Below are 72,089 nucleotides of genomic sequence, written 5' to 3'. Positions count from 1 at the left end.
AGTCGGAGCCGGATACCCATTCACCAACATGAGCTTGATGTCTTCATTTTGTGTAGCTCCTTGATGATTTGTCCTTTCTTTCTGAATCCTTTCTTCTCCGTGATGTTCTTCGTTCATAACGGTCATCTCTACTCCTTCTCTCTCTAGGTGGTGATTCTTCTCTTCTACTTCTCCTTTTGGGTGAATCTTCTCTTCTTTTGTAGGGAGTCGTACACTCATTGGAGTAGTGTCTAGGTCTTCCACAATTGTGGCAATTACGTTCACGACTCGAAGATCTTTTGTCATTGTAGGACCTTGACTTGGAACTCCTTTCCTTGCTTCTACTCTTGTTAAACTTGTTGAAGTTCTTCACCATTAGGCTCAATTCTTCATTGAAGGCTTGTTTCTCACTTGATGATGTAGGAGCATCACATGAGGCTTTGTAAGCACCACTTGACTTGTTGTGAAGCTCTTCCTTATCCTTGAGTGACATCTCATGAGCAACAATTCTTCCAAGGACTTCCGTTGGCTTGAGATCTTTGTAGTTGGGCATCATTTGCATCAATGTGCACACGGTATCATATTTTCCATCCAAGGCTCTAGGATCTTCTTGATGATGAATCTATCAGTCATCACTTCACTTCCTAAGCCGGCAATCTCATTTGTGATGAGAGCGAGCCTAGAGTACATTTCAGCGACACCTTCAGCATCCTTCATTTTGAACTTGTCAAGCTGACTTTGAAGCACATCCAATTTGGATTCCTTGACGGAGTCGGTACCCTCGTTCATATCAATCAAAGTATCCAAAATTTCCTTTGCATTCTCAAGATGGCTAATTTTCTTGAATTCTTCGGGGCACAATCCGTTGAAGAGAATATCACAAGTTTGAGCATAGTATTGCAGCATCTTCAACTCTTCTGTGGTAGCTTCACGGTTTGGTTCTCTTCCATCAAAGAATTCACCTTGCAGGCCAATACACACAATAACCCAAACGGCGGGGTTATGTCCAAGAATATGCATTTTCATCTTATGCTTCCAACTAGCAAAATTAGTACCATCAAAGTAAGGACCTCTATGGTGGTAATTTTTCTTGCTAGACGCCATACTCTCCTAGGTTGTGAACCAAAGGCTATGATCACCAAAAGATATGGAAATCAAGGAAAATGGAGACCAAAGCTCTAATACCACTTGTAGAATCGAAAGTATGTCTAGAGGGGGGTGATTAGAGTACTTGACCAAATAAAAATCTAGCCTTTTCCCAATTTTAAGTCTTGGCAGATTTTAGCAACTTAGGACAAGTCAAGCAATCAACCTAAACATGCAAGTCTAAGAGTATAGCAGCGGAATGTAAAACATTGCACATGAAGGTAAAGGGAGAGTTTGGAGGGAGCAAATGCAATGTAGACACGGAGATTTTTGGCGTGGTTCCGATAGGTGGTGCAATCGTACATCCACGTTGATGGAGACTTCAACCCATGAAGGGTAACGGTTGTGCGAGTCCATGGAGGGCTCCACCCATGAAGGGTCCACGAAGAAGCAAATACCAAAACTACCCAGGGATAGTTGCACTTTCACAATATCACTAAGCACTTGAGTAATAGCCTCATCATCAATACCACATTCCCTTTTAATAGTATTGGCTTTCCTAAGGGACTCAATGTGATCTTGGATCACTAAACCAAAAATGTAGAGTCCTGGAGTTGCCAATTCTTGTCCTTTACATTTTCAGGGGTCCACATCCATTAGTTGTTGCCATGCCAATCATTGATCTTTTTCTTAAATCTATTTGCTATGAATATTAGATCAATGATGTATATGTTATTAATTACCAAAACCATTCAGGGATTAGTTGCACTTTCATGGGCGGGCGAGCCCCCCTCTAAATAGGCGACGACCATCGTGAATGGCATATAAACCCTTGGCACCCCTAGGACACAAAGAATATACAGTAACCCACCGCCCTTACACGTTGGCCCGGCCAGAGTGGTAAGTGCATACAAAAACATTCGATAGCATGCTTTAACTAGATTGGCAACGATCTTTGTTTCCTGCCTGCTATGTTGGTCATGTGTGCCAAGATAGGTCATGCACTGTGGGGGTTGTGGCTGGCGAAAGAAGGACATGGCAAACGACAAGAAACTGTAGCACAGCCCGACAGCGACCTTACGTGAATGAAACAGCTGGAACACGCTCCCTACTTAGACAAAAAGAGACAATTCAAGATCACAGAGTCCAGATGCAGGCCAAACAACCCAAATTGCGCTATCCGACCAAGGAGCGTCATAGAGTACCATATGTAATTAGCGTCATCTTATGGGTTTCACCTCTAGCCTACCTCAACTTGTTTGGGACTAAAGGCTTTGTTGTTTTGTTGTTATTGATACTATAGCCACAAAACATGGTCGACTCTACCTTATCTTTCGATTTGTCCCTACCAAGCACATTTTTTTAGAAAAGAAGGTTGCCCCCTCTCTTCACAATTACGATGGACATGCTTGTCTTGGTGCTTCTTTTGTTGCATCTCTATTTATTCTACAGAACAAAGAACCCGGTCTACTCCGAATACATTGTTAGGTTGTGCCGAACGAACGTTGTATCGTGTTATACCATTGGAGGGTGTCTGGTGCATGCATGGCTATGAATAGGCAAATGCATTTGGAGTGTGCCGATTAGCTCGCCGATGCACCATGGCACTCGGACAGACCGAGCACAACCGACACGCGGATGACCAGTCGGACGTAGGCGTCTGCATGTGCATGGCCTCCTAGCATGAGCCGAGTAGTTTGTCATGAGGCGTGAGACGGGCGTACGCGTGTATACGACTGGCACAAGCAATGAAGCCCACACGAGGCCCTTCGATCGTGTCTTTCATCGTCCACTCTTTCATGCTAACGGTTCGTAGTCAAAGGAATTGACGGAAGAGTTTCCATGTGCATGTTCCAATTCAATTCGGCGTAGACATGGAGTTGTAGAACTGTTGGTTCATGAAACTCAGGTTGATGATATTGGATACATGCGGTGGTGCAAGCCTATGGTATAATTGCTCACATTTCCTGAGCGGTGGCACATGTTGGAAGCCGTCTCACGTCTTCATGGCAGTTCTAGTCCCAATCGACGGAGTCATAACTAATCCTGTTTGCATTAAACTAAGACTTTGTGAGTCTTCTGCCTCATTTCCGCTCGCAATGTACATCTCTCGTTGCTTAGATTTTACACCTGCACAGGGAATTCATGTCATAGGTATCTTTGTGGCGATGGAAAACGGTCACTGCCCTTGGCACCACAGACTTGGATGTGGTGTAGACCAATGAGAATCATAAGGTAGAGGAGGTCATTGCTATGTATGAGCAATGGTTGCAAGAGGAAAAGTATAGATTTGTAGGGTTGGACATTGAGTACACCCGTGAGAATCTTTATAGGCGATGGATAGTTGTCGTCCTGCAGCTATCAATGCGCGAACACATTCGTGTCCACCATTGTTTCACGGCAAAGGGGCAATCTGAGGTGCTCGATAATTTTTCCGGGCGCAAGGGAATAATCTGTGTTGGCGTCGACACTAGCAGAGACCGGAAGGTCCTTCTACAATCCCTTAATGTGATTCCAGAGATGCTCTACGTTGACATCCAGAAGGAGTTCCAAATTAAAGGTGGTCGAGAAAGGGACTCTATGGCAGACCTTGCAGAGGCCATCATACACCTCTCATATGCCTGCATGAAGAACGAATTCATGCCAGGATACCAAGACTATTAGGAGTGGAAGCCATTTACTACTTTGTTACACTTATCTTATGTTGTGAAGGATGCGTACGTGGGCTAAGAAATGTATAGGAGGATCCTGGTCATGGAAGACGGGCTATGTCACCATCCTATCCGATCAACAGTGGCGGCGGCCGGTCAGCCTTGAGGGACGGGTTGTGCATTTGATTCACAACGAATGAGGCATCATCGATGACTTGCAGTCGGCCAAGAAAAACATCTGCCCGCTAAACTGTGATTCCTTTAATGTCCATGTAGGATTGGTGTATCAGGTTAGTTGTAGTTACATTTTGTTGTTGTTTTCTATGTGGTCGATGCGTCCGTTGTATCTTGTGTTTGTTAATAACAATGAATAGTCATGGGTCCTGCAATTTGAGTTTCCTTGTGTGTTTATCGTCTTTGAGATTAGTCCCGACACTTTCACTTTGTTGATGCTTTAAGTTTTTGTTTAGTTCTTCCAGTATAGTATTACAATGTCGTTTATATAGTAATTCATTTGGCCTCTTGTGATTTAAATATTTACATGTTGCCCATACGGTTGCTTAGTTTCTTAGTTGTAGTTTCAATTACTTTGCTTAACTTCTGGGCTGCAGCCACATGTTATCAAAAAAAATCACAAAATAAAGCTATGGGCAATGATCATTGTCGAGGCTATGGAAACGCGGTATGAACATAGTCATTTGCAAACACTTAAGGAATTTTTTTCAAATAGTTCCCTGAACTGCCAGGCTGTAGTTGGTCTCTACGCCACTGTCGAACGAAGCATGAGCAAGCCGACATGGGGCCCTAGCCGGCTAGAACAAGTGTCGGTGATGGTCCAGGCAGGTCACCCCCTCAAGGGCCGCTATGAGCTGTCTGATCTGCCCATGGTAAAATCGGTCGTGCAGCTAAGCCAGGATGGTCGAGCATGACGTGACCGGGTAGAAATTATGGTTATGTCTTAGACCGAGCATAAAAGTCGGGTATGTGAGAGACAGCTATGCGAAACGGCTATTGGGTTGCCCTCACAAGCCAAAGAAGAATATGGGAAATGACCATCATTATCCTTCACTAGTAAATATACAGGGCAAATACAAACACATTATGGACATGATCACTTGCAGACCATTTGGAACAATCTTACATAAGAGATGAGCATGGGCGATGTAGATACGAACATCCATCAAACATTTCATCTAAATTTTCGATCGTATTAGTTGCTTCTCTTCTTGATCTCTTCAAATAGTTCCCTTGACTTTCAGTTTCATATAATTCGCTTAGCGCATCTCCTTCTTCCTCCAGCGAGAGGAACCCAGCATTTGGGTCCATAGAAGGGCCAAGCACATCCACTACACATGACTGCAGTGGCGCCCGCCCGATTAGAGCGCTCTCAGTGCCTTCCCGGCACGCGGGGGGGTGGCATTGCGCGGGTGCTAGCCGACTAGGGTAGTTCCATCCTGCCAGAGACGAGACAGAAAAATTCTTGCATGTGTGTGCTTGACCCTACCGGGTTGGTTCCCTATTCTGGCGGGCACATAGAATCGCTTGCTTTGCGCCGGGATGTTTCCCTCGGATGACTCAAAATGCCTTGGAATGGACGGTTGGTTGATCGGCCTAATAAGTTGGTCATTTTCACAGGCGTCACGTAAACACAGCCTTGCATACGTCTCTCGAGCAAGTTGCACACCCGGGCACGATGCAACGCCTTTATTCAAGCTTTGCCTGCCTGGTACTTGTCGTCGCGCACCTTGTCCCGCTTACGCACATGTGTGGCTTTCCTGGGTTTGTTATTCGCGTTTGCAAATAACTGTCGCCTCTGTCGCCATCCACAATTGGCGTAGAGACCAATTGCAGACTGAAAATTAAGCAAACTATTTGAAGGACTTTGTCGCCACCCATGCTATCCCGTCGCGGGCATGACAGCCAAGATGTCCAAGGCTTGCATCATTCTTGGAGTTGTGTGTGTCGGTGTTCTGGGAACGGGGTCCCCAGACTTGTCTGCCTGCGGCCCACGGCGTGGCGCTGCAAGCGGGCCCGTATGGCCCATCTTCACCAACAAGCATTCAACACCCTCGCGACGGGCCAAGCCTCGCGAGGCAGACGACACAAGACCTCCTTGGGAGCGGCCTCACCAGGCTGGCTCACGAGGGGCGGGGAGAGTAAGGCAAGGCAAACCTCGTGAGGTTCCAATGACGTGAGCCATGACGATCGAGACCAGGCGGGCGCCAGCGTGCACAGTGTCCTTGTTTCCTCTTTGGTGCTAAGGAGGCAAGCGCAGGTGAGGAGTACCGAGGCGTCAAGCAAAGGTTTCCATATCGGTGCAACGAGACCAAGACCAGCAGGACGGCAAGATGGAGGTCACCATGGAGCCCAAGGCGGTGTCACCACCAGAGCCTTTGGCAGGCGAAGACTGCTTTTGTCAGGATAACTTCTACTAGCTGTCGCCTTTCGAATTGGCCATTGTGGCATCCCTTCCCGCTCAATATTTGGGGAGAGGACCAAGGCCTCTATAAATAGGATTAGCCACCATAGTAGGAGGAAACGGAGCCTCAGCCATCTCATCTTGGACTAGATCCAACCCATCCTCACACCCACCAAGCACAAGAACACCTCACCTCAGGAGGCTATTCTTCCGCTTGTACCATTCAACCTCAGCTCGAGAGGCAATCCACCACACCACACTGGAGTAGGGTATTACACCACAACGGTGGCCTGAACCAGTATAAATCTTGTGTCTCTTGTGTTGCGAGTTCGTCGAGCTTGCCTTTGAGATCGTGGCGAGGTTGAGGGCGTGAGTTGGTAGGGGGAGATCTTCATGCGCACCCGGTGTTCGAACCTTGAGGGTTTTGCTGGAACCCGGGATCCAACATTTGGCGCGCCAGGTAGGGGTGCGCCGGAGCTTTCCTTTCGTCGATCCGCGTCCCGTCTCCTCGTCGTCTCCATGGTGGACGCTCGCCGAGCTCGCGCTAAGCGTCGGGCCGCCCTCGCCGCCCGTGCCGTTCAGACGGCTCCCGTCGGTGGGCCACCCCGTCGTTCTCCGTTGCCTGCCGCCAACGCCGTCACTGGTCCGGCGGGGAACAAGCAGCAAGCCTCCTCGCTGCACCCTTTGGTGCGGTGGGACGGCCGCACCGCCACTCCATCGCTGACCCCGGTCGGCTCGTCGTATCACACCTGTCGCACTCCCACGGACGTGCAGGCCGCGTTGTGCGTGGCGCGCAAACTCCTGCACTACCGCCACATCGACGACCTCTACGAGGACTGGCTCAACCGCATCGCCGAGCTTGTCAGCGCCGCAGGGGGCTCCCTGTGCCGTCCCTCTCGCTGCCTCGCCCTCCGCCAGCTACGGGCGACGTGGCTCATGGAGCGCCTCCACCACCTCTGCCCCAAGACGGCGCCCTAGCGCCAAGGCGTGCGGCCCCCCGGCGTGATCCACCGCGTCGGCCGCCTGTACGTGAAGAGGAAGCTACCAAGAAGTCCCTCATTCGCAAGAAAACGCTCCTGCGCTCCCGGCGCCACTACGACAAGACCGTGCACCGCCTGTGATGGCGGTGCGAGGGCATCAAGGCCAGGCTCCTCATCAGCAAAGGGTCCCGGTGGCCACCGCGGGCTGCCGCGCTTTCACCCCTGAGCTGCGTAGCATCGCCTGGCCAGGCAAGTTCAAGTCAGACCTGCCTCCACGCTATGACGGCACCCCTGACCCCGCGGAGTTCCTGCAGCTCTACGAGTTGAGCATCGAGGCGGCCAACGGCAACGAGAAAGTCATGGCAAACTAGTTCCCCATGGCTCTCAAGGATGGCGCACGCTCGTGGCTCCTGAACCTACCTCCAGGCTCCATCTCTTCCTGGAACGAGATGCGCGACCATTTCATCGCCAACTTCAAGGGCACTCGTGACCGCCCTCCGGCCGCGGGTGACCTGCGCCGTGTCAAGCAACAACCAGGGGAAACCCTCCAGAAGTACATCCAATGCTTCAACAACGTTCGTCTCAAGATCCCCAAGGTGGCGGACGAGGCCATCATCTTTGTGTTCTCCGATGGCGTCCGCGACGCCAAGATGAAGGAGGAGCTCGCCATCCACGAGGAGTTGTGCACATCCCTGGAGTTGTTCAACCTGGCGACCAAGTGCGCAAGGGCTGAGGAAGGGCGCCTTTCCCTTCTTGAGCTCCCAGCTGCCGACCTGCAGGAGAAGAAAGCCAAGACCAAGGACGTGAAGTGCAAGGGAGCGGCCGTACTCGTGGCAGAGCCGGACACAAAGCGCGGCAGGGACCAGCCTGAGTCATGCAAGAGTAGCTGACCGTTCTGCGCCTTCCACAACGTGCACAGCCACAACACCAACGATTGTCAAGAGCTCAGGGCCATTCGTGATGGACGCTTCGGTCGATGCCCCGAGCGCAACGACAGAGGCTACGGCCGAGGAGGAGGACGTGGCGGAGGACGCTGGGACGACCGAGGCCAACGCCAGGAGTGGCGCGACCGGCCTCGTGAGGACCACTGGCAGGATTAGCCTCGCGAAGGTGCCTGGAGGGATCAGCCTCGCGAGGACCGTCCTCAGGGCAATGCTGGGCTTCCTCCACTGCCGCCACCACCAAGAAGGAACGACGACCACCACCAAGACGAGGGGGCTGGGTGCTTCCAGGAGCCGCGTGCTATCGCCTGCATCTTGGGCGGAGCTCAAGCCCCAGCCTCACAGTGTATCTTCAAGCAGTTTGCTCACGAGATGAACGCAGCCCTTCCCAAGCTCGAGGCTACACGCCCGCTCAGGTGGTCCAAGTGCGCTATTACCTTCAGCTCGGCAGACCAGCTCAAGTGCGCGGCCACCCTTGGTGCTCTCCCGATGCTCTATTCACCCGTCATCAGCAACATGCAAGTCACCAAGACTCTCATCGACAGCAGTGCAGGGCTTAACGTCCTGTCCGTCGAGATGTTCGACAACCTTCAAGTGCCCTATGATTAGCTTCAGCCTACCAAGCCTTTCTTAGGAGTGACCGACGGCTCCACCACCCCGATAGGTCGGGTCCGCCTCCCGGTCACCTTCGGACAGCGCGACAACTACCGCACCGAGCTCATCGACTTTGACGTTGCCCACATCCGTCTGCCGTACAATGCCATCCTCGAGTATCCAGCCCTGGCTAAGTTCATGGCGGTGACCCACCACAAGCTACAACGTCCTCAAGATGCCAGGAAGCGGCGGAATCATCACGGTCCCCTGCGAAGAAAGAGACGCGGTGTGCTCCCTTAAGCATGCCTTCCAAGCTGCAGCAATCGACGACCCCGACAGCAAGGGCGAGTACCCTCCTGAGGCCATCCCCAAGAAGAAGAAGCAGCTACTCCGTACTGGGCCTCAGGAGAATGGCGCCGCAAGTGGCACCATGTCAGGATCAGCGCCCGCGCCTGGGCGCCTCCCTCTGTCGCATAGGAAGGCGCGCTCGACGCCCTCCTCGGGCAGGGCTCGGGGGCTCTCTTCTGGAGGGCCTCAGACCTTGCCAGCATTACGAGGGAGGCGCTCGGGCATCATTTGGAGGTGTGCTTCGTGGCACGTTTCCCTCAGGAGGACATAGGGTGAGGAGCGCCCAGCGCTCAGGAGTTCATTACCAAGACCACTCAGGAACTGCAGGATGTGAGGGCCATGCGGGGTGATCGCCGCTCACCTGGCGCAGCCCCCCATCTAGGCGAGGATGCCGGGCTGCGCGTCTGCATCAATGTCCCAGGGCTCAACAGGGCCGCGTCTCAGGAGCTCTTCTAGCCTTCGCGCATGGGACGCTGCAAGGGCCCACCGCACAGCTATGTTCGCATGCCATTCGGCCTGCCGAGCGTGGCATACACCTACCAACACAACTTGCGGCGCGTCCTGGTGACTCAAGAGGCCAGGCACCGCGCAGTCCTAGCAGAGATGGAGATGGTCCTTAAGGAACCGCTTGGACCCCCAGAGCCTCCCGAGGTTCGGGGCCTCGGTGGCTCGTGAGGAGAAACCCCTTCGCCGCACACCTGGAGCTGCCCCAACATTCCTTCATCAACAGAATCAGGTGACATTTTCCAAGTTTATTTAGCTAGGAGCGCCCTCGGGGCTGCAGCCGCATGGGTCCGTCCCTGTGGCGTGTAACCCTTTTTATGTCTTTAGCTTACCTTGCTGGGGGCGCCCCTCGGGCAGCATCATCCCCAAGCCGCCCGGGCCAGACCCAGTGGCATGTTTGCTTTCCATGCTTAATCTATCTATGACTATCACCTGCTTGATTGTCACCTACCACAGGGGCTGCACACGCTGGCACGGCGCTTGTGCTTGGGTCCGTCCCTGCAACGTCGACAAATCTGAGCAGCCGAGCTCTGGCCATGCGCGCCACCTCACCAGGCCCTCAGTGCCTCCATTCTCTGGCGGAGCAATCAGTGGCCGCCCGGCTATCATAACAGCAACATGTGCCCTACCTCATGCTGACTTGCAGGAACCTCCCGAGGACCACGACAGGCGGCACCGCGGGCTCCCTCTTCTCCCAGGTAATCCGCTTGCATGCTAAAAGGGGGATCCTGAGCATCACGACTCAGGAGCTCTTACAAGCTCTCCAGCCCTCACCCCCTGGCCTTGACCATAGCATCGCGACCTGGCATACTAGCGGCGGCTGAGCTCGCTTGAGGGCCGGGACCTGAGGACATAGAGCGCGAAGGAGAGCGTGGGAAGAGGAGGAGGCTCGTACGGGCCTGACCTGGCTAAGCTACGACTGCCTATGCACGAGCATGGCGTCTCGCGAAGGACCGACCCTGGACTTCGAAGATAAGTTTCATGCTCGGGTCAACCAATCGCTATGGCATAGAGTTCTCATTTGTGTTGCCCCGCTGCGGCCACGTAGTCTCCCTTTCCTACCTCTCGGCGGTTGCTTGCGTGCCAAAGGGGACCTCCTGAGCATCGCGTCTCAGGGGCTCTTACTGGACCTCAAGCCGCTCACCTCCTGGCCTTGACCACGGCATCGCGACCTGGCATACCAGCGACGGCTGAAACCTGCCTGGGGACCGGGACCTGTCGGCGTAGAGCACCAAGCCGTCGTGAGGTTGTAAAGGGGAAACCGAGCCGAAACGGAGCACGCACACGCATAACTTCATAATAAGGATAATATCAACAAAGGACATTGCAGACCCTTTACATGCCCCCATGGGATACTTCTCGATTCCTCGCATGGGAACAAAAGGAAAGAACTTCTAGGAGCCCTATCTACATGTGCCCCAGTGGCCGACGCCATCATCAACAGTGGGCCACGGGAAGCTGGCGCCAACCTCACCTAGATCAGCGGCGGCGGCGGCCGGACGTTGCAGCCCTGCTCCGGGCTCGGCGAGAGCTTGGGGGCATGTATCTGTCGTCGCTCGTCTCCGGAGTCTCGTAGAGCTCGGGAGAATCGCTGGACTCCCAGGCATCGCTGCTACTTCCAAAGGAGCTGCTGGCGACATGGAGGGCAGGCCCTGCCCCTGATGCTACGCCGTCCTGACGACCCCTTCTGGAGCAGCACTCCAGGCGGCGGCCTTCTGCGTCGAAGACCTTGAAGGACAGCGTGGAGGCGCCGTCGTACTCGAAGTGGATCGCGAGGGCACCCTCCGCACGGCACACTCGAGCGACCTCACCCCAGCCTCGGGTCATGAATATCTTGCCCGAGGAGATGGCCTCAACTTCTGCCCCAGTCGCCGACGCATCGCAGTTGGCCTGCTACAGCCAAAGCTCGAGAGGCCCCCTCGGCGGCATCTCGGCGGAGAAGAAGGAAGGGAAGCGGATCCAAGTGCTCGGAGGCATCGCCGCCCACAGCACAAGTTCGCGCGAGGAGTCCGTGGCGTGGACTCCAGGGGCAGCGACGCGCGCCACCACGGTACGGCAACCATGGCCGCGAAGCACACGGCGTCGCTCGCCGCCTCTTCCTCCTGAGCCCTCGGCTTGGGCGTACAGGGGCAACTGATACCCAGGAGGAGGCCACTCGTACCAAGGCCTTGTCACCTCCTGCAACACCACCACGTCACGACGGTGGACCGGCCTCTTCTTCGGCGGGAGCGGCCCTGGCTCGTCGCGGGGAGTCTTTCCTTTCTCCGCATCGGAAAACCTTCGGATGGGCGCCATTGGTGTTACTATTGGCAATGGAGCAAAGGGGGAGAAGCTAGCGGAGTGGGAAAAGATGGGCGACGGGGGCTCTGCCCCCCTCCCCATTTATAGCAGAAGAAGGCCAACCAGCGCCCCCCACGATCACAGGTGATGATGGTTTTTCCTTGCATGCAGCAGGGACTCGTTAAGTCGGGCAGCTGCCGAGGCAACGTGGGGAAGCAGAGACGCCCACGCCCAATCAACCGCCACGCGTCGACCAAGGCTGTAGGTTATTGGGGCCCACGGTGCTCCGCACTTGCCCTTTGGCTTCGCCAGCGTTCTGGGAAGGGGGATCCCCAGACTTAACTGCCTGCGGCCCACGGCATGGCGCTGCAAGCGGGCCCGTACGGCCCATATTCACCAACAAGCATTCAAGACCCTCGCGAGGGGCCAAGCCTCGCGAAGCGGACGACACAAGACCTCCTCGGGAGCGGCCTCACCAGGCTGGCTCGCGAGGGGCGGAGAGATCAAGGCAAGGCAAACCTCGCGAGGTTCCAATGAAGTGAGCCATGACGATCGAGACCAGGCGGGCACCAGCACGCGAAGTGTCCTTGTTTCCTCTTTGGTGCTAAGGAGGCAAGCGCGGGCGAGGAGTACCGAGGCGTCAAGCAAAGGTTTCCATGTCGGTGCAACGAGACCAAGACCAGCAGGACGGCAAGACGGAGGTCACCATGGAGCCCAAGGCGGCGTCACCACCAGAGCCTTTGGCAGGCGAAGACTGCTTTTGTCAGGATAACTTGTACTAGATGTCCCCTTTCAAATTGGCCGTTGTGGCATCCCTTCCCGCTCAATATTTGGGGAGAGGACCAGAGCCTCTATAAATAGGATTAGCCACCACAGTAAGAGGCAACAGAGCCTCAGCCATCTCATCTTGGACTAGATCCAACCCATCCTCACACCCACCAAGCACAAGAACACCTCACCTTAGGAGGCTGTTCTTCCCCTTGTACCGTTCATCCTCAGCTCGAGAGGCAATCCACCACACCACACTAGAGTAGGGTATTACACCACAACGGTGGCCCAAACCAGTATAAATCTTGTGTCTCTTGTGTTGCGAGTTCGCCGATCTTGCCTTTGAGATCATGGCGAGGTTGAGGGCGTCAGTTGGTAGGGTGTAACACCCACGATGCGGCTATATCTCCCACGTGTCAAGGCACGACTTAGAGGCATAACCGCATGGTGGTTTAGTCGCAAGTGAGGTAATCTTCACACAATCCCATGTACTGAAAAAGAAAGGGATAAAGAGTTGGCTTACAATTGCCACTTCACACAAATAATAAGTTAAACATACGTCATCCAGAGTACAGTCAAGGTCCGACTACGGAACCAAAATAAAAGAAGACAACCCCAAATGCCAGATCCCCGATCGTGCCAACTGGGCACCACTACTGATCAACCGGAAAGGACACGTAACAACGGTCAAGATCTTCATCGAGCTCCCACTTGAGCTTGGTTGCATCACCTGCACGGGTATCATCGGCACCTGCAACTGTTTGGAAGTATCTGTGAGCCACGTGGACTCAGCAATCTCACACCCGCGAGATCAAGACTATTTAAGCTTATGGGTAGGGAAAGGTAATGAGGTGGAGCTGCAGCAAGCACTAAGCAAATATGGTGGCTAACATACGCAAATAAGAGCGAGAAGATAAGCAACGCAACGGTCGTGAAGCTAGAAGTGATCAAGAAGTGATCCTGAAACTACTTACGCACAATCATAACACAAGAACCGTGTTCACTTCCCGGACTCTGCCGAAAAGAGACCATCACGGCTATACACGCGGTTGATGCATTTTAATTAAGTCAAGTGTCAAGTTCTCTACAACCAGACATTAAAAAATTCCCATCTTCCACAAAACCGCGGGCACGGCTCTCGAAGTTTATACCCTGCAGGGGTGTCCCAATTTAGCCCATCACAAGCTGTCACGGTCAACGAAGGATATTCCTTCTCCCGGAAAGAGCCGATCAGTCTCGAAATTCTAGGTTACAAGACTTTTCGACAATGGTAAAACAAGACTAGCAAAGCCACCTGATGTGCCGACAATCCCGATAGGAGCTGCACATATCTCGTTCTCAGGGAAACACCGGATGAGACATCCTAGGAGTAAAACCAAACCTCAAGTTTCCCCGAGGTGGCCCCGTAGTCTACTCGGTTCGGACCAACACTTAGAGAAGCACTGGCCCGGGGGATTAAAATAAAGATGACCCTTGGGTTGGCCGACCCAAGGGAAAGGTATAGGTTGTTAGGCAAATGTAAAACCAAGGTTGGGCCTTGCTGGAGCAGTTTTATTCAAAGCAAACTGTCAAGGGGTTCCCATAACACCCAACCGTGTAAGGAACGCAAAATCAAGGAACATAATACCGGTATGACGGAAACTAGGGTGGCAAGAGTGGAACAAAACACCAAGCATAAGGCCGAGCCTTCCACCCTTTACCAAGTATATAGATGCATTAATTAAGTAAGAGATATTGTGATATCCCAACATATCCATGTTCCAACATGGAACAAACTTCAACTTCACCTGCAACTAGCAACGCTATAAGAGGGGTTGAGCTAAAGCGGTAACATAGCCAAACAACGGTTTGCTGGGAAGGTGGGTTAGAGGCTTGACATGGCAATATGGGAGGCATGATATAACAAGTGGTAGGTAGCATGACATAGCGATAGAACGAACAACTAGCAAGCAAAGATAGAAGTGATTTTGAAGGTATGGTCATCTTGCCTGAAATCCCACAAGGAAGAAGAACGAGTCCATGAAGAAGACAAATGGACGTAGTCGAATGGATCCTCACAACTCCGAAACAAAACCGAAGCTAACGAGGGAAGCAACCCGGAAAGAAACAAGCAACATAGTAAACAACCATCGCATAAACATGGCATGATGTGCAACCAAGTATGATGCATGTCCAGTTTAATGAGGCATGGCATGGCAAAGTGCAACAAACAATACTACAAATTAAGTGGAGCTCAATATGCAACGAGTTGCATATTGACAAAACACCAGATTCAAACATTTAGTTCTCTCCTGTTTATGTACCCAACAATATTAAATGTTATTAAACATGGCAAGGGGTGAAGCATATGAAAACTACCTATCTAGACAAGTTTAAATGAGGCCGGAACAACAAGCAACAAGTCCGAAAAAATCCTCATGTGCAAATTATGGATTTGGTACTGTTCTGCCCTAAACCATATTTTAGAGTTGTTAAACATGCAAGATGAGCGCACCAAGTTAAACTAGGCATTTTTCTACCCCATTTTCATATAAAGTTTATTACAAACCGAGTTACGGTTAATTAGTTATGAAATAAAGCATTTTAGCATGGCATTTAAGCAAATTAAACAAACAGCAAGTTTAAACATTTTAAACATGCATGAAAGTTGGATATTATGAAACTAGATGAAATTCTAGTCATTTTACATATATAAATTATTTACATGCGATGCACGGTTTGTGAGTTACTATATGGATGAAGTGCAAGGGCTAAACTGTAAAACTGCAGTTCTGTGGAAAATAGACAAATTCGTTTGGCAGAAAAACAAGGACTGGGCCAAAACTGGCAGGCCCGGAAGTGCACAGGGAAGCTCGAGGGGGCTGCTCACCAGGCCTCATGGGTCGGTCGGTGGAGGAGGCCGAGCAGGCCGGTTGCTGGGCCGTCCACGCGCTGGAGCTGGGCCGGGCCACGCGATCGAGCGGGGAGGCCACTCATCGTGCCCCTCGTCCTCCCGCACGAGCAGGGGAAGGGGCGGCCATGGCAGGGGACGACGAGGTCAAGGTGTCGGGGGAGGAGGACGGGATGGCGGGATCCGTGCAGGGAATGGATGGATCTGGTTGCCGGGGGTCAGATCCGGGCAAGGACGACGGAGGATGGAGCAGCGAGCTCCATGGCGGTGCCGGATCGAAGGAAGAGGCCGGCCATGACATCCTGTAGAGGAACAGCAAGATGAGTGGGAGAAAGCGAGAGAGCCAACGCGGCGGCGGGGCTCGCCTGTTGGTGGAGGTCGTCAGTGGCGAGGGTGCTGGGGTCCGGCGAGGCAGCAGCGTAGAGGCGGCGACGGCGGGGTTTGATCTGGATCGAAAGCTCCTCTCTCGATCTGGATCGCTCGGGCGAGCGGGGCGACGGCACGGTTCGGGCGCCGATGGGCTTCCAGGGCCCAAACTGGGCTTCGGCGGGCCCTCGGCGGTGGGACGGGGAGGCAGGGCGACATCGCGCGCGTGGGTTGGAGGAGGGCACGGTCAGGTGGCGGCGGGGCTAATGGAGGCGCGACAAGTGGCGGCGGAGGACTTGGCCGGCGCGGAAAACGAGGCAGAGATGGAAGGTGGCGGCGGCTGAGGGTTAGGGGAGGCTAGGGGTAGGTTTTTTAGACTAGGATTAGTCCGAAAATGGACTAGGGGGTCTATATATAGCAGGTTTTGCTAGGGTTTGGGTCTAGGGGGTTTCTGGAGCGTTTCTGAGCCTCCGATCATGATCGTGCGGTTCCAGACATAGGGGGAACTAGGTGGGGTTTGTGGGCTGTGTAGGAGAGGTCTCAGGCTAAGAAGAGAGACGGAAATGTAGCCCGGCAAGGTTTCCGGAGACCGAAAACGTCCGATGAAAAGACCAGCTAAAGTACCGCTATATGTTTAACGGTTGGGCTATCAAACGAGCTCCGAATGCGACGAAACTTGACAGATGGTCTACCTACACTAAAATAAGACCGCACGCCAACTTTCAACCCATTCTGAGAACATTCTCCGGCCTCTTATAAAATACTATTTCGGATGTGCCGCGGGCGCGTGCTAGTGTGCCTGGGCTCAGAACGGACAACGAAGAGAACTGGGGGACCCGGACGGATGCAAGTTTTGAAAACATGATGATGCAATGCACATGATGACATGGCAAGATGCAACACGCAAGAGAATGACAAGGCAACAACAGCGAATAACTGGAAGACACCTGGCGCAACGGTCTCGGGGCGTTACAACACTCCACCACTACAAGAGGATCTCGTCCCGAGATCTAGGATGGCACCGGAGGGAAACGGAAGAGGAAGAGAAGAGGTAAAACTAAGTTGCTTCTTTGACAAATGAGTGAAACCAAAGAACCTTGCGAGGTTGAACAAATTGAAATAAAGAATACAACAAAGATGAACAAAGTTGAAAACACTCCGTTAGAATAGAGGAGCAAGGAACACGACGAGAACCTGAAGGTTGAAAGACATAAGAAAAAGGTTGCAATGGACAAGAAGTACACGCAAGCACTCTGGTTGAAACGAGATGTACAAGGAACGATAAGGATCAATTACGACAACACTCCGCTTGGAAATGGAAGGAAATAATATGAACTTGGCAAAATAAAACAACTTGGATGAGATTCCGGTTAGAAGAGGAATGATAGCCACAACACTCCGGTTAAAACAAGATAGAGAAGGAATAAGAATGATATAATTTGGACAGCACTCCGACTGTAAATGGAAGGAATTGAACATGAACTTGACAAGATGAGATGGATACTTGATGAAATCAACAACACATTGCCTCCAGAACTATTGAAAGAATGGCACAAGGGGTAAGAAAGATTTCAGACAGCACCCTGGTTGAGAAGGGAGGCAAAACTTGATAAGATGAGAGAACTTGAATGGAGGACACGACACTCCGGTTGAATGGATAAGCAAAGGAAAGAACATGATCTTTGGCAAAAATGCGATGATGGATCGAAGTGTGCAACATCACAATGCCTCCAGAACAAAAGATAGAACGGACTGACAGTAACGAAGAAGAAAACAACATCTTCTACGTCGAATTAATTTGAAAGCATCCTTCCAAGAATGTTAAATGGAGTTGTTGGAAAGACCAACAATGAAACGGATAATCTTGTAGTGGGCTTATGGAAAACATCTCAAAACTAAGGTGAAGTTCTGCCACCGAAAACAATGATTGATCGGGAACAAAGAAGAGATGAAAAACTTCTTCACCGAGATAGGAAGGAGAAGATTGGATGATTGATAAGCACCACAATCGCAACCATCCTTAGGATAGGCTTTAGGTGAAATATAACCCAAGATAACTCCAATAAAAAGATTGATTGGTTGAAAAGGTCTCTTGAACAAAGAGAAAATGATGGATTTATAATATGTCCTTCTTGAAATTTGAGAATCGTGAAACACAGAGGGAAATTAACAAGAATGACATAACACCATCTCAAGAGATAAGGTAGGAATAAGTGCACTTTGGAATGCACGATGAAGAATACTTGAACTCCTCAAAACAAGACATGTGTTGAACACCATGTTTAATTTAGAGTATAGCTTGGCGGATCTTAGCTTTGAGAGAAATCTTGAAGAACAATTGAAGAATGAAAGGAATCCTTGACGAACCACCATATAGAGCCTCCATGAAGAACTCCGGTAATAAAAGAATGATCAAACGAAAGGGAAAGTTGAAAAGAACTCCGGGAGAAGCCTTGCAATGATTAGATGAAGCTTTGAAATGATATAATTGAAATAACTTAGGGCTCCGGAAAAGAAAGATGAACAACTTGGAACCAAGAATTACCTCATGAACAAACTCCGTAAGAAGGAATTAATTCATCTCGAGGAAATAAGAATAAGAATTATGTTATGCATATCCTTCACCAATTTAAATTGATGACAAGCAATGGATTTTTCATACTACTTATCCTCGTAGAAAGGATTAAGATAGATATAGCGCAAACTTGGGAAGGTCTTCAACGAATCGTCGGTAGGATTTGAAAGAACAAATGAGTTGATACGATAACGAAGGAAGAGAAATCTTGAACGAACCACCGTAAGAAGTGAAAACGACTGAAGAAAAGAGAATGGCTCTCCGGGAAGCATTAAACATGCACGAAGATACTTGAGTGAATTTAGATACAAGATGACGAAGAGATCATGAACAGATTGGAGAGTACTTGAATAATGCACCGAAAGAAATTGGAGATGAATGAAGAAATAATAATTTAGGAGAATTGGTGAACAAGAGCTGAACATTGAGAACGTTTAAATCTTTGGAATGATGGCCTCCAGAGAATCAAAATGAAAACACTCCTAAATTACTTTGGATGGGTGAAAAGAATATCTCCTAATCGAGAATAATTGCGAGGATGGCACGAAGCTGGAACCGTGAATTTTCAAGAGAACAGATATGATTTGGAGGAAACTCTTCCTCGGTCTTCAAATCTGATAATGACGATGAGATACGCCACCATGAATTGTTGAGACACTCTGGAATGAAAATTAGAAAGGTTGAACCGACGATGAAAAGAATTTAAAAGATCTTGGAGAAAGACATATGACTGGCGATAATTCATTCTTACGTCAACTTTGAAATGAATTTGAAAATAACTCCGGAAAATTAGAAGAGTCAGGTAAGATCTTGGGAAAAGACCTGTGGTTAGGGCCCACTCAAAGGATACACCATTGAACAATTTAAAAGAGAGATTGCACCGGTTGAATTAAATTGCTTGAATAAGATAACAACCTCGAAATAACTTGAACGGATCGAGAATGGAAACATGAACCTTCTAAGAGATCTTTAGCACTTTGGATATGAATAGAGAGAGATGAGCGATTAAGAGGTGCACCGGTATGAGAAAACATTTGAAACAAGGAAAAGATATGATCGACAAAGCTTGAATTGAATCCACCATAGAAGAAAAGAGAACGAAGAATAATAAACTTGAAGCTCCATTAGTATCTTCCTGAGAATCACCGGATAAGAACATTGACGGAAAAGAATGGAGAGACTTCCCATCAATAAGATGGATACTTGATTAAGAAATCTGAGTCCTCGAAGAAAAAGGGTGGGAGGTGGGAAAAACAAAGGCAACTTGGGACGGATGAAACAAATAACGTTGAGAAGACTTTGAGTTGATCTTGCGGATGTTGAAAATGATCGGATCCACTTGAAGAGGAGCACACCGGTTGAGAAGAAATTGAGATGAAAAACTCGATGATCAAGAAGGATTAGTATTCCCATAGAAATATGAGAACACTGCTTAGAATGAGGTATGGAAACACTTTTGACTTCGAAGCAACTCGAATACCACAACAAAACAAAACAAAACAAAACAAAACAAGGATTGGCTTGCAAAATAAGCCGGAAACAAACATATGATAGATCCCATATCGTATCATGTGTCGGCTGGAAAGATTATTCTAGGATCTACTTGAATTCCCACTTATAAACTCCTGAAACTTTCTAGTTATGCAATCAGGTGTTGGGGATAAGGGGAAGCATAATATCTCACCCAAACTAACAATCCCTACATCCAGTTGTATCCATCCTTCAACACATAACCAAGAAACCTTCGGAAATCGTGTACCTCAACCTTCGAAAAGCATCCTTTATATGAGTTATGGCAATACTCCCGAACTCCCGCCCCAGTACTGGGTGGCGTCGAGGTTATCTCACCAACAACTGCATAAAAGAGATTTTCGATTTCGGCGAACTCAGGTATTCCAGAACTGCAACGATAAAATTGTGACAACAACACCTCGGAGCTCAACTCCCCGGGACACTGCCATAACCCCTAAATGTTAGGAGGCATCAAGAACAATGTTCTCGTCACAAGACTATCGGAACGATTCCAAGATACCCGCGTGATCCTAAAAAAATTCATGAAATTTGAGGCGAGAAAAGTCAAAACTTCTACGTCAGGAGGCCTCACCAGAGCGACGAAGGGACTGAGGCGTAAAAATAATCCTACTCTTCGATATATATAATCCTAAGACTCAAAACATTTTGTTCTAGACTCAACAACGTCAGCGATTTGAACAAGCAGGGGGCTCCTAACTCGGGGATGGCTCTGATTACCAACTTGTAACACCCACGATGCGGCTATATCTCCCACGTGTCGAGGCACGACTTAGAGGCATAACCGCATGGTGGTTTAGTCGCAAGTGGGGTAATCTTCACACAATCCCATGTACTAAATAAGAAAGGGATAAAGAGTTGGCTTACAATCTCCACTTCACACAAATAACAAGTTAAACATACATCATCCAGAGTACAATCAAGGTCCGACTACGGAACCAAAATAAAAGAATACAACCCCAAATGCTAGATCCCCGATTGTCCCAACTGGGCACCACTACTGATCAACCGGAAAGGACACGAAACAACAGTCAAGATCTTCATCGAGCTCCCACTTGAGCTCGGTTGCATCACCTGCACGGGTATCATCGGCACCTGCAACTGTTTGGAAGTATCTGTGAGACACGAGGACTCAGCAATCTCACACACGCGAGATCAAGACTATTTAAGCTTATGGGTAGGGAAAGGTAATGAGGTGGAGCTGCAGCAAGCACTAAGCAAATATGGTGGCTAACATACGCAAATAAGAGCGAGAAGATAAGCAACGCAACGGTCGTGAAGCTAGAAAGTGATCAAGAAGTGATCCTGAAACTACTTACGCACAATCATAACACAAGAACTGTGTTCACTTCTCGGACTCCACCGAAAAGAGACCATCACGGCTACACACGCGGTTGATGCATTTTAATTAAGTCAAGTGTCAAGTTCTCCACAACCGGACATTAACAAATTCACATCTGCCACATAACCATGGGCACGGCTCTCGAAAGTTTATACCCTGCAGGGGTGTCCCAACTTAGCCCATCGCAAGCTCTCACGGTTAACGAAGGATGTTCCTTCTCCCGGACGATCCGTCTCAGAATTCCAAGTTACAAGACATTCCGACAATGGTAACACAAGACCAGCAAAGCCGCTCGATGTGCCGACAATCCCGATAGGAGCTGCACATATCTCGTTCTCAGGGCAACACCGGATGAGACATCCTACGAGTAAAACCAAACCTCAAGTTTCCCTGAGGTGGCCCCGCAGTCTACTCGGTTCGGACTAACACTTAGAGAAGCACTGGCCCGGGGGGTTAAAATAAAGATGACCCTCGGGTTGGCTGACCCAAGGGAAAGGTATAGGTTGTTAGGCAAATGTAAAACCAAGGTTGGGCCTTGCTGGAGGAGTTTTATTCAAAGCGAACTGTCAAGGGGTTCCCATAACACCCAACCATGTAAGGAACGCAAAATCAAGGAACATAATACCGGTATGACGGAAACTAGGGCGGCAAGAGTGGAACAAAACACCAGGCATAAGGCCGAGCCTTCCACCCTTTACCAAGTATATAGATGCATTAATTAAGTAAGAGATATTTTGATATCCCAACATATCCATGTTCCAACATGGAACAAACTTCAACTTCACCTGCAACTAGCAACGCTATAAGAGGGGCTGAGCAAAAGCGATAACATAGCCAAACAACAGTTTGCTAGGAAGGTGGGTTAGAGGCTTGACATGGCAATATGGGAGGCATGATATAACAAGTGGTAGGTAGCGCGACATAGTGATAGAATGAACAACTAGCAAGCAAAGATAGAAGTGATTTCGAAGGTATGGTCATCTTGCCTGAAATCCCGCAAGGAAGAAGAACGAGTCCATGAAGAAGACAAACGGATGTAGTCGAATGGATCCTCACAACTCCGAAACGAAACCGAAGCTAACGAGGGAAGCAACCCGGAAAGAAACAAGCAACATAGTAAACAACCATCGCATAAACATGGCATGATGCGCAACCAAGTATGATGCATGTCCGGTTTAATGAGGCATGGCATGGCAAAGTGCAACAAACAATACTATAAATTAAGTGGAGCTCAATATGCAACGAGTTGCATATTGACAAAACACCACATTCAAACATTTAGTTCTCTCCCGTTTATGTACCCAACAATATTAAATGTTATTAAACATGGCAAGGGATGAAGCATATGAAAACTACCTATCTAGACAAGTTTAAATGAGGCCGGAACAACAAGCAACAAGTCTGGAAAAAATCCTCATGTGCAAATTATGGATTTGGTACTGTTCTGCCCTAAACCATATTTTAGAGTTGTTAAACATGCAAGATTAGTGCACCAAGTTAAACTAGGCATTTTTCTACCTCATTTTCATATAAAGTTTATTACAAACCGAGTTACGGTTAATTAGTTATTAAATAAAGCATTTTATCATGGCATTTAAGCCAATTAAACAAACAGCAAGTTTAAACATTTTAAACATGCATGAAAGTTGGATATTATGAAACTAGATGAAATTCTAGTCATTTTACATATATAAATTATTTACATGCGATGCACGGTTTGTGAGTTACTATATGCATGAAGTGCAAGGGCTAAACTGTAAAACTGCAGTTCTCTGGAAAATAGACAAATTCGTTTGGCAGAAAAAACAAGGACTGGGCTGAAACTGGCGGGCCCGGAAGTGCACAGGGAAGCTCGAGGGAGCTGCTCACCAGGCCTCATGGGCCGGTCGCTGGAGGAGGCCGGGCAGGCCGGTTGCTGGGCCGTCCACGCGCTGGAGATGGGCCGGGCCACGCGAGCGAGCGGGGAGGCCACTCGCCGTGCCCCTCGCCCTCCCGCACGAGCAAGGGAAGGGGGCGGCCATGGCCGGGGACGACAAGGTCCAGGTGTCGGGGAAGGAGGCCGAGACGGCGAGATCCGTACAAGGAATGCATGGATCCGGTTGCCGAGGGTCGGATCCGGGCAAGGACGATGGAGGATGCAGCAGCGAGCTCCATGGCCGTGCCGGATCGAAGGAAGAGGCCGGCCATGACATCCTATAGTGGAACAGCAAGATGAGCGGGAGAGAGAGCCAACGCGGCGGCGGGGCTCGCCTGATGCTGGAGGTCGTCGGTGGCGAGGGTGCTGGGGTTCGGCGAGGCAGCAGCGCAGAGGCAGCGACGACGGGGTTCGATTTGGATCGGGAGCTCCTCTCCCGATCTGGATCACTCAGGCGAGTGGGGCGACAGCACGGTTCGGGCGCCGATGGGCTTCTAGGGCCCGAACTGGACTTTTGTAGCGACCTGACCTGAATGGATCAAGTCTCTGTGCTTAAGTGTCATCCCTGGATCGGTATGCTGACACACACAGTACTCGAGGATTTATATCAGAGGTAAATCACATGTATAAAGTAACGTAAATACTATTACCTCGATCCAAATATAGCGGAAGTAACAAGGTTGTGGATTCCCATCAACACCAACGGTAAAGTTGAGTGTAGAAATCGTAACCCTAACGTATCACTTACTCGTCGTAAGGTAATCCTGCAACATGAGACGTTGCAGCCACAAAGGGTCAGTACATTGAATGTACTAGCAAATTCACACCATAGAGAATGATGAACAATGGCTATCACTACATGCATATTTGGCTGGTGGAAAAGCTCTATGGTTATAAGGTTTTTTGCGAAAAGCCAATTTTTCCCTACTGCAAAGGAATAAATTTTATTTAACTATCATGGTGGTTGTTAAACATTGAGAATGGTTGACAGCATTCTCAATCCCAATTAAGCATCATCATTAAAACCCAACAATATTCATTTAAAGTAACGTGATGAGATTCACATGATAATCCAAGTACTAGATACTCAAGTTGTCCATAACCGGGGACACGGCTAACCATGATTAGTTTATACACTCTGCAGAGGTTTGCGCACTTTTCCCCACAAGACTCGATCGCCTCCGTTTGGTTTCTCGCACTACATGGTGTTTGAGAAGACGGATGACCGAAACATAGTCTTTCAGAAGCGCTATCACCTTACGATGGATAGACCGTTACACCTACTTTCCCCTACATCTGCTAGTCTACCCTGTAAGAGTTTGCACGACTTAATCAACTATGCTAGAGCCCATAATAGCTTGTGGCTGCACACGGAAGTTTCTAGTATGAATAATCTCATGATCCCTTTGAGCCTGGGTGGCGGTCCATAAAAAAACAGGCAATCCTGGTCTACCCAGGTGCCTCAATCCACCCAGATGTGTGTTTAAGTTGCCACCTTAAGTAAACCATTAATTAACAATCTCACATCTGTCATGAATACTCTCAAAAACCCAATCCCCGTCTACGAGCATAGCATGGCAATATAAGTATAATGTAATAGTAACTCCCAAGGTTTGAATGCAGGGCAATAGGTTCCTACCTCATCAACTACTTCCCAATACCCACATATGTTATCAATCCTACTCATTCAATGTTTGAGGGTGAAACTAATGCATAAAAACTGGGTATGAAAGGGATATGATCAAAGTGTGAACTTGCCTGCAATGTTGATGAATATGATTCGCACTCAAAACTCTTGATAGTTCTACTCGTCACACTCCGGTCAATCTATCGTAAGCAAGCAATAGTAACCACACATAAGCAATCACTCAAAAGACCAGAAAAATCGAAAAAGACGATTCGGAAAACTTCAAAACCAAGCAAATAACTCTAAAACAATTTCTAACAGTACCAAAATTATGTGAATTTGGCCTTATCAGAAAGTTTAGGTCAAGAGCTTCGATTTGCAAAAAGAATCAACTCAAACGGAGCTACGAAACTCAAGTTATGATCAAACGAAGTTTGAATACAAAACTGGTTGAATTCAAATTTTAAAACTTTCAAAAACATGTTTGAGTTGGATTACTGGAAAGAGGGGATCATAACAAAGACGTGAGCGTTGGTTTCATTGGATTTGGACTAACGAGTAAAAAGTAATGATCGTTTGAAGTTCATGGACTAAACTGTAAATAAAATCATCACAGATAGGTCCCTGGCCGAAATTAAAAAGAAAAAGAAAAGACTAAATAATGAACGTTCGCTGTGAAAACCTAACCAGCGAACGTTCTCGAAATAACTAGGCAAAAGAAAAACCGATCTAATAAAATAAAACCGAACTAAAGAAAACCTAAAAAGAAAACCGGGTCGGTTTGTACCGGTTCGGGGCGGTTTTCCATCGAAAACCGCCGGCGGCAGTTAGTGAGTCCGGCGGCGGTGATGTTTGCCGCGGCGAGGCGGACAGCGGTGGCTTCGGCGTCGGCGGCCAACTCCGGCGAGGCGGGGTGGTGGCGACGATGGCCGAGCGGGCAGCGGGGAGCGGCGCAGGCGACGGCAGCGAGCGGCGCGGGTGGCGGCGAGCGGCGCGGCGCGTGGTGCAGCGGCGGAGGCTCCGGCGAGATGCAGGGGCAGGTGGCAGCGGCGGGCAGAGAGAAGGGGCCCGGGGCCGCGCTATTTAAGGGGAGAGGAGGCCTCGGGAGGCGTGGAGGAGGGGCGAGGGCAGAGGCGGCGGGGCGCGGTGTCCGCGATGGACACGACGGCGGCGGCGCTGTCGTGGTGGCGGCGGTCTCCCGCTCGGGCGGTTGGCGCGACGGGGCACTGGGCCGCGGCCTGGCTGAGCTGGGCCGGCCCAGTTCGGCGACGGAGGGTTTTTTTAAAAAAAACATTTCCAGACAAATAAAAATAATAAAAGCAAAATAAATAAAAATATTATATAGGCATATAATATACCAAAATTTGCAGAAAAAGATTTTCTACAACATGGACATTTTTATAATGCCAAATAAAATCCACACTAATTCAGATAATTCAAACGGTGCTACTACCCTATTAAATCCAATTAAAAACATTTTTAAAATACCAAAATGATTTCAAATTTATTTATCCCCAATTTTCTGATGTAGGGAATCATGTTACCCTATTTTCCATATATGTTATTTTTGGAGAAAAATAATTTGAATAAAATCCAAATAACTCCAAATTGAAAAATAATTCCAAAAGGACTTTGAAATTGATCCTTTGAAACTCCCAACTCATATTTCATATAATTTGAAGAAGTCATTTTATCTTCGCTCGTGAAAATCATTGAGTTGCATAAAGTTTCAGAATTGGAAATATTCTCAAATGAAATTCAAATATTTTCAACACCCCTTGTCATTTAAATAAATGGAAGAAGTCATGTCATCTTCTCTCCAGGGTTTCGTGGTGAAAAGAATTTGAATTCCCGGAGATCATAAATGCAAAATGAAAGTTTGGGAAAGTCCTTTTATTCCCTCTCATTTAACTTTCAAAAAGTTTCGAATTCACTCACTTTCAGACAATCAATCAAACAATCAATCAAATCTATCTATTTATTATAACATTCCAAAATTTAGAATTTTGGTATGTTACAAACCTACCACCCTTAAAATGAATCTCGTCCTCGAGATTCGGAGAGGCTAGAAAGAAATAGGTTGGGTTTGGGGTCTTCTCAAAATCCATCGATCATCACAGGGGGTCTGGGGTGCTACCCCCTTAGAAACATTGTTACGGTCCCATCAATACTCATATACTCCATCCTTATTCTTGACGGGGCCGGTCTTCTCAGATCTTCAGTATAATTCTTTTCTCTAGGTTCTTCCGGTAATGGCATAACCTTTTCCTCAATTCTTCTCTCATTTCCTCTTGGTAAGGTTATTCCGAGATTGGGTCTTCTTAGCTGACGGGTCTGGCGCCAATACTAATCAACTATTGATATCTCATGGTGGTCAACAATTTATGGTTTCTCCTGCAGGAAATGGGTCTTGGTTGATCCTCACCGTATAACCTACGGTTGGCAAAAGGCTGCCGTGTACAAGGGAAAAATTCTTATACCATTCTAAGGTTTAACAAGGTTTAATATCGTCGTCTCTCTACTATAGGCAAGTCACTCAGATTTACCATCCCATATAGCAAGGCGAACAATAACAGTAAGTCGGTATGGTGATCAATCCATCCCACACCCAAATCATTACCCTGTATATGCTTTAGTGAATCTCGCATTCTAACACTCGGTCATCCTCACAAGCATTGCAGAATTTCTCTTGTCGACGAACCAAGTTCGGATAAATCCATAGATTCTGCAAACCAAACAACCATCTATTGTTCCTTCACAATTCTCAGGTTTTGCGTAACTCCTATAAGATCGTCTGTCGATAAAATCGTAACTTCTTTCAGGGTTTTTCCTTCAGCAAGAATGTGCTTGCTTCTTGGCAGGTCTTGGGGCCTGTGGGTTATGGCCCATCTCATCACTTGTAAACCTTGAACTTATCCTCTGGGCAACTTATCGTTATTCCAACATCCAACTTCCAGATTCCTAGCATACTTAAAATTCATCCAATTGTATTGTCTCCCTTCCTTCTATTTGTACAAGACTAAGACGTCATTACTCAAACTCATCATGGAGTTATAATCATTCCATAATACCAACATCATACCTCCTTTATATCCAATAGTAATTTATATCTTCATCCGCATGGGTTATCCCACATACCGAGATATAAACTTATACTTATGGAGTCCATACTCCACTTCATGGAACATCATTATCCTTTCCAGGGTCAAGCGTCCTTACAGGGGAATATTGGCCATCTCTGCATGGCACTTCTTCAACTGGGAAACGTGAAACGCATCATGAACTCCTGACAGTCCTTCGGGTGACTCCAACTTGTTGGCCACTTCTCCCATACGCTCCAAAACTCGGTACGGTCCTATAAATCTCGGGGCTAACTGTCCCTTAACCCCAATCCGTTTAACTCCGCACAGAGGGGACACATGAGGACATGCTCTGTCTCCAATTTCATAGACTACCTCCTTGAGTTTTTGAGTCTACATAACTCTTCTGCCTGGACTGAGCTACCTTCAGTCTATCTCGAACAAACTTAACATTCTCTTGTGACTCCTTGACCACATTTGGTCAAAACAACTGACGGTCTCCAACTTCATCCCACATACTCTTGGGGTATCACACATATCGAGACAAAACTCGTATTCATTTTGTCCGAAATCCACTCAGTGGAGTATCCTTATCTTCTTCGGGGGTCAACGGTTCTTACAGGGTACTACCACCCTTAAAATGCACAAATCTTCCATAGTCCATATTTCTCATATCCTCAGAATGGCCAAAATTCTTCTTCATAGAGTAACAACTCATAAAATCCATATCAGTACCAACGATGCTAACTTTATTCATTCTCAAGTGATTACAATCTCTCGCTTTTCCATTACATGTCTCAACTCAACACCTCAATATAAAAGAAAATGTTCTCACTTCTACTACTCCATTTCTTTTGTTGCAAACTCAACTATCTAGCACAAGTTTCCTTCTCCTTGGGGCATTTTCTGGCAAAGTGCCCTGCTCCATTACAACTAAAACATATTACTTCTGACAAGTCTCGAGGTTTCCTTTTTGGGCAACTGTTGAGGTAGTGCCCTGACTCCTTGCACCTGTAACAGGTGATACGACTCAGGTCCTTCCTGGAATCAAATCTGCTTCTCTTCCTAGACCTTTCCATTCCAATCATGGATTCTATTTCTCGTGGGTCATACTCTACTTCCTCCGTCGGGAATTCTACTAGATCCCCATTCATAAAATTCTGGGAGAGGTGTCCTTCTTCTCCACATGAATAGCAAGACTTAGTGCAGGGTTTACTCGGGTCCTCTTTAGGTGTGTCCTCCACATCTTCCTTCATCACGGGTTCTTCTAAAATTTCCATAAGGGCTCCTTTCTTTACTTCTTTCTTCAGCTGTACGGTTCTTCGTACCATGGGGTAAATGTGACACTGAGCAGGATAGTGGGTAGTCCCTTCACACAATAAACAAGTAATCTGCCTAATTGGGCATTCTTCAACTGGGTGACTTCCTTCACAATTAGGGCATTCATCCTTGTGTTCTTTATGGGTGTGTCCTGTTTCTCCACAAATCTTGCATGCACAAGGTTTCTTCATATCCTTTCCATAAGGCTTCAATTTCTAGGACACGAACCGAGACTTTAGCAAAGTCAACTTAAAATCTTTCCAAGTGGTTGCTCCTTGCCATCCATTGATGGTTTGGTACATCCTCCACCAAGTAGCAGCACCTCTTTCAAAGCACCGAAGAGCATGCTGGGTCATATCCTTTCCAACTATAGGGTTATTCTTCATGTGATCCTCCATGTACTGAATCCATTGGTCCGTCTCCAATTGACCCATCGGTCCAGAAAATATAAGCTCATCTTCATTCATCCTCTATTGGGTCCATGGGTTTGGGGTAAGATAAGAGAGATAGAGAGGGATACACACAATACAAACAAAAGTTTTTGAAAAGACAGATTTTATCTGTGGCTGTCGGAAAAACATCAAACAAATGACAGCTCACAAACGTCGCATCTAGCGTAGGCATATAACAGGGGTTTGGTCTTCTAAAGGTCAATAAATCTTCAACGTCGCCAAACTCTTCCAATTTTGTTCATATCTCCGATGGGCTTCTTCCGATCATGCTTGTCCTTCTCAAGTTCTTTTGCCAGATCATCTCTGTTGACGCGAAGTCTCTCATGACGTCCTTTATTATTCTGGAGTTGCGTACCAAAATTTTAGGTTTCATCATCCTTGGCATGAACCATGTCCTACTGTCCTTCAGTTCCCGACGAATCTCCGGTATCTCGAGCTTTTGCTCCTCCAGCTTGGCTACTTTCAGCTTTTGGTTCCTGAGTTCTTCACGAAATGCTTCCTTGTCTAATACGGCTTCATGGAGCTCCACCTTAAACTTCTTGATGTACTACTCCAGATCCTGGTGATACATCGGCTAAGGTTAAAACTTCATATTGCTGATGGGTGCTCCATCAGCCTTCTACCATCCAATCCTTCCATGCATATACATGCTTAACTCAGCACGGTGACAATAGCATAAGCGGGAGATAACTTCATGGATAGCTATGTTTCTGCTCTTGTCATTTCCATGAGCTATCATTCCATAGTTGATATCTCCTGCCTTAGAGTTTTCTTGACAAAACTTTGAGGTTTTTAACTCTCCATGCTTGGTCTTTCTCCGATACACCTTGATCTCAAGTATTGACGGCTTCCTTAGTCTGCCAAGTTCCATAAGGGTAGCCTTCCTAGGTCACACAAATCTGGAAATTCTTCGGAGCCTCCAATTCTCCTAGTCTTCAGAGTTTTCAACAGTTGTAGTTTCCATTATCATAATGTATGGTAAAATCCTCTTCATTCCAAAGTGGTCTTAGTTGTCCGATATCTTGTACTTCTTGGAGTGGTCTCATCCGTCGAATCCTCGAGTGGTCAAAAGGGAAAAAGGGTATGGTCTCACTAAAATGGAATATTTGAATAAGTTCAGAAGAGAAGAGAGGAAAAGATCTTTTTGAAAGGGAAAGTTGTAGAGAAAAATCTTTGCTATGGGCTTGCCAGTTTCTAGGGTCACGTCCTACAGTCAACATGTGCTCCGATACCATCTTGTAGTGACCTGACCCGAATGGATCAAGTCTCTGTGCTTAAGTGTCATCCCTGGATCGGTATGCTGACACACACAGTACTCGAGGATTTATAACAGAGGTAAATCACATGTATAAAGTAACGTAAATACTATTACCTCGATCCAAATATAGCGGAAGTAACAAGGTTGTGGATTCCCATCAACACCAACGGCAAAGTTGAGTGTAGAAATCGTAACCCTAACGTATCACTTACTCGTCGTAAGATAATCCTGCAACATGAGACGTTGCAGCCACAAAGGGTCAGTACATTGAATGTACTGGCAAATTCACACCATAGAGAATGATGAACAATGGCTATCACTACATGCATATTTGGCTGGTGGAAAAGCTCTATGGTTATAAGGTTTTTGCGAAAAGCCAATTTTTCCCTACTGCAAAGGAATAAATTTTATTTAACTATCATGGTGGTTGTTAAACATTGAGAATGGTTGACAGCATTCTCAATCCCAATTAAGCATCATCATTAAAACCCAACAATATTCATTTAAAGTAACGTGATGAGATTCACATGATAATCCAAGTACTAGATACTCAAGTTGTCCATAACCGGGGACACGGCTAACCATGATTAGTTTATACACTTTGCAGAGGTTTGCGCACTTTTCCCCACAAGACTCGATCGCCTCCGTTTGGTTTCTCGCACTACATGGTGTTTGAGAAGACGGATGACCGAGACATGGTCTTTCAGAAGCGCTAGCACCTTACGATGGATAGACCGTTACACCTACTTTCCCCTACATCTGCTAGTCTACCCTGTAAGAGTTCGCACGACTTAATCAACTATGCTAGAGCCCATAATAGCTTGTGGCTGCACACGGAAGTTTCTAGTATGAATAATCTCATGATCCCTTTGAGCCTGGGTGGCGGTCCATAAAAAAACAGGCAATCCTGGTCTACCCAGGTGCCTAGACAGGTAATCCTAGAATACCCAGGTGCCTCAATCCACCCAGATGTGTGTTTAAGTTGCCACCTTAAGTAAACCATTAATTAACAATCTCACATCTGTCATGAATACTCTCAAAAACCCAATCCTCGTCTACGAGCATAGCATGGCAATATAAGTATAACGTAATAGTAACTCCCAAGGTTTGAATGCAGGGCAATAGGTTCCTACCTCATCAACTACTTCCCAATACCCACATGTTATCAATCCTACTCATGCAATGTTTGAGGGTGAAACTAATGCATAAAAACTGGGTATGAAAGAGATATGATCAAAGTGTGAACTTTCCTGCAATGTTGATGAAGATGATTCGCACTCAAAACTCTTGATAGTTCTACTCGTCACACTCCGGTAAATCTATCGTAAGCAAGCAATAGTAACCACACATAATCAATCACTCAAAAGACCAGAAAAATCGAAAAAGACGATTCGGAAAACTTCAAAACCAAGCAAATAACTCTAAAACAATTTCTAACAGTACCAAAATTATTTGAATTTGGCCTTATCAGAAAGTTTAGGTCAAGAGCTTCGATTTGCAAAAAGAATCAACTCAAACGGAGCTACGAAACTCAAGTTATGATCAAACGAAGTTTGAATACAAAACTGGTTGAATTCAAATTTTAAAACTTTCAAAAACATGTTTGAGTTGGATTACTGGAAAGAGGGGATCATAACGAAGACGTGAGCGTTGGTTTCGTTGGATTTGGACTAACGAGTAAAAAGTAATGATCGTTTGAAGTTCAGGGACTAAACTGTAAATAAAATCATCATAGATAGGTCCCTGGCCGAAATTAAAAAGAAAAAGAAAAGACTAAATAACGAACGTTCACTGTGAAAACCTAACCAGCGAACGTTCTCGAAATAACTAGGCAAAAGAAAAACCGATCTAATAAAATAAAACCGAACTAAAGAAAACCTAAAAAGAAAACCGGGTCGGTTTGTACCGGTTCGGGGCGGTTTTCCATCAAAAACCGCCGGCGGCAGTTAGCGAGTCCGGCGGCGGCGATGTTTGCCGCGGCGAGGCGGACAGCGGCGGCTTCGGCGTCGGCGGCCAACTCCGGCGAGGCGGGGTCGTGGCGACGGCGGCCGAGCGGGCGGCGGGGAGCGGCGCAGGCGACGGCAGCGAGTGGCGCGGGTGGCGGCGCGCGGTGCAGCGGCGGCGGCTCCGACGAGATGCAGGGGCAGGCGGCAGCGGCGGGCAGAGAGAAGGGGCCCGGGGCCGCGCTATTTAAGGGGAGAGGAGGCCTCGGGAGGCGTGGAGGAGGGGCGAGGGCAGAGGCGGCGGGGCGCGGTGTCCACGATGGACACGGCGGCAGCGGTGCTGTCGTGGTGGCGACGGTCTCCCGCTCGGGCGGTTGGGGCGACGGGGCACTGGGCCGCGGCCTGGCTGAGCTGGGCCGGCCCAGTTCGGCGACGGAGGGTTTTAAAAAAAACATTTCCAGACAAATAAAAATAATAAAAGCAAAATAAATAAAAATATTATATAGGCATATAATATACCAAAATTTGCAGAAAAGATTTTCTACAACATGGACATTTTTATAATGCCAAATAAAATCCACACTAATTCAGATAATTCAAACAGTGCTACTGTCCTATTAAAATCCAATTAAAAACATTTTTAAAATACCAAAATGATTTCGAATTTATTTATCTCCAATTTTCTGATGTAGGTAATCATGTTACCCTATTTTCCATATATTTTATTTTTGGAGAAAAATAATTTGAATAAAATCCAAATAACTCCAAATTGAAAAATAATTCCAAAAGGACTTTGAAATTGATCCTTTGAAACTCCCAACTCATATTTCATATAATTTGAAGAAGTCATTTTATCTTTGCTCGTGAAAATCATTGAGTTGCATAAAGTTTCAGAATTGGAAATATTCTCAAATGAAATTCAAATATTTTCAACACCCCTTGTCATTTTATTAAATGGAAGAAGTCATGTCATCTTCTCTCCAGGGTTTCGTGGTGAAAAGAATTTGAATTCCCGGAGATCATAAATGCAAAATGAAAGTTTGGGAAAGTCCTTTTATTCCCTCTCATTTAACTTTCAAAAAGTTTCGAATTCACTCACTTTCAGACAATCAATCAAATAATCAATTAAATCTATCTATTTATTATAACATTCCAAAATTTAGAATTTTGGGATGTTACAGCTTTGGCGGGCCCTCGGTGGTGGGACTGGGAGGCAGGGCGACGTGGCGCGCGTGGGTTGGAGGAGGGCACGATCAGGTGGCGGCGGGGCTAATGGAGGCGCGACAAGTGGTGGCGGAGGACTTGGCTGGAAACGAGGCAGAGATGGCAGGTGGCGGCGGCTGAGGGTTAGGGGAGGCTAGGGGTAGGTTTTTTTAGACCAGGATTAGTCCGAAAATTGACTAAGGGGTCTATAAGGTTTTGCTAGGGTTTGGGTCTAGGGGGTTTCTGGAGCGTTTCGGAGCCTTCGATCATGATCGTGCGGTTCCAGACAGAGGGGGAACTAGGTGGGGTTTGTGAGTTATGTAGGAGAGGTCTCAGGCTGAGAAGAGAGAGACGGAAATGCAGCCCAGCAAGGTTTCCGGAGACCGAAACGTCCGACGAAAAGACCGGCTAAAGTGTCGCTATACGTTTAACGGTTGGGCTATCAAATGAGCTCCGAATGTGACGAAACTTGACAGACGGTCTACCTACACTAAAATAAGACCGCACGCCAACTTTCAACCCATTTCGAGAACATTCTCCGGCCACTTGTAAAATATTATTTCGGATGTGCCGCGGGTGCGTGCGAGTGTGCCTGGGCTCAAAACGGACAACGAAGAGAACTGGGGAACTCGGACGGATGCAAGTTTTGAAGACATGATGATGCAATGCACATGATGACATGGCAAGATGCAACACGCAAGCGAATGACAAGGCAACAACAGCGAATAACTGGAAAACACGTGGCGCAACGGTCTCGAGGCGTTACATAGGGGAGATTTGTGCGCATCCTAGTGTTCGAACCTTGAGGGTTTTACCGGAATCCGAGATCCGACAGTGTGTTTCTGCTGTAAGTAGGAGAGACATTGGAAGTAAACTACAAGAAGAATATTGACATAAAAGTAAACACTGGGAAGTCCTACTCATTACCATTGGTCAGGCCTATAGAATGTCGGTTTCTTGGCTCGATTACACAAGTGTGTTAGCTCCGTTCTAAACTTATCGTTGTTAAGTTGATGATAATGGCCCGTCTGTCGGCATCCGCGCGTGGGGCTTGTTGCGGGTTATTTCATTGGCCACATGTGGCTACATGCGTGCACCGTTCACGGGCTATGCGGCCACATGGTTGTTTGACGGGCAGTTGAGCCGCTTGTGTGGAGGCCCGTTCAGTTGGTCATGCGGTCCTATTCAGCCCGTCGGGCTCCAGCTTGCCGTGCGGGCGCCCGTTCGGCCGATGAGTCTCCTAGCCGGCTGTCTAAAGAGTCGCTCACACAAATGTTTATCCCTTTTTATACACTTTTTTGATTGTGTGGTAGTTTTTTTATTATGGTGATCTCTCATTGAAAATATCAAGTAATTATTGTTCTCCCAAGTGTAGGGTCTTCTATAAAGGTAACTTTTCGGGGCACGACATGTACACATAAATAGGAACGATCACTAGGGTGTAAGGCTGATCATAGTGGGGAGTAACTTACACTAGTGCCATGCATAACACTAGTCTAAGTTACTACCTTCATAATGCAAAATAATATAATAGTAGTATCATAGATGGCTTCATTTATTAACTTATAGACTCATCTTATCTCGGAAAGTGCTATGTTACAATAACATATTATGTTACCACCTCTTATTAACTACTTGCTACATAAGCAAAATTTTCTTAAAGTATGCTATGTTACTATCTAAGTTACTCCCACTATGACTAGCCTAAATCGGGTAAAGGTCAGACCTCATGGACAAATAAAAATGAGGTATGAACATAATTATTCACTCTAAACCATTTTTGTAGGCTAAATAATTTGTTTAACTTCTGTTTTATGTTTCAAATAGTTCATTTAAATTCTAAGTTGTAGTTGGTACCTAATGCAGGGTGGCAGAATTGTCTTTGAGAAAGCACGAGGCTTTGCGATTACGATTTGATCTCTTTTGCCCCAGTTTCCAAAGAGACTAAGGCGGTTTGTTCATTTAATTTTCATTTTATGTTTCAAATAGTTTATTTAACTTCTAAATTATAGTTGATCAGTTGGTCTCTTAAAATAGTTCACTTGACTTCCCTTTTATATTTTATATAGCGAAGGAGGTTGTAGTTGGTCTCTGGGTCATCTAGTTACTGTAAATACTCCCTTATTTTCTGTTTATAAGACTCAGTTTAAAAATCTTTTCAATCAAGATAGATAATAAGTGATGGAATAAATTTCATAGTTAGCAAAAGTAAATTGTGCGCTCACTGAACATGCGATGGTAAGTAGTAAAATTGAGACTAAACAAACAGAAAAAATAAATAGAGGTGAACCCTGTAAAACGGAAATTTGGGAGTAGTATGGACCTTCACCTCAAAATCTGAACCTGGTTAGTAACTGAAAATAGGAAAAAAAATATTTTCTCAAATGGTAAGTGTCACACGTGTGACACGAAGTAACATGGTCCAAACGTGCTTTTAAATTAAAAACCCACTTTCATCATTAAAAACTAGATTCCATATTGATATATTTCGATGATATTTTTTTAGGCCAAAAATTGCCATGATGTTACACTAAAGTTGCCGTGATGTGTTTCATTTTTTTTCTAGATTTAAAGCCATCATGTATTTCAACTACCTTGCACGACAAATTTTATTAGTTGACTATGGCAATTTTTAGTAATTAACCACAATAAATTTAATTCATGGATCATGACAATTTTTAGTAATTCATCATGACAATTTTAGTTTATAGATCATGGCAATTTTAGTATTTTGACCATGGCGATTCTAGTATTTTGATGACAAATTTTAATGCATGTATAATGGCAAATTTAAGTAATTCACCATGGCAATTTTAGTTTCTGGTTCATGGCAAATTTGAGTTATTGCCTATGCATTTTTAAAATATAATTGATGACGGATTTCTTTCTAATTATGAACCATGCCAAAAATATTTCATGGACAATGGCAAATTTTAGTAACTCTACATGACAAGTTTAGTTTTTTAATTCCCTTTATTATAACATGTCAAAAATTACTTTAAGCGTAGAAGAAAAAGTAGTTGAATACATACCATGCCAACTTATGTGTAGACACCATAGTAATTTATGTGCAATAGACATGGCAAATTTTGACCGCTAAAAAATATCTTCAAAATATATCGATATGGGATCTAGTTTCAAAGTCCTCATCATGACAAATTTAGTGATGAAAACAGATTTTTAATCAGATTTTTCATTTAAGAGACAAAACATTTTAAAGTTTGGAACCCCAAAAAAAATCTGCTAGCATATCTGTTTTTGTCTCAATTTACATTCAAATGTGAAAAGAACGAAAAGGCTGACATGTCACAACAGGTGGTTAGAAAAGCATTTTGCCCGCCGACCTACTTCAGCCTACACATATGGGTGGAATTGCTTCGTGTCACACATGTGATGTGTGACACGAATCAGGGCCCTTTTTTTAGATGAGCTCTATAAAACAGAAAGTTGGGAAAATACAATAAACACCGATAATCTTATCTTGCTTTCTCTCACTTGCCCTAGAATACCCACATAATACATTGTTCTAATTGGCTTCTTGTGTCATCGGTGCAACGGGCATCTAGTGTTAGAAAAGATAAATCAACACCGCCGGTCACCAATACGTAAACAGCTGTTTGTTTCAAACCCAATAATACGTGTACACCTTTCGTGTGCACACCTTTCTTCTTATTAACTAATCATCTTAACTTTGCTACAAAAGGCCATCCCAACTACTCACAAGGAAAGTAGAACATACTTCACCGGCACAAAAGAAACCAAGCCTGCCACATCAAACTTGCAAGGCTTCCCAATGGATGGATTCTCAAAGAGAACCAAGTCATCGACAGCTGACCATGTTGCAAGAAGGGCTTGCGAGTTAGAACTTCTGGATATGGGTATGAAGACGTCCACGCCGAAGGAAGACTTTTGCATGCACTAACTTGTGAGCTAAATGCACAGGCTTATACAAAAGAAGACTGTTTATACCAACATGGACCCCGTAGACAAATATACAGCTGGACCCAAATTAGAGTTAGAATTCAACAACAAAAGGAATTCGCCGTTACAAGAGCTATCTCCAGCAATCTAGAACCAAGCTGCTTGTAAGGTGGTGCCAAAATGGAACAGAAACAATTATCTACCTGACATTGAGGTAACTACAATTAGCTTCAGAGTTAGGGGATGCGGTGCGCTATCATCTGAGCGGCTTCCACGGTACGTAAGACCTAGCAACAAGGCACAAAATTGGAAAATTGAAGTAAATACTGACAATCGCTTACCGAGATAAGCTTGCGATGAAAATACTCAGTTAACTTGAAGATGTCACTGCAACAGCATTAGCATGTTTTATATGCAAGATTCAAGTCCACTAACATAATTAACTTGGCCCTTGCTATCCAGATTAAAAGAAACAGTCAAGTTATATGTGCATATTCCTTCAAATTTATGAGCAAATTCTGTTACTGGATTATTTTTCAAAGGTGTCGGCCAAAAGCACAACTTACAGCTAACTAGCTATATTAGGCAAACTGCATAATAATTGACGTAATGCAGCACCAAACGTAACTGTGTACTTGCCTAGACCTATTACATGTCAATTCCCCAAATTCTAATAGCAGAAAAATAATAGCTAGAAGAGAAATAAAGTGCGAGTGTTATCAGTTCCATAATGGTTGATAAAACTTATTGTGCAGTTCACAAAAAAGCATCTTGATGACATGTGCATGCATTGAAGGAATCAAACATGCTAAGGATTTGACAAAAATATCTTGCATCGCACTCACACAAACACCAAGGAATAACTTAAGGTAGGAGGGGATACCTGTACAGTAACTTTACAACAGAAAGCAATGTTCTGCAGAAGATATCAACCTGGAGTGATTATATCATCATCCTGCTCCCGAATTTGAAGGATGAGCATATAAGCCTTGAACATCAGGTCTCTGCTGCTGCTGCTGCTGAGTTTGAAGTTGCAGCCGAGCCTGCTGTTGCTGCCGCTGGGTGCCAATAACATTTCCATGTATAGGAACACCCCCTGACATTTGCCTTTGCAGCATGCCTTGGTTAGGTGCTGACAAGAAAGCTTCATTTCCAACAAAGCTATCTTGAGGCGAGCTAGCTAGCTGCGAGGTCGAGGCAACAGCAGTTGGATCTTGAGATGAATCCTGTTTCCGATGTTGTATAGATGAAACACCTGGGCTACCTGAGTCTGTACTCCTTGCAACTGATGTAGACGGAATTACCTGATTGACTTGATCAACAGGCAACTCGATCCTAACATCGCTGTTCATATGGCGGTTTTGTTGCATCATCAATCTTTGGATATTATTATGTGATGGATTCATGTGCCGCTGTTGTTGCTGCTGTTGTGTAGCCAATTGCGATGATGAATGAACTGGAGCTTGTTGGGAAGCTAACAAGGTCTGGTTGGGAGAACCCTGTATTGAAGAACCCTGTATTGAACCTTGATTACCAATATCTGATGATTGTATTGGTGACTGCGGCGTATGAGAAGCATACATTTTTGGTTGATTCCCAGGCCGAGGCACTGATGGAATCAATCCCTTATTACCAGTAAAATACGCTGGGGCCTGCTGCATCATATTTGTATCAGAGACTTGGTTTTTTGAGGTTGCAGGAATGCCGCTGAGTTGAGTACCATCAACTGAAGGATTCTGCTGCGTCATATTCCCTCGGCCTAAGCTCTTCACTAGCTTAGCTTGCTGGCTACCTTGATGCCGTTGCTGTTGGTTTTGTCTTGACTGCTGCTGAGCCTGTTGCTTCTTCTGCTTATGTGATGTACTATTGGCAGGCTGATTGGGAGGAACTGAGCTATCTTGTGGATGTTGCGTCGGGTGCTGCTTCTTATGCTGCGATTGTGAAGATGGGACAGCATTGACAGCAGATTGTGGCTGCGTTTGTGAACCATTCTGCACAGTTGGCACTGCACTAGCTGCAGAAAGTGGGTGCTGTTGTTGGGACATCATGGATTGTTGAATGTGTCTCTCTTTAGCTAACCGTGCATAAGCCTGATGCTGTGGGCTTGACTGGTTTGCCCCTCGGATATGAGAGTGCTGCGTATTTCCAAACATGTGTGCCTGTTGTGGCATCTGATGTGGTTGGGACTGCTGAACAGGAAATGACTGAACAGGTGAAGATGTTCCGGCATGGGGAAATGGTGTGCCACTGAAATGGATAGCCTGGCTATTCCCCTGTGGAACTTGCATCTGAAACTCCTGCACCATCATTTGTCTGTGCTCTTCCGAATTCTGGCCAGGCTACAAGAAACAGAGGTGTAGCATCAGCAATGCGTACCCCAAAAGAAAAGGAGTTACTCCTATATTTAATCTTAGCTTTTTTTATTAAGTTAAATTTGATACCACAAGTACACCAGGTCAAGCAAACATCACTAACTGGGTCATACCAAAAGAATAAGAGATGCAAGAGATGCAAGTTGCTAAATGAATCACATTGTAATGAACCAATAGTATCTTACTCTCTAGCTGTGATATCCTTCACAAACTTCTAACGCACCATCTTGAAACGCACATCCAGGAATCACTTTTTATATACCAGAATACAATCTTTTGGTTCATTCATAGTAGTCGATGAAAATTGAACAATAATATGTAGCTGTTGTGGACATTAGTACATTGCCTTAAAGCAGCATCAGATGTATTACAGACAGACAGCTGGCAAGGTGTACAATTGATATGTGCAGGAAGGGACCGACTTGAACTTGGAAAGATGAGCTGGAGACAGGATTGGGAATGTTTAATTCAGAACAGCAAGGATTAGGTAAGTACGGATTCAGATACTCGTATTAGTGGGTTCCTAGTTAAGAGTACAACACCCTGGGTGTCAACCTATGTGTACCCAATCCCTCAGAGCCAGGCTGTCTAGCTATCTCCACCATGGTAGGCGGACGGTCCATGGAGCTTAAAAAACCGACAGGGTCACCGGTTCTGTTTTTTTCCGGTCAGACCAGCAGTCCAGTCTGGTTTTAAAAAACTATGATACAAACGACAGCAGAGCAGACAACTATAGCAACTCTGGCGGACGTAGCAGCAAAGCTCGATACACAAAGAGCAAGCGCGAGAAGAAGCTAGAAGCACTGTCGAAGGAGCTGCGGCAGTGCAGCCAGGCACAACAATGATAGAGATCGACACAACAGGAGCAGCAGCAACATGCCCAAAAGAACCAGGAGTGACCACGATGTTGCTACGGAGCAAGGCCTACAGCAGTAGCTCCGGCAGCAGCAACAGCATTGTGTACAGATGTGACGTGTGATTCTGCAGCAGTAGCAGCAATGGTGCCAAGGCATGGACTTCTGGGAGAAACGAAACCATGGTCGCTAGCCTGCAGCTTGGGGACAAGCTGCTTGTCCAGGAGGGGTGCGTTGTGGACATTAGTACGTGGCCTCAAAGCAGCATCAGATGTATTGTGGCCAACCGGTCGGCCGGCAAGGTGTGCAACTTGTATGTGAGTTACGTACAGAAAGATACGCCCAATGAGATTCAAGGAGTCGGCTAGGGAAGAGTTCAGGAAGGATCCGACTTGAACTGAGAAAGATGAGTTAGAGACAGAATTAGGAATGCTTAATTCTGAACAGCAAGGATTAGGTAAGTATGGATTCAGAGACTCATATTAGTGGGTTCCTAGTTAGAGTACAACACCCTAGGTGTCAAGTTGGGAGGTATTATAAATGTGCAGGTCATGTAAGGTTTGGAAATCAAGCAAGAATAACCAATATGATCTCACCCAAAATTATTCTCTAGTCTCAATCTATGTCTACCCAATCCCTCGCTGCCATGCTGTCTGGATATCGGCAGCATGGTAGTTATCTCATTGTTGACCAGCAATCACAACAGTAGCTGGTTTGTCATTCTTACACATATAGGAGGCCAAGGAAGGAGCAGGGTGAAAGTGGTTTTAGCATAACTTAAAAGCTGGTTTGTCATTCTTAGATATATAGTAGGGCAAGGCGGGAGCAGGGTGAAAGTGGTTTTAGCATCACTTAAAAGAGCAAGTGTCAATACCCATGAAGTCTGTGGGCTTCTCTCCAGATGGAAAGGTAATACGGCCTGCTCAGAAAACAACCAGCAAAAATTTGCTGCAGGTTGTCTGGGACAAGTATTGGCCTATATGGTAACCAACCAGTCTTGGCAGTAAATGTTGGAAAAACACTGTTTTGTTTATATTGGCACTGTCAGAGATGACGTGTATGACCAGACAGTTGTTAAGGATCATCAGTTAACCAGTACATCATTTTAGCAAGAAGGAAAGACAGATGGCATGCATAGTACTTTCTACTAAAGTGCTTCTACTAAACCGGTCAGTGCAAAAAGGAGATACACTGATCATTACATCTCATAATACAATATGAAAGGGGATGCGTACCCGAAGCATCTGCATCGGATCATGTGGCCTCAACATCGTATTTCCAGGGCCAGGTACAGAACCAGGGTGAAGATTTACCGAGTTTTGCATGCCTTGACCACTGGATAGCATGTTTCCAGATGAAACCATATTTCGCATTCCTGGGGAACCAATCCTTGGGAAACCCGGCCTTGCAACAGGTGCACATCGAGCAAGTCCAGTCATCATTCCCATACCATTAGCACCAGGCATCATTCGAACACCACGATCAACTCCAGCGGGCAACACACCAGGAACAGAAACTCCAGGCTGCTGAAGATTTCTGCCATTAACCATATGAGTATACTGAATTCTTTGTTGTTCGTCGCCCTGTAAAGAGGTAGGTCTAGGCACACGATACCTTTGAGCATACATGCAGAAACAAACATTAAAAGACAAATTTATTCAATATCAGCTAGAGAGGACAACAGGGCCATTTACCTAGACGGGGCATTCAATGTTGAAGGTGACGGCAAACTGCTTCCTAGTACCATACCAGGAGAACCTGATAACCTTGGGTTCACATTTGAAGTTGGAAGAGCAGGACTAATTGAACCGTGATGGTTCGGAAGTGTTAACACATTTGTATGTGATCCCGGGTAACCAACGGGAAGTGCATCCGGAATTGAAGTTATTGTGTCACAAAGATCAAGTGGCCTATAAATGTTTTGAATTAGAAAGAAGCATAGAACACAAAATGACCAGCAGTAGCTGGATTAGATAAGAATACACTGAATAATATAGGGGGGGGGGGGGGGGGGGCAATTAAACATCTAAAAAGGTTAGTTTGAAGTGTATGCACATACGTCAAAATGCCACCAGAGAAGTTGCTTGTGCACACTTGAGAAAGTGCAAGAACATGAGAAGTATGAAGTGGATTTATTGGCTTAAGCTCCTGCATTTCCCCCTTAATGACCAAAAATGAATACACACATAAAGGACAGACAGAGAAGAGAATCATGTCAGCTAGCAAATATTGATAATACTCAATGAGCACGATAAACAAAATAACACAAAAATTACAGCAAATTGGAAGGAAACATCAGAAAGATTATCAGACCAACCCAAGTAGCAAGGTTTAATCAGGAATTACATTTACATTGAAAAGCATGCATACGTTTCCTGTTTGGAGGAAATATCATATCGTGATCACTGTACCCAAATTGCCATACCCCTATGGCGTATCGGGGTGTGACATGCAAACAACTGTTATGTGGTTTCAAGTGATAATACATTGCTTCAACCTAGCGAAACCTAATCAAGAAACGGCTCAATATCGTCAATTTATATTTATACTTGATGTTCTTCCAAAAATGATCAGGGAAAAAGATGAGTAAACTATGTAGTTTACTTAAGATCAGGATCCAGTGAGTCACCAGATTCCGCACAAATTTGGTGGCCAGTTTAGGTACAGAAAACTATAAAGTGAGACTCGGCAAACCTAGTCCTGCCCAGAAATAATCCTTATTTCAGTCAGAATCAGAAAACAAATCACAGAGGAAAATTATTAAGCAACTATTGCACTTGTGGCTGAACCGGAAAAAGAATAAGTTCTGTAATGGCAACTTTTTCCCCAAAATTTTGTTCATTTTACACAGGCAAGGGATCTTATAAATGTGCATAATACTCAAAGTCTCGAGCGTCTACGTGAGTGATGCCCATTTTGGAAAGAGAAAAACCTGGCTCGTGTGAGCCTGCGTGGCAAAGCCCCAGACTCGTGAAAGTATGGGGCCATTTTGACTCAACTCCACAGAGCGTCTAGGGGTATATATCAAAAGTAAATGGGGAGAGGATAGCCAATCTTCACAAACCTAAAATGAGGATCAGCATTCTCTGCATATCCAACAGCAGCAGATTATTGTCCTTACAGACAGTAAGGAAGGCATAAAACAGCATAGCAAAATTACCAGGAAAAGGAAACATGGCTACTACGAGGAAGGAAAATGGCAGCTATGCATCACGCAAAATCAAGTCAGTGTGAGGTTTTCAAAGGAAGATAATACTAACCTTTCTGCGACATGGATGCAATTTCTGCCCAAGGAATATTATTTTCTCAAAATGTGTCTTAAGAGTCTCTTCCTCAAACGGTCCTTGAAGGCGCTGAAACAGCTGTCTGGCGCTGCCCTGATATTCACACGAGGGATTCATAGTGTTAATTGTTGAAGAAATGACATTTTGTGTGCATCTCCGTGCAGCTTATTGGACAAGAAAAGGTGGCCTTATTCGTGAAATTTATAGCGATCAATAAAAGCTGAGCAGATTTACAGAAATCCTATAGCCACTAGATCAAGGATCTAGCAGTTAATATCATTTCCGTAAAAAAGCTACTCCCTCCGTTCCAAATTAAGTGTCGCTGATTTAGTACAACTTCTGTACTAAACCAGCGCCACTAATTTGTAACGGAGGATAGGTATAACATAAATGAGAGAGCATACCTTCGGAATGCCAGGTAATGTGGATTGATAGTGTTGAGATGAGCCTGAGTCATCTGCGCTGTCAGCGCCATCACCAGAACTTCTATCCGTCAGAAGCTTGTGACGGTCCTTACACTCATCAGGCCTTCTATATATACACTGCAAATGTCGGGATGGAAGAGTCCACCATTAAGGCATTAAGTAAGAAATTGATGACCAATGTTTTAAAGCCACCAGAATATGGTGAAAATTTTCATCCACATACAAGGAAGAAAGTAGTAATATTCAGCATTTCTAAAAAGAATTAACGTCAATCAATCATAAGTAAATGCTAGAAAAGGAAAATGGAAACAACATGAGTTAGATATTGCCTAAATAACATAATTACCTTCAGTTGGACAATGCTATTCAGTGCGTCGCTCACTAGTTCCCAGTTTTGACCCATATCATGTACAAGCACCACAAGAGCCTGGTTTTTTTTTTAAGATGTTAGCAGTTTTCCGCAAAATGTTGCAAGATCAAGTAATTTCAAACATAGAATAACCTGATCCTCGAAATTTGACCATGGACTTCCAGGACCAGAGTGGCCAGTAGTCATCTGAAAAAGAGATCAACATTTCAGTAAGTAGTTGATGAGCAAAATGACAGAGCTGAGGTGTTGGCATGATAAATAAATATCTTGGCTCAACTAAAACAGATAGGCTGGAAAAACATGAGGCTAAGGATCAGCTAAGTTTTGGCTCAATGTGGAGTCGACAGCAGCGATCTGACCAACAGATCAATATTTCAGAAAGTAGTTGGTAAGCAAAAATGCCATAGACGGCTGTGCTTGCATGCTAAACAATAATCTTGGCTGAAACAGAAAACGTTAGAAATAAAAAAATTGGCACAATCCAACAAGGGTCAGGTCAGACTGAGCTCATTTCTAGTTTAATTGAGCATGAAATCAAATTTGTGCTAATTTTGATCTCAACTGACCTTTGCTCAGGCTGGGAGCACAAATGATGAATATGCTAAATTTGAAGGTGAAAATCCTAAACATACTACTGAGCCAATTCAAGCAGCACAAAAGGTTAACAATCATCCCTCTATTCACGCTGGAGAACTTCATCCAAGCCAGAAGCCCAGAATGTAAAATGAGGCAAGCTCATAATAAGCCTGGCTGTCTTTTCTTGAACTCAGTTAGTTCCCAGCTCTAGTTGTGACATAAGGAAGCGCATTACAGTTCAGCAACCAATGAGAAGGAAAAGCTTCCTGGGATGTCTGTCTTTTCTTGAACTCAGTTAGTTCCCAGCCCTAGTTGTGACATAAGGAAGCGCATACTGCAGTTCAGCAACCAATGAGAAGGAAAAGCTTCCTGGGTAATTGAGCAGTCCATTCAGTTACACAAGAGAACTTAGTTATCTAATTGATAGTACTACAATCAGAAGTACATAACTAAAAAAAAGGGGGCAGCCCGGTGCATGCAGCTCCCGCTTGCGCAGGGTCCGGGGAAGGGTCCGACCACTTTGGGTCTATTGTACGCAGCCTTTCCCTACATTTCTGTAAGCAGCTTTACCACTACGCCAAGGCTCCCCTTCCAGAAGTACATAAACTATTAACATCAATTTGGTTTCAGCAAATAATGAATTCAAACTCAAATAGTTTTAATTGCTAACAAAGAAAAGTAATGCATGTGCAAAGAAAAATGGTTTTCATTTGTAAAGGAAAAGGCGCAGCACAGTAAAACAGTGTCTATGGCTATATGCAGATAAAGGTGCAAAACATATATACGACCAAAATGTCAAAACATATGAATACCTTCAGTGCTTTACTTTTTCTTCCACGATCCCGATTAGTGATGATCTTTATAATCTTCGTCGGGTTTACCATGTTACTCATTTGTGATGCTGCCGGAGAAGCCAGTGGGCCAACTGGTGTAAGAGCCTCTAATGAAATATCTGGCGCTTGATGTAACAGTTTAGTCTTCTTAGAAGCATGCTGACCATTTACCACTGTTAATAGATCAGCATCTAACATGTCAGAAGTTATTCTCGTGCCCCCTCAAATAAGAACCAATAATTCTCATGTTATATGCCGATAAAAATATGTCTGAAGCAGAGACAAAAAAGTTACCAGTATTCCCATTTGAATCAAACTGATTAGCCTCCTGTCTTTTCTTCAAATAATCCTTCTGGTACAGGAAAGAGACAGTATCCAGAAATTAGAGAAACTACATGCTTACTGTAGTTCTATTCAGAAATGTTTGGTGGTACTGAACTTTGGAGGCTCACAGTGCTGCATAGGGTTACCCTACAGTACTCTCTTAATCTCAAACTAGAATACACTCCATAACTCATAAAGGATGACTGAAATCAATCAATTATGTTATGCTATAGTTCACTTGCGTGCCTTCAAACACCATTTTAGCATGATGTTCACTAGTTTGTTGCTAGAACATGTATGTGTAGCCGCTTCAAAATGACTACAGGGCTATTTGGAAGAATTGTATTCCTTGCTGGAGTATCAGTATTCAGTTTGACCAAGCACAACCTAATGGATTGACCGTAAGAATGTTGGCTGCTTAATCACATACAGCTAAACATAATACCTGCTCATATTGAGCAATCAAATCAACCTGAGGCCTAGGATCATGGGCAATGGCCTGAAACATAAGCAGAATAAACTTTCTCTACCAACCACAGTTCACAGAACAATGAAGAGAATTGCATTGAGAATCTGACCTTTCCAGACATCAAGGTATAGGACTCGGTCACACTTTGTGGTGCCTTGTACCCGGGGTGCTTAGGCTTTTTCTTCTTTTTAGACTTAGTAGACACCTCACTGCCATCATATATAAATTGTCTGTCAAAGTCAACAGTGGATTCAATATCTGCATTCTTCCTGGGGACAAAACCGCCTTGTAATGAACTTTGATCATCTTGGCAGGAGTTTGTGTCTCCACTAGAGGCATCTGTTTTACTTGTGAACTGAGGGGTTCCAGCAACACCAGCAGAGAATGGGCTTGCAACTCGCTGTCTAGCAGCTGTCCGTATGCGTTTTGTAGGAATGGAAAGGAAATCTGGAGGTCTTTTACTATTCGATAAAAATGGATGGTTTCCTGGCTTGCTCTCCGAGCATGGATCATAAGGCAGATCAACACCATTATCATACGGCCTTCTGCCATTCATCCTCTGCTGTTGTTTCTTCTTGTGACTCGATTTCGATGCCAAGCCACCATCATATGTTTCAGGCAATAAATAAGTGTATGCCTCGGCTTCATCATCTTCATATGCATTTTCCCTATGTAAATCTAAACAAAAAAATGAAACGTTGATAAGAAGATTGCATCACGTTACAGGTATTGAGAAGGAGTGGTATATAAACCTGGAACATAATCGCATGTAGATGGCTCATAATCCTCCTTGTGTTCAGTGTTAACAAATTTCTGTAATACAGAAATAGTTAATTTGACAGTACATGGATACAAAAGAAGTTAACTTTGGAATATAGTAATAAATAGAATGATGCAAGTAGTAAACATGGAGACTTATATGTGTAATTCCTCAATTTATAGCATAAATGTTCTTGTTAGTAATTTAACATTGAAATGACAACTGGTAATATCAAATGTCCATTGAGCCCATAACACCAATTAATCTCTTGAAAGCAACAGAACACTAAATTTAGATGTGCAAGAATTTTGTACACTCCACGACTGAAGCAACTGAAATATTTGCCAGGACAAACACTAAGTAGATTTTGTTTGAGCAACAAAATACTAAATAGTTAAAGCCCCAATCACATTTTAACAGAACTCCCACAAGATGGAAAAAGGGCATAATTGCTGCTTTGGTGTACCGAAAGTATCATCTTACCTTATTATAAACAGATATACACCCCACAGACTCTCTGTATGTGTGCATTGCACCAGGGGCTACCTCATAAAAGAGATTTGTCTGAAAGATAGGAAATGTATCATTAACCAATATTTAGGCAAGTTATTTGTGCATGTTCTTCTCATACTAACAAAAATGGTACCAGGCTTTATTAAGTAAATCATATAGAATGAGATGGAATGCAAAAGGACGTAAAGAAAGAAGGAAATTGTCAAAACCATAGAGCCAGATAGATTACTTCTGAAAGTTCATCTGGCACTTTTAAAATGCCAAAATCATTTAGCCTGTCTGGAGTTGATGGTGCTTCAGCTAATGAAAGACACTCAGACACATTACAGTTGAACTCCAGAAACCGAAGAGCGTAACTCTGAATATAATGGTGGTGAGACCACCTAGGCTTCTCTTGTTCAAAGGATTCATCACCCTGTTCAAATTCCATAAATCACATCAACCTTGCAGTTGCAACTTGCAAACATATCAAGCCTAATAAGTCTACAACAAAGTTTATGCACTTCAAAAAAATGACATGAAGCAACATTTGTAGCTATTTCATTCTGAGGCTACAAGAAAGCCAAAACCACCCTAGCCGTTACATGTAATACTCATCAGAATCAACGAATATGGAAAATATAAATAAATGATTAATGTTTTATTGATTTTTAATACCAGTTCTTTTTCTGCTTTGGTGCCAGCAAGCTTCATTTCTTCAATCCCCTTTGATTTCTCTATTTGTGACGCTTTAGGAATCTCACCACTAGTAGCTCGTAAAGTCTCAGCTGAACGCCAAAAATTGATTATGCCCTTGGCCAGAATTCTAGCAGCAGATTTCTGCTTTCTGTGAACAATAGCTTCTTCAAATGCTGCTCGGCCACTGGAAGCAATCCAGTTGCACATCTGGGCTGCAGCTGTACTTCTCCACAGACGCTCCTATTATATAGGATATAGTTAGGTTACATGTATGTAACAACAACGTTAAACAACAACATAAGAAATCTTACAGCTCATATGAGTGCAATGAAGAAAATAAGATCAGTTGAAGAAGTACCTGCATGAAATCATTTGCCATCCAAGCCATCTCCTCCAGAACAAATTCCCAGTGACTTTTCCGCTTCTTCTCCAAAGAAATATTGCAAAGAGCTTGTTCACCAGCTCTCTTAACGTTCAGCTGTCAAGTAATGACTTCCTTTTCAGTAACAAGAATACTGGCATAAAAGGAGAGCATTATATGACCATACCTCTATAAACCGAGCCCTTCTAAGGATAGAATCTTCATATTCCTTCTTTATCATAATAGGATCTTCACATTCCTTTTTCGTAACTCTTGCATCATTTCGGCTACATTTTGTAACATCGTTGTCAAAGTTACATGTAGAATATTTAGTTGATAGCACAGGATTAGGCATATCCTCTGTGAGCGAAGCAGGGGGCACATCAACAGAAGCCAACTTATCGGAGCCACTCAAAGCACTGGAACAGTTGTTGTTTCTATCCAAATCAGAACCTGCCTCCTTAGTCACTTTGTTGTGGTCAGAAGTAGCAGGACGTCCTGTATCCTTTTGCAAGTCAGCCACGTCGTTACAAACTTCAATTTCATCTTTCACAGCAGTGCAGACTTCTGGATGTACAACAGCACATCCGTCAACCACAGCAGTGGGGCTGCTACGGCCTTCCAGTTGGTCATCTCTTTTGTTGTCGTTATCACCAGGTACTGTGTTACTCAAGCCTTCATCAGAATTTTCACCAACCTTCACTGATACAAAATTAGCATTTTTACCTGAATGCTCATCAGTAGTCTTGGTGGCATCTGTACAAGTTAGATCCACTTCATTTTCATTAGATCTAGCAGTTTCTATGGCTGGCTGCAGAACAGAAGCCTCATTTTCGATATCAACTGCATGAGCATAAACCATTCTTTTGTCAGAGCAACTGATATCTGCCTTTTCAGGAGTGTGTGCTTCTCTAAAGATTTCGTTGTGTGTAGATGGCAAAGAAGCTGTCCTTGAAGAAGCTTCTTTTGTAATAGCATGAGGAGATTCGGCAGAAGCAGCTGCACTAGGCATCTGGCCACCTCCAGCATGCTGTGAATTATCAAACACACTGTTTGATGAGATTTCGGGAGCTAGAGTAACATGTTGGTTGTTCGTTATTTCCTGTTTTTCTTCTTGCCTGCCTTCATGAATTGCTTGAACACTGCACATCTTCACTGCCATTTGATTATTTGGCGCATTATTCAACATATCGTTACCATTTGAACTTCTCGGTATTGGAGCCGCACTGGATGAGGCGCCATGATCATCATTTTTTGCTTCTTGTACTACACCTTTTGTATCTTCCCGATGAGAACTTAAAGGAGGAACTGGTGGAGACCTAATAGGCACAGTATTTACATTCTCCCTGCTTGACTTTGACCTGCGTCGAGCATACGCTTGGCTCTTTGCCCCATGGCGGAACAGACCAGAATCTTCAGCTTCTTTTGTGTTATTCTGGCCATCATTGCAAAAGGACATCTCGGGTTGAGGTGTGTTACTTCTTTTAGTACCGCGTTTCACAAGTTTCTCCCCACCTATTTTGCTGGTATCTCCATCTAAAAGCATAAGATTATCAGCTGTGTTGGCTTCACGACATGAACTTCCTGGTCTGCCACTACTACCAAACGAATCTCCATGAGGTGATGCAGCAAATGTGAAACTACCTTTTGCTTCACTGCAGTGCAAGAAAGAACTAAAGACTTAAATCAACCAATAACAATGTAAGTGTTATCACATGACAGATCAGGAACTAATTATCACCTCATCACATTTTGTTCGGCTATCTGATCTGTGACAGAAGTGGACTGTACACTCAGCGACACTACATGTCCAAGTTTGAAATCCAAGGGATTGCCTCCCTGCATGATAGGTGAATAAACCAGGGGAAAATGAAAATGGACAACACCATATGATGATGTAGTTCGCACGTACCTTAACTAAAAACTCAAGCTCCCTCCTCCGTTCTTCACGGACATCATATTCCTGCCTGAAGTTTGTGTACAGAAAGGTATCAGGTATCCATCAAAAACGTAAAGTGAAGAATAACATGGTGGTAGATGTACCTCAGCTCCTCCTGAGCTTTCTCTATGGCCACACGGCGAGGGGAAGTTTTTGTGTCAGTGCTCAGACCACATTCAACAATTCCTCCCATAGAGCACGGCTCAGTATCCACTTGACCACAGAAGCAAGCTTTGCCCATACATCACTACAAGCGCATTTTCTCAGAACTCCAAGCCATCAAACGAGCATGACCTCCTCACAAATTCGCAAGACACAATAAAAACCTGACCTGTAAACTGATAGACCGTCATAAACAACAAGATAACTACAGAAAACAATAATAAACAGAGCTGCGAACAAATAATTGATCATGTAAACCAGAATAAAATCAATCCATACTAAAAATCAAATTAAGGGTTTTTATAAGCACAATAATTGCCCAGCCAAATATGACATGCATCATCCTCTGCCCAATGGAACGAGCATGCGCAACGACATTACAACCTTTTGCATTCGAACAAAGCACACATAACAACAGATGGCTATCCTGACCAGTATCCGTTCATACACAGTGCATGCCCTGGATAACTGGGCAAAACAAATATCACATTTTCATCTATATTCCACGTCATCTCACACACTTGGAGGGACACACCGTGCCAACATCCCAAACCACGGCGCAGTTCAAGCCCAGCCATGCCAACGACTACTGTATACACACTGCCGAATACATAGGGAAGACTAGCACGGGCATTCCTCCACGCGTAACACAAATGAAGCGCAATTCAAGAGCAACAGCACAGTAACGCCACTCGAACATGTCTCCCCCCGCAGCACGGTGCCTACTCAACACCTCAATTGCGACCCTAGGCGACGGCGCAAGACAGAAGGGTACCGAGACGGGCATTCGATGTAGCAGGGGACGCACCTACGCAGCCCGCACCGGGAGCTAGGGTTAGGGTTTGCAACGGATGAGCCTGGAAGAGACAGGTGGTGGGTCCTGGCAATAGGAGGGGCTCCGGAGGAGGCCACCGAAGATCTATATTGCGGTATTGGGTTGCCGGAGGCAGTGGCGTCGCCGGAGATCAGGGACCGGTGGAATGCTCGCGGGGCGGTGGGGGTGGTACGTCGTAAGCAGGCAAGGCCACAGGAGGAAGGAGGGAGAAAGGGTTGCCTCCGTGCGTGCGGGTGCGGGCGAACTGGTGCGGTCTGACCCGATCGGCACGGGATTGGGCAGGCCTTCGCGCGATCGGACTCGTTGGGGTTGTAATTCGCGCATCGCTCTTTTTTTCCTCATCTACTGTCTACTACCCCTATAAAAATACGAAAGGGCGGAGAACTCGTTCATTCTATCCATCAAATCGTATGATCTGACGGTCTACATTGCTCCAACATACTAAACGTGTTTTATGCTTTAATTACCCACCATGCCATTAGCCTGGCTGCTATCCTCTACTGCCTCTTTCAAAGAAAAACACAAAAAACAAAACCGCTGCCTCCCGCTAACTAGCCACTAATCCAATGCACGCACGCATCACGCACGTTCTCCCCCAAAAACTAATCTCATTCAAATCACGTCCCCTCGATCTCGATACGATCAGTCTTGGCAAAACGCCTTCACCGCTAGGACGTCCTGCCGGGTCGGCGGCCGCTTCACGCCAGAGGGCGCCGTTGGGGCATGTAGCGCCGCCTGCCGGGAGATGCCGTTGTTGGGGAACGTTGCAGAATACAAAAATTTCCTACTCGTTTCACCAAGATCCATCTAGGAGTTCATCTAGCAACGAGTGATCGGATGCATCTACATACCTTTGTAGATCGCGAGCGGAAGCGTTCAAAGAACGGGGATGATGTTAGTCGAACACGACGTGAATCAAATCACCGGAGATTCTAGCACCGAACGGACGGTGCCTCCGCGTTCAACACACGTACGGGACGGGAGACGTCTCCTCCTTCTTGATCCAGCAAGGGGGAAGGAGAGGTTGATGAAGATCCAGCAGCACGACGGCGTGGTGGTGGACGCAGGGCGTCACAGTAGCAGGGCTTCGCCTATACTACGAGAGAGAGACGTAAGGGGGAGAGAGGGAGGCGCCAGGGGCTGGTCTCAAGTCCCTCCTCTCCCCCACTATATATAGGAGGGCCAAGGGGGTTGGTGCGCCAGCCTAGGAGATCCAATCTCCTAGGTGCGGCGGCCAAGGGGAGGTTTCCCTCCCCCCGAGGCACCTAGAGGTGCCTTCCACCATTGGGACTCTTCCCTTTTGTGGAAACCTAGGAGCATGGGCTTTTGGGGCTGGCGTCCTTAGCCCATGCAGGCCAAGGCGCACCCCCTACAGCCCATGTGGCCCCCCGGGACAGGTGGCCCCACCCGGTGGCCCCCCGGGACCCTTCCGGTGGTCCCGGTACAATACCGATAACCCCGAAACTTGTCCCGATGGCCGATACTGCACTTTCTATATATAATTCTTTACCTCCGGACCATTCCGGAACTCCTCGTGACGTTCGGGATCTCATCCGGGACTCCGAGCAACATTCGGGTTACTGCATACACATATCTTCATAACCCTAGCGTCACCGAACCTTAAGTGTGTAGACCCTACGGGTTCGGGAGACAAGCAGACATGACCGAGACGACTCTCCGGTCAATAACCAAAAGCGGGATCTGGATACCCATGTTGGCTCCCACATGCTCCACGATGATCTCATCGGATGAATCACGATGTCGAGGATTTAATCAACCCCGTATACAATTCCCTTTGTCAATCGGTATGTTACTTGCCCGAGACTCGATCGTTGGTATCCCAATACCTTGTTCAGTCTCGTTACCGGCAAGTCACTTTACTCGTACCGTAATGCATGATCCCGTGATCAACCACTTGGTCACCTTGAGCTCATAATGATGATGCATTACCGAGTGGGCCCAGTGATACCTCTCCGTTATATGGAGTGACAAATCCCAGTCTCGATCCGTGTCAACCCAACAGACACTTTCGGAAATACCTGTAGTGCACCTTTATAGTCACCCAGTTACGTTGTGACGTTTGATACACCCAAAGCACTCTTACGGTATCCGGAAGTTACACGATCTCATGGTCAAAGGAAAAGATACTTGACATTGGAAAAGCTCTAGCAAACGAACTACACGATCTTGTGCTATGCTTAGGATTAGGTCTTGTCCATCACATCATTCTCCTAATGATGTGATCCCGTTATCAATGACATCCAATGTCCATAGCCAGGAAACCATGACTATCTGTTGATCAACGAGCTAGTCAACTAGAGGCTTACTAGGGACATATTATGGTCTATGTATTCACACGTGTATTACGATTTCCGGATAATACAGTTATAGCATGAATAAAGACAATTATCATGATCAAAGAAATATAATAATAATACTTTTATTATTGCCTCTAGGGCATATTTCCAACAGTCTCCCACTTGCACTAGAGTCAATAATCTAGTTACATTGTGATGAATCGAACACCCATGGAATTCTGGTGTTGATCATGTTTTGTCCTAGGGAGAGGTTTAGTCAACGGATCTGCTATATTCAGGTCCGTATGTACTTTACAAATCTCTATGTCTCCATCTTGAACATTTTCACGAATGGAGTTGAAGCGACGCTTGATGTGTCTTGTCCTTTTGTGAAACCTGGGCTCCTTGGCAAGTGCAATAGCTCCAGTGTTGTCACAAAAGAGTTTGATTGGCCCCGACGCATTGGGTATGACTCCTAGGTCGATGATGAACTCCTTCACCCATATTGCTCCATGTGCTGCCTCCGTGGCTGCCATGTACTCCGCTTCACATGTAGATCCCGCCACGACGCTCTGTTTGCAGCTGCACCAGCTCACTGCTCCACCATTCAACATATACACGTATCCGGTTTGTGACTTAGAGTCATCCAGATCTGTGTCGAAGCTAGCGTCGACGTAACCCTTTACGACGAGCTCTTCGTCACCTCCATAAACGAGAAACATTTCCTTAGTCCTTTTCAGGTACTTCAGGATATTCTTGACCGCTGTCCAGTGTTCCTTGCCGGGATTACTTTGGTACCTTCCTACCAAACTTACGGCAAGGTTTACATCAGGTCTGGTACACAGCATGGCATACATAATAGAACCTATGGCTGAGGCATAGGGGATGACACTCATCTCTTCTATATCTTCTGCCGTGGTCGGGCATTGAGCCGAGCTCAATTTCATACCTTGCAAAACAGGCAAGAACCCTTTCTTGGACTGATCCATTTTGAACTTCTTCAAAATCTTATCAAGGTACGTGCTTTGTGAAAGACCTATGAGGCGTCTCGATCTATCCCTATAAATCTTGATGCCTAATATATAAGCAGCTTCTCCAAGGTCCTTCATTGAAAAACTCTTATTCAAGTAGGCCTTGATGCTGTCCAAGAGTTCTATATCATTTCCTATCAAAAGTATGTCATCTACATATAGTATGAGGAATGCTACAGAGCTCCCACTCACTTTCTTGTAAACGCAGGCTTCTCCATAAGTCTGCGTAAACCCAAACGCTTTGATCATCTCATCAAAGCGAATGTTCCAACTCCGAGATGCTTGCACCAGCCCATAAATCGAGCATTGGAGCTTGCACACCTTGTCAGCATTCTTAGGATCGACAAAATCTTCCGGCTGCATCATATACAATTCTTCCTTAAGGAAACCATTAAGGAATGCCGTTTTGACGTCCATTTGCCATATTTCATAATCGTAGAATGCGGCAATTGCTAACATGATTCGGACGGACTTTAGCTTCGCTACCGGTGAGAAAGTCTCATCGTAGTCAACCCCTTGAACTTGTCGATAACCCTTAGCGACAAGCCGAGCTTTATAGATGGTCACATTACCATCCGCGTCTGTCTTCTTCTTAAAGATCCATTTATTTTCTATGGCTCGTCGTTCAACGGGCAAGTCAGTCAAAGTCCATACTTCGTTTTCATACATGGATCCTATCTCGGATTTCATGGCTTCTAGCCATTTGTTGGAATCCGGGCCCGCCATTGCTTCTTCATAGTTCGAAGGTTCACCGTTGTCTAACAACATGATTTCCAAGACAGGGTTGCCGTACCACTCTGGTGCGGAACGTGTCCTTGTGGACCTTCGAATTTCAGTAGGAGCTTGATCAGAAGTATCTTGATCATCATGAATAACTTCCTCTCTAGTCGGTGCAGGCACCTCAGGAACATTTTCTTGAGTTGTGCCATTTACCGGTTCAAGAGGCAATACTTCATCAAGTTCTACTTTCCTCCCACTTACTTCTTTCGAGAGAAACTCTTTCTCTAGAAAGGATCCATTCCTGGCAACAAAGATCTTGCCTTCGGATCTGAGGTAGAAGGTATACCCAGCAGTTTCTTTAGGGTATCCTATGAAGACGCATTTTTCCGACTTGGGTTCGAGCTTTTCAGGTTGAAGTTTCTTGACATAAGCATCGCATCCCCAAACTTTTAGAAACGACAGCTTAGGTTTCTTCTCAAACCATAATTCATACGGTGTCGTCTCAACGGATTTCGACGGAGCCCTATTTAAAGTGAATGCGGCAGTCTCTAAAGTATAGCCCCAAAAAGATAGCGGTAAATCGGTAAGAGACATCATAGATCGCACCATATCTAATAGAGTGCGATTACGACGTTCAGACACACCGTTACGCTGAGGTGTTCCAGGCGGCGTGAGTTGTGAAACTATTCCACATTTTCTTAAGTGTGTGCCAAATTCGTGACTCAAGTATTCTCCTCCACGATCTGATCGTAGAAACTTGATTTTCCTGTCACGTTGATTTTCAACCTCACTCTGAAATTCCTTGAACTTTTCAAAGGTTTCAGACTTGTGTTTCATTAAGTAGACATACCCATATCTACTCAAGTCATCAGTGAGGGTGAGAACATAACGATAGCCACCGCGAGCCTCAACACTCATTGGACCGCACACATCAGTATGTATGATTTCCAATAAGTTGGTTGCTCGCTCCATTGTTCCTGAGAACGGAGTCTTGGTCATTTTTCCCATGAGGCATGGTTCGCACGTGTCAAATGATTCATAATCAAGAGACTCTAAAAGTCCATCTGCATGGAGCTTCTTCATGCGTTTGACACCTATGTGACCAAGGCGGCGGTGCCACAAGTATGTGGTACTATCATTATCAACCTTACATCTTTTGATACTCACACTATGAACATGTGTAGTAATACGCTCGAGATTCATTAAGAATAAACCATTGACTATCGGAGCATGACCATAAAACATATCTCTCATACAAATAGAACAACCATTATTCTCGGATTTAAATGAGTAGCCATCTCGTATTAAACGAGATCCTGATACAATGTTCATGCTCAAACATGGCACTAAATAACAATTATTGAGGTTTATAACTAATCCCGTAGGTAAATGTAGAGGTAGCGTGCCGACGGCGATCACATCGACCTTGGAACCATTCCCGACGCGCATCGTCACCTCATCCTTCGCCAGTTTCCGTTTATTTCGCAGCTCCTGCGGTGAGTTACAAATATGAGTAACGGCACCGGTATCAAATACACAGGAGTTACTACGAGTACTGGTAAGGTACACATCAATTACATGTATATCAAATATACCTTTGGTGTTGCCGGCCTTCTTATGCGCTAAGTATTTGGGGCAGTTCCGCTTCCAGTGACCCTTCCCTTTGCAATAAAAGCACTCTGTCTCAGGCTTGGGTCCATTCTTTGACTTCTTCCCGACAGCTTGCTTGCCGGGCGCAGCAACTTTCTTGCCGTCCTTCTTGAAGTTCTTTTTGCCCTTGCCCTTCTTGAACTTAGTGGTTTTATTCATCATCAACACTTGATGTTCCTTCTTGACTTCTACCTCTGCTGATTTCAGCATAGCAAATACTTCAGGAATGGTCTTTACCATCCCCTGCATATTGAAGTTCATCACAAAGCTCTTGTAGCTTGGTGGAAGCGACTGGAGGATTCTGTCAATGACCGCGTCATCCGGGAGATTAACTCCCAGCTGAGTTAAACGGTTATGTAACCCAGACATAGTGAGTATGTGCTCACTGACATAACTATTTTCCTCCATCTTACAGCTGAAGAACTTATCGGAGACTTCATATCTCTCGATCCGGGCATGAGCTTGAAAAACCATTTTTAGCTCTTCGAACATCTCATATGCTCCATGTCTCTCAAAACGCTTTTGGAGCCCCGGCTCTAAGCTGTAAAGCATGCCGCACTGAACGAGGGAGTAGTCATCAGTACGTGTCTGCCAAGCGTTCATAGCGTCTTGGTTCTGTGGGACGGGTGGATCACCTAGCGGTGCTTGTAGTACATAATCTTTCTTGGCAGCTATGAGGATGATCCTCAGGTTCCGGACCCAGTCCGTATAGTTGCTGCCATCGTCTTTCAGCTTGGTTTTCTCTAGGAACGCGTTGAAATTGAATACAACGTTGGCCATTTGATCTACAAGACATATTGTAAAGATTTTAGACTAAGTTCATGATAATTAAGTTCATCTAATCAAATTATTAATGAACTCCCACTCAGATTAGACATCCCTCTAGTCATCTAAGTGTTACACGATCCGAGTCAACTAAGCCGTGTCCGATTAACACGTGAGACGGACTAGTCATCGTCGGTGAACATCTTCATGTTGATCGTATCTTCCATACGACTCGTGTTCGACCTTTCGGTCTCTGTGTCCCGAGGCCATGTCTGTACATGCTAGGCTCGTCAAGTTAACCCTAAGTGTTTTTGCATGTGTAAAACTATCTTACACCCGTTGTATGTGAACGTAAGGATCTATCACACCCGATTAACACGTGGTGCTTCGAAACGACGAACTGTAGCAACGGTGCACAGTTAGGGGAGAACACTTCTTGAAATTGTTGTAAGGGATCATCTTATTTACTACCGTCGTTCTAAGTAAACAAGATGCAAAACATGATAAACATCACATGCAATCAAATAATAATAGTGACATGATATGGCCAATATCACATGGCTCTTTTGATCTCCATCTTGGGGCTCCATGATCATCCTGTCACCATCATACTCATCGACATGTAAGTTGTGATTCCTTGTACAATAGCATGAACATCTCATACATCACATATAGATCATTCATCATTCATCACAACTTTGGCCATATCATATCACAAAGCACTTGCTGCAAAAACAAGTTAGACGTCCTCTAATTGTTGTTGCAGGTTTTACGTGGCTGAAGTAGGGTTCTAACAAGAATGTTTTTTTACCTACGTGAAAGCCACAACGTGATTTGTCAACTTCTATTTACCCTTCATAAGGATCCTGTTCATCGAATCAGCTCCAACTAAAGTAGGAGAGACAGACACCCGCCAGCCACCTTATGCAACTTGTGCATGTTTGTCGGTGGAACCGGTCTCACGTAAGCATACGTGTAAGGTTGGTCCGGGCCGCTTCATCCCACAATTCCGTTGAAGTAAGATAAGACTAGTAGCGGCAAGAAAGTTGACAACATCAACGCCCACAACAAATTGTGTTCTACTCGTGCAAGAGAACTACGCATAGACCTAGCTCATGATGCCACTGTTGGGGAACGTTGCAGAAAACAAAAATTTCCTACTCGTTTCACCAAGATCCATCTAGGAGTTCATCTAGCAACGAGTGATCGGATGCATCTACATACCTTTGTAGATCGCGAGCGGAAGCGTTCAAAGAACGGGGATGATGTAGTCGAACACGACGTGAATCAAATCACCGGAGATCCTAGCACCGAACGGACGGTGCCTCCGCGTTCAACACACGTACGGGACGGGAGACGTCTCCTCCTTCTTGATCCAGCAAGGGGGAAGGAGAGGTTGATGAAGATCCAGCAGCACGACGGCGTGGTGGTGGACGCAGGGCGTCACAGTAGCAGGGCTTCGCCTATACTGCGAGAGAGAGACGTAACGGGGAGAGAGGGAGGCGCCAGGGGCTGGTCTCAAGTCCCTCCTCTCCCCCACTATATATAGGAGGGCCAAGGGGGTTGGTGCGCCAGCCTAGGAGATCCAATCTCCTAGGTGCGGCGGCCAAGGGGAGGTTTCCCTCCCCCCCAAGGCACCTAGAGGTGCCTTCCACCATTGGGACTCTTCCCTTTTGTGGAAACCTAGGCGCATGGGCTTTTGGGGCTGGTGCCCTTGGCCCATGCAGGCCAAGGCGCACCCCCTACAGCCCATGTGGTCCCCCGGGACAGGTGGCCCCACCCGGTGGACCCCCGGGACCCTTCCGGTGGTCCCGGTACAATACCGATAACCCCGAAACTTGTCCCGATGGCTGATACTGCACTTCCTATATATAATTCTTTACCTCCGGACCATTCCGGAACTCCTCGTGACGTCCGGGATCTCATCCGGGACTCCGAACAACATTCGGGTTACTGCATACACATATCTTCATAACCCTAGCGTCACCGAACCTTAAGTGTGTAGACCCTACGGGTTCGGGAGACAAGCAGACATGACCGAGACGACTCTCCGGTCAATAACCAACAGCGGGATCTGGATACCCATGTTGGCTCCCACATGCTCCACGATGATCTCATCGGATGAGCCACGATGTCGAGGATTTAATCAACCCCGTATACAATTCCCTCTGTCAATCGGTATGTTACTTGCCCGAGACTCGATCGTTGGTATCCCAATACCTTGTTCAGTCTCGTTACCGGCAAGTCACTTTACTCGTACCATAATGCATGATCCCGTGATCAACCACTTGGTCACCTTGAGCTCATAATGATGATGCATTACCGAGTGGGCCCAGTGATACCTCTCCGTTATATGGAGTGACAAATCCCAGTCTCGATCCGTGTCAACCCAACAGACACTTTCGAAAATACCTGTAGTGCACCTTTATAGTCACCCAGTTACGTTGTGACGTTTGATACACCCAAAGCACTCTTACGGTATCCGGGAGTTACACGATCTCATGGTCAAAGGAAAAGATACTTGACATTGGAAAAGCTCTAACAAACGAACTACACGATCTTGTGCTATGCTTAGGATTAGGTCTTGTCCATCACATCATTCTCCTAATGATGTGATCCCGTTATCAATGACATCCAATGTCCATAGCCAGGAAACCATGACTATCTGTTGATCAACGAGCTAGTCAACTAGAGGCTTACTAGGGACATATTATGGTCTATGTATTCACACGTGTATTACGATTTCCGGATAATACAGTTATAGCATGAATAAAGACAATTATCATGATCAAAGAAATATAATAATAATACTTTTATTATTGCCTCTAGAGCATATTTCCAACAGCCGTGGCCGTGTATGAGGACCAGCTGCCCCCGGGAGTGGCCGTGTCCGCTGGCAGCCACGCCGGAGGGCGTCATTCGTCGCATCGCCTCCTTGATGCCAGCCAAGAGAGCTCAGGCGCCGCTTGCCGCTGTGACGACGGAGGTCCTTCCGGTCTCCATGGGGCGCGCATGGCGTCCTCCGCAAGGCGGGAGCAGACGCCATCACAAGGGTCTCTGGAACAGCACCGGTACACGTATATATCAAGACATCAAATTCTTCAGTGAGCAAGTGAAGCTCTGATCCCTCTGTTGGAGTCCATGGAGATGAATGTGTAAGCGCAATACGGGGTCAACCCTGACAGGGAGGTGCTGGAGATCTTACAAGCTGAATCCAAGGCCAAGCAGGTAATAGATCTACAGTAACGTCATACCTGTTAAATTAACCTACGTTTGATGGATCGTTGGTTCATATCTAGGGGATATTAGGATGGATTGGAGTGTATGTCTCCATTGAATTTTCTGCTGTTTGTGTTGATTTGAACCCTGAAATTGATGCATTTTGTTACCATTATGAAAATAGAAACCGAAGACTGGAGCACAAGCTAGCTAGCTTCTTCGTGCATGCTGCTACCTGCTAGCTAGCGACTACAGTTTGCAAATCATGGCCTTGCATTCTGTTTATGCGATGTCTGCATATGTACGACATGCATGCACTTGCTTGCTGAGTTGCACTCGAGGCGTATTGATTATAGGTTACCTTATGTGCAGGTACGGCCAACCACGAGCCCACACATACAGATTGAAGAATGAAGAATTGCATGAAATGTTACCGTCTGTTGGTGATAGTGCTTTGCATGATTTTAGGACTTAGTGGATACACTGATCTGAATTTGATAGATGTTTCTTATTTAGTTTTTGTTTCAAACGCATGCTTTAATTGATGAACACTGTTATTAAGGAAGGTCTTGTTCCAAATGCACATGCCTTCCATGTTTAACTCTGAACAGAATAAACTGCACTTGCTACAACCAGACTAAACTGAATGTATAGAAACATGTACAAGTTCCCCTATCCCGTTCGCCCCTCCGGCAATGGTCCAGCCACCACAGCAATGGTCCGGCCACCCGAGCACGGATCCAACATCTAACACGTGAATCCTCGCCGTCCCCATCCTCAACGAAGCTACAGGGAGCAGATCTTGCGGAATCTATCATTTTGTGTTACATTTGTTGCCATTCAAATATTTTGCACAGGCACCTTAAATTTTGCTGCGTGTGAGCTATGCTAATTTAAATTTACATGACATTTTAATTTCATATTTCAAATTAAGATGCCATCATCACTTTTGGTTGTGTTAGCTCTACTCCACTTTGTCATTTCTTGATGTTTGGATTGACCATATCTTAATGTCCATTATTGCTAACATTAGGAATTATATGCACATGAAGCTGAATTACAACATAGAAGACCTTGATCAAGATATACATTTTATATTTAGAAAAGATATGTAATAAGTCTTTTTATATTCCCTCGGTAGTTATTCAATGTACCAAATTTATGAAATTTCAATTGACCAAGGGAGCATTGGTCTAATTTAAAAGAAGATTAGTAGCTTATTTGGTTCACGTATATTTAGAAGGGGCGGAGAAAATTTTTTGCTGAGCTTTTATTGTGTGTTGCACGTGCAAACTTATGTAATTAAAACTGTTGTGTTTTTAGTTAGGAATAGATGTATCCCGTTGGCATGAAACTATTTTCGATCTTCAAAACGAGCATTAGTAAAAACATGTGTTGCACGTGCAAACTTACTAGTTTATTTAATATAATCATTCATCTATAAAAAAATAGCGTTGTCATGAAAAAAAGTACTCCCTCCGATACAAAATAGGTGTCACATTTTTTAACTGGGGTTAATTCAAAATTGCAACACTAATTATGAAGCAGAGGTAGTATATATGATTTAAAACAAATAAATGGATGATGCATTTTTTTAGCACGGAATGCCGCCAAATCGATAAAAAAATTGACACGGCCAAATCGGTCATCGTGTGGATTCTCTATGTTAATAAAAATATCAGTTAACTATTTTGTGTGTCGCCACGGTTCAGAATTTATACATTTATACATATTAATAGAAGGAGAAGCATTTCTTTACCATCGTAATTTTCGTACGTCATATTTTCGTCCATCCGCTCGCTCTCGTTTCTTTGCACGTCCGATGAAACGAATTGTCGCGCGACTGAGTTTAGGCTCATGAAGTCGGCTCACCTATCCTGACCCATCTGGCTGAGGCAAAAATAGTGGGAAATCCTGGCTCAACGAAGGAGGCAAAAATAGTTGCCGTAGTGAGAGGTTGAACTCACGATCTTATGTCTTACAAACAAAGGTGGTTTCCTAGAAAACGAAGATGATAGCCAACTAATTTGTTTCAGTTTGCAATGACAAAAGTGGATTGGTTAGTTTATTAAATAGTCTCACTTCGGTCCCCTATAGGTAGTCTCATCAATCTTCTATATTTAAAAAGCTAGCCTCGTTAACTATTTCTCTCAACATGCAAGCATGCCACATTATCGCACAACATGCACGAGAAAAGGCCCACACTCACTACCATATGTCTTGCAACATGCAAGCATGCCACTTCATCATGAAACATACATGAAAAAAGACCTATCTCAACATGCGAATTTCTATTCTATTTATATTTAATAAAAATTTCACAACTATATAGTGATCAAACATAATAAACTATATGTAGTTCCAGTTTTATTTTTTTATATATGTTTCATAAAATGAATCACATTGAGATATGCTATAAAATATTCCGGCAACAATGTGCGGGGTATCTTCTACTCCCTTCTTCCATCTATATAGGGCCTAATACATTTTTCGAGACTAACTTTGACCAAATGTTAAAACAATAATATATCATTACTGGAATCAGCTAGTTTGCCATCTGCCAGTTCTTCGCCGTCCGCTAGCGGACGGCAAAGAAGCTCTTTGCCATCAGCTTCCAAAAAGCAGACGACAAAGAACTGGCTGATGGCAAAGACCAAGTTTGCCATCAGCCAGTTCTTTGCCGTCTGCTAGCGGACGGCAAAGAGGGAGGGGCCCCACTGACGAGCTGCAAAAAAAACCTAACGGGCCCCCTCTTTGCCGTCCGCTAGCGGACGGCAAAGAGCAAGAAGGCGGACGGCAAAGAGGGAGGCCCCACGTAACGTTAACGGGGCCGCGCCCCACCCCCCCTCTCTCTCTTTCTCTCCCACCTCCACCGCCCCGTCGCACCACGCCCCGCCGCCGCCCCAGCGCCCCCCGCCGCCGCCCCGGCGCCCCCCCGCCCCGTCGCCCCCGCCGCCCCCACCGCCCTGCCGTCTGGGCGCCGCCACGCCCCGGCGCCCCGGCACCTCCGCGCCCCGCCGCCCCGGCCGGGCCCGGCGCCGTCGCCCCAGGCCGCCCCGCCCCGCTCCTCCGCCGCCCCAGGCCGCACCGCCCCCCTCCTCCACCCTGCAGGTGATCTTCTTCCTTTTTTTTCCTTTTTCTGTTTTTTTAGTTTTAGGTTTATGTTTAGTTTAGATTTAGATTTAGTTTTAGGATTAGTTTTAGGTTTATAGGTTTAGTTTTAGTTTAGTTTTAGGTTTAGATTTAGTTTTTTTCTTTTTCTGTTTTTTTAGTTTTAGTTTTAGGTTTAGTTTAGTTTTAGGAAAGAAGAAAAAGAGAAAAAGAGGAGATCAGGAGAAGAAGAAGAAGAGGAGGAGGAGGAGAAGAAAAAAGAAGAAGAGGAAGAAGAAGAAGAAAAAAGAGGAGAGGAGGAGAAGAAGAAGAGGAAAAAGGAAAGGAGGAAGAAGAAGAAGAAAAAAGAGGAGAGGAGGAGAAGAAGAAGAGGAAAAAGGAAAGGAGGAAGAAGAAGAAGAAGAAGAAGAAGGAAAAAAAAGGAAGAAAAGGAAAAAGAGGAAGAAGAAGAAAAGGAAAAAAACCCGACCCGACACGGTACCCTGACCCCGACCCGACACCCCGACCCCGAGACCCCGACCCCGACCCCGAGACCCCGACCCCGACCCCGACCCCGACCCCGACACCCCGACCCCGACCCCGACACCCCGACCCCCCAAGCCTGACCCGACACCCCGACCCCGACCCCGACACCCCGACCCCGACCCGACACGGTACCCAGACCCCGACCCGGCACCCCGACACGACACTCCGACCCCGAGACCCCGACCCCGAGACCCCGACCCCGACCCTGACCCCGACCCCGACACCCCGACCCCGACCCCGACACCCCGACCCCCCAAGCCTGACCCGACACCCCGACCCCGACCCCGACACCCCGACCCCCTGAGCCTGACCCGACACCCCGACCCCGAGCCTGACCCGACACCCTGACCCCGACACCACACCCCGACCCCGAAACAACACCCCGACACCGACACGGCACTACCCCGACATCGACACGACACCCCGACCCCCCGACCCCGAAACAGCACCCCGATCCCGACACGGCACCCCGACACCGACAGGACACCCCGACCACCGACACCTCCCGAAAAGGTGTTCTTTGGCCTTCTAGAGGCCGACGGGGTCATATATTTGTGAATTATTAGTTAGGTCATATATTTTTCGATTTTGTTATGAAAAACATCATATATAATTGTGTTGATCGTGTAGTTTTAAATGTGCAGTTGTTTCATCGCTGCGAGGTTTGGTGTTCGACGACCTCGCCGTGCGTTTGACGAGCTCTGCCCCTTCGTTCGTGGGTGAGCACAAATGACAAGTCCTCCTCCCCCATTAATTATTTGATCTATTCCGATGAAACTTTATAGCTAGCTATATATGTGTCTTGAATCATCAGTATGCGTAACCAATATGTGTCTCCCGTTCGAAAGCGTCATAGTTATAAATATGCATGCATTTGCATATTTATAACCTTGATTCTTTCGAATTGTCCAACGCTATCCATGGACAGCCCGAGTATGTGTAGATTGGGTTCGTTTTCCCATATGCTTTGCTCCGGATCCGACGCATATATTTCGTCAGTGCCTCCCCTGTTGTTCTCCGGGTACACATCATCTCTGTTTATTGCAGAGACGTGTATCAGGAGAACAGCGGGGAGGTGCTGCCGAAATTTTGCGTCGGATCCGGAGCATAGCATGGGAAAATAAACCCAATCTACACATACACGGGTGGGATTAGGACCTATCATTACCTATTAGAGTGTAGGTTGCATGGACGTAATAAAATTGACAAAGTAGATCAACTGATGAATATATACATGGTGAATTACATATATAATTGTTGTGTGTCCAGTAGCTCTGAAAGTCAAGATGAGTGACCGTGCTTGGATGTATACCGGTCACACTGGTCAGAACAAATGGAGCGCTGAATGGTTCACAAAAACTAAGGGGTTTGTGCAAGCCGCATTTGCAAATGGCCAAAAGAAAACCTGGTGCCCCTGTTTCCGGTGCGACAATTGGGAAAAGAAGACAGAGGCTGAAATGGGCAAACACTTGCAGAAGAGTGGTTTTACGCCCGATTATACGGTGTGGACATTTCATGGTGAGTCTGCCCAACGTGACCGAGCTGAGGTGGATCGTCGTCGCACCGACGAGCATGGTACCGGGATGGAAAACATGGTGCAAGGCTATGATGATGCTCGGGATTCGGACGAGGAGATGGAGGAATCTGCAAAGGCCTTCAATGAAATGTTGGAGTCTTCGAAACGTCCGCTCCACGAGCACACTGAGCTTTGTCAGTTGGATGCCATCTCACAAGTAATGGCTCTGAAGGCTCAGTTCAACTTGGGCAGAGAATGCTATGACGCAATTATGACAGTATTTGGACGCTTTCTACCCAAAGGCCATGTAATGCCTGCAAACCTGTACCAGTCGGACAAAATCCTCCGTGCACTAAAGATGCCCTATGAGAAGATACATGCCTGTGAGAAAGGATGTGCCTTATTTAGGCTTGACTATGCGGACTTGAACTATTGTCCCATTTGCAAGTCTTCCAGGTATATTGTGGTAGACAACGGTATGGGTGAGAAGACACAGACCAAAATCCCCGTTAGTGTTCTTCGGTATATGCCAATCGTACCAAGACTTCAACGTCTTTTCATGGTCGAAGAGACGACCAGACAGATGACATGGCACAAAACAGGCAAAAGAACCGAACTAGATGCAGATGGGAATCTGATGATGGTACACACATCGGATGGTGTTGCATGGAAAAAGTTTGATGAATTACATGCTGACAAAGCGGCAGATCCGAGGCATCCTCGAGTCGGCATCAGCACGGATGGGTTCAGTGTGTTTGGTATGACGGCAACCCAATACAGTTGTTGGCCCGTATTTGTCTTTCCACTCAATCTCCCCCCCGGACAGATTATGCAAAGAAAGAACATTTTCCTGACGTTGATAATTCCAGGACCCAACTATCCGGGCAAAAATATGAATGTGTACATGCAGCCGCTTAAGGATGAATTGCAAGAAGCCTGGGATAATGGGTTCAAGACATACGACGCCTTTAGCAAACGGAACTTCATAATGCGTGCCTGGTACATGTACTCGACGCATGACTTGACGGCGTATGCGCTATTCGTTGGCTGGTGTGTGCATGGAAGGTTACCGTGCCCCACATGCAAGGGAGCTCTTGAGTTTCGTTGGCTTTAGGCCGGTCGCAAGTTTTCTTGCTTCGACATGCATAGACAGTTCCTGGATCCTCGCCATAAGTTCAGGAAAGACAAGAAGAACTTCATCAGGGGTAGAGTTGTCAAAAACTCTGCACCACCTGCATTGACAGGCCAACAGACCCTGGATCAGTTAAACGCTCTCGAGCCAAATCCACAACGTCCAGGGTACTTCAAGGGGTATAATACTAAGCACGCGTGGACTCACAAAACATGCTTATGGGATCTGCCTTACTTCAAAGACCTCCTTTGCCCACACAACATCGACGTGATGCACACTGAGAAGAATATCGCCGAGGCACTTTTTGGTACATTGTTCGGCATAGATGGGAAGTCAAAGGATAATACTAAGGCTAGAGTCGATCTGGAGGCGCTATGTGATAGGCCGTTACAAAACATGAAAGAACCGAAAGGAAAGCAGAACTGGACGAAGCCAAAGGCATGGTTCAATCTTGGAAGGCCAGCTATGAGGGAAATTCTCTTGTGGGTGCAACAGCAGTTGATGTTCCCCGATGGGTATGCAGCGAATCTAAAGAGGGGAGCGAATCTTGATAAACTGAAGATATTTGGTCTCAAGAGTCATGATTGGCACATATGGATTGAGCGGGTAATGCCGGTGATGTTGCGTGGCTTCATCCCTGAGGATGAATGGCTAGTACTGGCAGAACTCAGCTATTTCTTCCGTGTTCTTTGTGCGAAAGAACTATCGCCTGGCGTGCTAGAAGAAATGGAAGAGTTGGCGCCGAAGTTGATCTGCAAGTTAGAGAAGATCTTTCCACCGGGCTTCTTTAATCCAATGCAGCATTTGATTTTGCATCTCCCGACCGAGGCAAGATTGGGGGGGCCCGTGCAAAATCGTTGGTGCTACCCAACTGAGAGGATGCAGAAGACGCTTCGAGAAAAATGTAAAAATAAACGTAGAATTGAAGCATCGATGGCTGAGGCATTCATCACAGAGGAGGCGGCAAACTTCGTAACAGCGCACTACGAAGCCAAAAATCGTCATTTGCATAATCCGAAGCCTCGGTACAATGCTGACGAGCCTAAAAAGGGTGGATCCAACCTCAGCCTATTCAAAGGGAATCTCGCACCAGCTAGTGTTTCACATCCAGTATCTTTGGATAACGAAGAATGGCGGACCATTTCGTTGTATATCTTCAACAACCTGATAGAAGTGCGGCCGTACATCGAGTAAGTTCTCGGTACATTGTTTCGCAACTTCTATTTCCTTTGAACTACTCTTATTCCTGGATATGTCATACAGTCGATACGTCACCATATTCTCGTATGGAGCGGAGATCCAAAAGGATTCTGTCGAAGAGTATGAGCTTCTCGCAAAGCAAGGAGGTGGCTATCCCGGTTTCATCTCTTGGTTCAAACAAACGGTAATTTCTATTAGACAATTTCATTTCATTCGCTAATTTGTGCATAATGCAACAATCATTTCATATTAAACTTGTAGGCTAATTCAGAGTCTATGGACGCCGAATTGAGACAAGTCGCTAATGGTTTTGACTATAAGGTCCGTTCATTTGACAAGTACGACATCAACGGGTATCGCTTTCGTACCTATGGCAAAGAGCTATCTATGGCCGACCGAAAGTCTACAAATTGTTGTGTATCTGCTATCGGCGAAGGAGGTACCGAGTATTATGGGAGAGTTGAAGCAATTTATGAACTTCTGTTCTATGGTGAAAACCCACCGAATGTCGTAGTCTTCAAATGTTATTGGTTTCAGCCGAAGGAGACTAGAAGGACTCATGAACATATAGGGCTAGTTGAAATCAACCAAAGCACTCATTTAGATGTTCCTGATGTCTATTATGGCTCAACAGGCGACCCAAGTATTCTATCTACCGTGGGCCTGCCAAACCAATCCAAATCTGAAAGGTTGGGATGTCGTTTATGAAGTGCTGCCCCGTGCTAGACTTTCTCCCCCAAAGGAAGAGGATTATGAACCTCACATTAACCCAGACACATATGAAGGAGAATTCTTCCAGGAGACACGTCTTTCCAAAAAGCGTTTCAAGAACCGCTATACTTCACCCCAAAACATTGAAGTAGACAGCGACAATGAATCCGACATCACCCCAGAGGAGGAACAAGAAGAGCCGGAACAAGAAGAGGTTACTGTTGCGGATGACCTACCAATGCTTGACCGATTACGTCAAGGTGGCCTTGCACATGTTGATGCCAATGAACCCTATGAGCCCGTCATTGATTATAGTGATGATGATGATTATGCATTTATTGATGATACTGATCGAGATTATTAGTAGTGTCAGGTATTACATTTTTTTATGTTGTACTTGATGATGATACACTTAAGTGATACACATATTATTATTCATGTCGGTCTTTTTTTATGTTGTACTAATTTCGTTTACTGTTTGTCATGGCAGGTGTTGAAAGATGGTGGGCGCTGGTCGGGAGCGTGGTCTGAGGTCTTCCATTCCAGACGCACCTCTCCGCCGAGCGTTGCTGGACAGTATGGCCACACCGCCGGGCCCTTCTTCGTCGACCGCGGTGCCCAGCAGGGGACGAGGTAGGAAGAGAGGAGGTGGGGCACGTGGTCGTGGGAGAGGAGGTAGGGTGACTGCTACGACGCCTTCCTCGCCGCCACCCCCAGCTGTTTCACCCGAGCACGTGACTGCTAGGGTGGACTCGTCCGAGGAGGAGGCTACACGGACTCCGGTCCACGAGCCTCCGGTCCACGGGTCTTGGGCCCACGAGCCTCGGGTCGACTGGCCTTTGGCCCACGAGAGTTCGGCCCACGTGACCCCGGAGGAGCACACGTCCGGATGGGGTACCTGGCCGGATCAGCCCGAGGAGCCGAGTGGCCATGCTGATGATGGCGGGGAGCCGACTGATCTTGAGGAGGAGGGGGGCACCGTCTACCAGCGTGGTGCTACACGGCTCCCGTCCGTGCCGGTAACCCGCGAGCAGAGGTGGTTGATTTTCCCTGATGGGGAGAGGTACGTAAGTGCATTTAATATTTTTGTACCTTGTGCATTCACGTTTTTTCAAATAACTAATGCGTTGGCCTTGTCATGCTGCAGGGGTTGGGACCACCATCATAGTGTCCGCCGGCCCAACTCCGTCCTTGGAGTTCTTTGCCGGCAAAACTTCCCGGGGTTTGTCACGTTGCCTGGTGAGGGTCGGCTTCCAGAGCTTGGATTGAGCTGGGAGCACTACGTGGCTGCCCCGGCCCCGCCGGATGAGATTATCGATGGTGTCGTGTGCGACACGAGGGCAGACATGGTGATCAGAAAGTTTTGGGTAATTTCTCCTTTACACATTTAAAAATCTTCAACTAGCTAGTTATTAATTGTACTAATCAATATTGTCTCATTTGATTGCAGACATTCTACAGGTGTGAGGAGGGATACGAGGAGGA

The 72,089-nt window shown here is 45.9% G+C and overlaps 1 protein-coding gene and 1 pseudogene across 3 annotated transcripts; one reads left to right on the top strand and one right to left on the bottom strand.

The window, feature by feature from the left end:
* Positions 1-7,564: 7,564 nt before the first annotated feature.
* Positions 7,565-8,665, top strand: LOC147979723 (uncharacterized; annotated as a pseudogene).
* A 29,330-nt stretch (positions 8,666-37,995) lies between these two features.
* LOC125543803 (chromatin modification-related protein EAF1 B) lies at positions 37,996-53,004 on the bottom strand. Of its 3 annotated transcripts, none has more exons than XM_087547139.1 (22): positions 52,701-53,004; positions 51,835-52,068; positions 51,704-51,758; positions 51,533-51,630; positions 49,979-51,446; positions 49,789-49,908; positions 49,410-49,670; positions 48,982-49,167; positions 48,723-48,803; positions 48,232-48,292; positions 47,589-48,157; positions 46,981-47,038; positions 46,666-46,859; positions 45,410-45,463; positions 45,254-45,334; positions 44,887-45,024; positions 44,459-44,575; positions 43,258-43,358; positions 42,893-43,108; positions 42,434-42,812; positions 38,856-40,311; positions 37,996-38,259 (listed from the first exon to the last, which is right to left on the bottom strand). In XM_087547139.1, the coding sequence occupies exons 2-21, from the start codon at positions 51,969-51,971 to the stop codon at positions 38,923-38,925; spliced, it is 5,763 nt and encodes a 1,920-aa protein (XP_087403265.1). In that variant the 5' UTR covers positions 51,972-52,068; positions 52,701-53,004; the 3' UTR covers positions 37,996-38,259; positions 38,856-38,922. The 3 variants fall into 3 exon arrangements, with proteins under 3 accessions (XP_087403265.1, XP_087403264.1, XP_087403266.1); XM_087547138.1 differs by having other exon boundaries at positions 51,835-52,061; XM_087547140.1 differs by having other exon boundaries at positions 42,434-42,797; positions 51,835-52,061.
* Between the last annotated feature and the right edge of the window lie 19,085 nt (positions 53,005-72,089).

Source organism: Triticum urartu, chromosome 3A, assembly GCF_056163025.1.
Source record: "Triticum urartu cultivar PI428250 chromosome 3A, HENAU_Tu73, whole genome shotgun sequence".
In the NCBI taxonomy this organism is placed as follows: domain Eukaryota; kingdom Viridiplantae; phylum Streptophyta; class Magnoliopsida; order Poales; family Poaceae; genus Triticum; species Triticum urartu.
The sequence above is the reverse complement of the archived record's forward strand: the minus strand, read 5'-3'. Positions and strand labels throughout refer to the sequence as shown.

What these genes read in the sequence shown, in the direction of transcription:
- LOC125543803 (XM_087547139.1), bottom strand. Translation starts at nt 51,971, where the DNA reads ATGGGCAAAGCTTGCTTCTGTGGTCAAGTGGATACTGAGCCGTGCTCT. An exon ending in TGCATCCATGTCGCAGAAAG is followed by an intron (nt 43,359 to 44,458) that starts GTTAGTATTATC and finishes TTGGTCATTAAG; the next exon opens with GGGGAAATGCAGGAGCTTAA. An exon ending in TTCTCTGGTGGCATTTTGAC is followed by an intron (nt 43,109 to 43,257) that starts GTATGTGCATAC and finishes AAACATTTATAG; the next exon opens with GCCACTTGATCTTTGTGACA.